Raw genomic sequence first — 72089 nt, forward strand, 5'->3', positions numbered from 1 at the left:
ATCACAATGGTCTGCAAAGCATTGTGATGTAATTTCATTGCAGCGATATCTACAGTGTAGATATCGCTTGATCTCATCCAAGCAATATCTCCTGTGGGAGCCAGTTTTGGATGATAAATGGTATTTATCAGACAAAACTGGCTCTCACAGGAGATATCACTGTAGATATCGCTGCAATGAAATAGCATCACAATGCTTTGCAGACCATTGTGACGTCATTGGTTACCTTGACGTCACAATCAAATGACATCACTAATGGCTCTGCTACTGAAGCTGTTAGCAGTACTTTTTTGCACTTAGACACTGCTTATTACGGTCAACAAAGTGAAAAAGTTGGAAGAATGATGTTGGATGATAAATAAAATCTCACCCTCGTGTCTTTTGCTATCAAATATATCAACACTCGTTGATATATTTGATATCAAAAGACACATGGGTGAGATTCTCTATGTATCATGTATTGATTTAATTCTAACATGTATGTGAAACTTTCATGGAGAGAGACTTTGTGAGATTCAGCAAACCGTGGTAAGATAAATATATTATTTTCAGACCACGACATAAACACTTATGAAATTGTATTTCTTTTCCAACATATCCCACGTGCCGGAAAAAGATAGCAAAATACAATAGCGGCCATCCTTAAGACATCAGGACTGAGAGTTAGCGGCCATCCTTAAGACATCAGGACTGAGAGTTATGCCCCTTTGATTGTGTATTTCTATTGAAAACTTTATTGTTTTGATTGTTGCAAATGGCACAATCAGGTTGTAAATATGCCATCCAGCATCACCAAGTTCAAGGATGTTGAAAGTATCATTAACGGGAGCAAGGTTCGTAAATTTAGATGCCTTAGAATTGTTATAGCATTTCGCTTGACGTCAAGGGCCCCAGTTTTCGCTCATTTCCAAGCCTATTAAGGTTTTTAACATGCATTCTCCCAATCAACAAATCGTCCAATTATATTGGTTAATGAACATGAATGCTTAACATGACTGGTGTTTATTCTACGAGAAAGTTAATTTTCCTTTGAAGTTCGCCCATATCCAAATTTCGTGAGTATCCTTGTATTCAGTCGTAGTTTTTCCCGATAGGATCAAATTGTCTAAAAGCACCTTTTTATGTGGACACCTTACTTGTTAACTGCGCCCTCTACCATGTCACTTTGGTCGTTACATGGGTATTATGTGCACCCCTCTTTTTAGAGGGCCGAGATGGAGCAATAGGGCCATGTCTTGACTTTAGGACCCCATCGCGGCTCTCGGCTCCAGGCGCACATTTTCGCATTGCCGTCAGTGGCGTAGACTTACCCTTAGATAGTATATGGGAAGGACATAAGATTATGATTGTGAATAGTCTTGGAAACATAACCAATCCTAAGACAATGTAATATTGCCCAAGGGCTGAGATAGTAGGGCTGGGACGGTTAACTCGGGTACTCGGGTCGGGTGGGTACTGAGTAGGACACATGCAGGTACTCATAGGACTACCCGGACTCGTGGTTAGTCACATGATATATTGTTTAATAACAAAAATTATCTGAAACTCTATGGTTACACTATATGTGACTTATGTTCCCATTTCTTTCTGACAATGCACCCATTCTTTCTGACTTTTATATGCTTGAGGGTAAGGGGGTGTAGGATCGGGTAATGGGGTGGTGGGTACCTGGGCAGGATCGGGTAATGGGGTGGTGGGTACCTGGGTAGGGTCGGGTAATAGGGTGGTGGGTACCCGGGTAGGGTCGGGTAATAGGGTGGTGGGTACCATGGTAGGGTCGGGTAATAGGGTGGTGGGTACCCGGGTAGGATCGGGTAATAGGGTGGTGGGTACCCGGGTAGGGTCGGGTAATAGGGTGGTGGGTACCATGGTAGGGTCGGGTAATAGAGTGGTGGGTACCCGGGTAGGGTCGGGTAATAGGGTGGTGGGTACCCGGGTAGGGTCGGGTAATAGGGTGGTGGGTACCTGGGTAGGGTCGGGTAATAGAGTGGTGGGTACCCGGGTAGGGTCGGGTAATAGGGTGGTGGGTACCCGGGCAGTAAAACTGGACTCATCCCAGCCCTATAAGGTAATTATGCCAAACTGGCAAATAACAGAGAAACATGTATCAGTTGCAAGATGGCTGCTGCAGTAATTAAACATTACTCTTGCTATAACTAACTTTAAATACACAATGCCTTTTTTAAGAATGTGGTCAAATGTAACGAATGTTATATTTGGGATAACACTTTCTTAGTAAATACAATTTCGAGTACTTTTGAGTTCAGTCCCAGCCCATTATGACTGACTTGTGTGTTCAAAGATAGTCATGTCATACTAAAGACTGGAAGACCTAAATGAAGACACTAACGTGTGTGATGATAAGGTCTTAGTTGCTGCCCAGAATTTTTATTTATTATTTATTTTTAATTTTTTATTAAATTTTATATGAAACTGTCTGGTATTGAAGTAAAGAAATTACAAATCATACCATCAAGTCAGTTGTAAAATCTCTCTTCACGGATTGTGAAAACAGACCACAAGTTGGTTTCAGAGTATGTTACACATAATAAAAGCAGCCAGATGGCGCATTGCACTTAATGGCTTTACACTGTTCTTCTGCAAGTGGTAAAGTGATATGGCATCTAAATTGCATTGTGTATTCATGGTAAAGTTATCTTTATGAATACTAAGATGTAATTGCGAATAATCTTTTCACAATTGGGTGAAATATTATAATAATAGTTTCATTTTCATTTATGCTGCAATTATATATCAATTTCAAGATAAATGGATCACATGTTGGGGAAGGGAATAACTCTGCTAATAATAGCGTTTGTGTTCGTGTCTTAATGGAGGTTTTAGCTCGAAGTTGCAACCAGGTGTGATTGTACTTTGCAGATGAATCTGTTGGATTTGCCAGAATCTGTAATCAGTATGTCAAAAGTAACATCACCCAACAAGATTGTGTTTTCTTTAAGTTTTGAAAGATTTACCGGTACCGTATATCGCTGTGTATAAGGCGAGTTTTTCGTACCTAAAATGAGGGGGCTAAGAAGGGGGGTCGTCTTATACACGGAGTCGAAGATCTCACATTTTTTTCCACTGGCGATGTCAACCGGCGTCCGATAGCCAGCAAAAGCATTTGACAATAAAACTTCGCATTTCGTCCTAAATAACTGTTTCAAAAACTATTTCCATACATAAAGTATGTAGTATGTATGGCTTAAGAAACTTTGTTTGGATGATGTCATTGTACGACACACTCTGTTTTATTCAAAACTTACAAGTTATGTCTGGATTTTAACTGACATTGTGTTCCTCACCAGGGAATACAGGTTATTTAGTTTATGTTATCTTGTTTCAAGTCATCATGTTGTCTTGTTGTGAACAAAACAAAACATCCAACTTTGTCTTCCTTTCTTGTCGTGGAGGAAAATGGGTCACATTCAAATAAATTATCTTAAATAATTGTTTGCATTTAAATTGAAATACATTTTGTCATTGTAAAACTTGAGTTTATTAAAAATGTAAGTAAATTTTGGGAGCCATGCATTATCAAACGCTAAAACTGAGTTAGCGCTATATTGAAGTGTGCAACAGCGAGGGAACACTGTAGATGAACATTACCTTGAGTTTTCATCAGTATGTGTAAAAAAGCCAAAGATCATAGAGGGCTGGTCGAAAAGTTCTAAGCCTGATGAACTTTCAATTATGGGCTATAACAAAGTGAACTAGTCAATGTAGTACATTGTTTGTGTAGGTCAGTGCAAGTGTATTTGTTGTGTTGCGGCTGTTTGTGTACATAGTAACAGCCAAATAAACACAAGAACGAGTATCGAGCAGCATCAAGTTTTTTACTTTTACTCTCCAAGAACATGAAGAAATTCATGACCGCATGTCACAAGTGTATGGGGAAAACAGCCCTAGCTATTACTGTTAAATGTTGGCAGCTATGTTTAAGGATGGGAGAACAAACCTTGATGATGACCCTAGGTCTGGACATACCTCAACTTCCATCAATGAAGATTCAATCAAGGAGATAGAAAAACTTCTACTGTCAGTTAGACGTATTACCATTGCTGAACTTGAGGAAGACACATGTCTAAGCCTTGGATCCATTGAAACTATTATTCAGGAACATTTACAGATTTACAAGATATCTGATTGTTTAGCCCAAAGTCTCTAAATTTTTATCTTAAGGAAAAAAGAACCGACATTGCCACAGAAAATTTAGAGCAAATTGAGGAGGCTTTTGTCAATTCAAGTTCAAAAAGAGATTAGTAACGGGTAAACATGGGTCTACCACTATGATCCCAAGTCAAAATGTCAATCCACTTCTCCAGCACTAAAGAAATTCAAGTCTTCAAGATCAGTGAAGAAAGTTATGGCCACTGTATTCTGGGATGCAAAGGGTGTGATCCTTATTGATTACTTAGAAAGTCAAAAGATGATTACCGATGGCTGCTTCATCGCCTAAGCATGCTAAGTTATCCTATCAAAGAAAAGCGTCGAGGAATGCTGACTACTGGAGTTCTACTACTTTATGACAATGCCTCTTCTCACACCTCTCGATTTGCAAAGGCTGCTGTGCGACAGTGTGGGTTCAAAGAGCTTCCTCACCCTCCATACTCTCCTCCATACCTGGCACCAAGTGATTTCCACCTGTTTTCTAAACTGAAAGAACATCTTCGTGGAAGTGCTATGACGACAACAATGAGCTCAGAGCTGTCGTGAATGGGTCTTTGAGGGTGGTGTCAGAAAACTCCTTCCTGACTGGAATTGAAAAGCTTCACAATCGATATGAGAAGTGTATTGAAAATCCCACAAGTCTACACTAGGCGACACCATTTTGTTTGAAACAAATGCAAGTGACATGAGAGATGGAATCTGATTGGTCAGTAAGAGGACATGAAAGGGACATAACTTGTAAAAGCCACTGGTGGCGCTACGTTTGAGTCCAGAAATTCCTTGTCAAAGTCCTAGTTCGGCGAGGGTGGAAGCATTACTTTTACAGTCAGTTAACTCCCTTGCCTCGGGAAGATGGTACATTTATGACTTCTTCAAATACTTCAATTAACCTACCACCAGTGTTGTGTTAACCTCACCCCCCAATAATAGGGACGAATTAGTCATCAACACTTATGGGGATTTATTAAAAAAACACTTCTAATATTGAAACCTGAGATACTGATGTGACATTGTCGGATATCTGTTTAAAACATCCATCACTTTGACAAAAGGTTTAAAGTTGTCGCACAAAATGGTGGATTCTGTATCACTTCGGAGCTTCTGATTGGTCAGTCATGTTGCTTGATTGAGAAAGCGAGGGCTTAATGCATTAATATTCTCAGTTTTGTATGAAAGTGCCCCATTGATTACTACTGGTGTAACAACATGTTATACAATTCCAGTATTACCATGTTATGAAACAATATTAGTATATTGTTATTATTACATATTTTCTTCGTCAGATGGATTGCACACAATAAGTTGATCCAGCACGTTCAAGTCACAGTGCGGCATCTCAATGTGCAGGAGACAGCTGCTGCTCTTCGTCCATTCTACTTTGTGGTGCATCCAGATCTGTTTGGAAAATATCCAAGAGAGCGGGTACGTATGACAAAATGGTGCTACAATGTTCCACAGAAGACAGATGACAGATGAAAGTACTTGATATACCAAATACCGTATTCGACGTAATAAGCGCCCAGGGCGCTCTCAAAATTAGAAATAGGGGGCTCTTATTAGAATATTATTTTTGTGAAAAAAAACAGAGTTAAAAGATAAATTTCATGGTTTATGCTGACAGCCTGATATGTTTATATACGACAGATATATTTTTCCAGAATGTATTTGCCCATAATTAAGGGTGCATATAACACATGAGTGCGTATTATACGCGAATAAATAAGTCTTGTGTACATTGATCAATCGGAAGGGGTGCTAATTGGGTTTGTTCACTAGCCAATATATTAGCAAATATCGCCGTGGGCGCTTATTAAAGCGGGGTGCTTATTACGTCGAATACGGTATAGAAATTTAAACATCTTGTTGGTCTGACTAATGGAAAGCATAAATATCTCCTTGTTATATTTACAGGTAATATAGAATTTGATATTATTAAAATCAGATATTTTACTGTGATATGAAACGTCTCTGCTTCCTTATCTGAGGACACATCCATAAAAGATTGTGTCAGATGAACCATGATCGATGTTTAACTGACAATCTAAATGCAGAAGCCATGGGTTCTTGAGTCACTCAGTAGACAGCTTTATAGAATGATTTCGCTTCAACTTTTACCACCTCAATTCGGATATTTTGATCTTAGGATAAGAAACCTGCCACAGAACAAAAATATACCATTGATTGTAAACTCCTGGTGCTCAGAAACTACAGGATTTATAAAATATCAACAAAAATGTAATAGCACAGTTTTTTTGGTTTGCATTCGGAACTCGCCATTTATGTTCATTTATATACAGACATTAGATATGCTTTGCTCACTTGTACCGATAATTTACAAGACTTGAAACTGATTGGCTGATGTTGCTGCTGATTGGCTGATTAGATAGCTGCTGCTGATTGGCTGATAAGATAGTTCACCGGTTGCGACCCCTATGGAGTCCTCAGATCTTCACACTGGGAGGTATGGTATCAGAATAAAATATCTGATTTTAACAAGAATGTATCAAACTTTATCTTTGTTGTTTACAGTCTGTGAATGAGGAGTCCCTGAAACGATTACATGAATATATCACCTGTCTGCAGAGGTCAGGGTCAGCTCATCCAACTGTGCTTCAGTTCTTCTTTCGCCCGCAGCAACTTCCAACAGAGAAACGTAAGTAGCAGTTGAAAAAGCAGCTTTCAACAAAGAATCAAAAGTAGCTGTCGGGTTAAGAAACACCTCTCACAATAGAGAAGCGCTAGGGACTGTCAGGGTTTTACACGATGTGCAAATGTTGAGATTGGACGCAGAAAAAGAATATAAGGGGAACGCACAACACTATCCATTGTACCTACAGGATCTAAAGTAATTATGTAAACATACAGTACGTTACACCATTTCTATACTTTACAGAACCCTCATATTGCCTGTAAGAACCCTTAGAATTAATTATTGGGGGTCCTCTGACGTATTATAGGTGTATGTGTGTGAGAAAGAGAGAGGGAGAGAGAGAGAGAGAGTGTGTGTGTGTGTGTGTGTGTGTGTGTGCGTGTCTGGTGTGCGTGCGTGTGAGTGTGAGTGTTTGTTTGTGTGTGTGTGGTGTGCGTACATGTGAGTGTGTGTGTGTGTGTGTGTGTGTGTGTGTGTGTGTGTGTGTGTGTGTGTGTGTGTGTGTGTGTGTGTGTGTGTGTGTGTGTGTGTGTGTGTGTGTGTGTGTGTGTGTGTGTGTGTGTGTGTTTGTGTGTGACGAGTGCATCCATGCATCAAAGAGCAGCAACTCTGCATGCTGAATATGGCATTACTCAGAGAACAACACTTGCAAGTAGTTTTAAAGTGGCAAGCTATATTTTATGGCTTCTGCACAGAAAAGTATCCTGTTATTATGACTCACCAGTGCCCTCATGACATGGAGAAAATATCCCAACTTCATGCAGGATAATCTAGAAACAGCCAAGATTCCTAGCAGTATGTTCAACTTGAGTATCGAGGCATGGCTGGCCCAGTCGTCATTTTCCTGTGCAGAGTTGTGTCCCTTGGGCTGCAAGAAACCTTTAAATCCTGGTATATTATATCCACGCCCTTTTAGGTCATTATCTATAGTTATACCAAGGAATTCTGTCCGTCTGTATGTCCAATCTGAGGAAATTTTTGTGTGTGAACATATAACTTGAAAACTTATACATGTACTTAGATTCTTTTCAAACTTTGTGAACACTTTCTATACCAATATAATAATAGGACCAAAGACGTATATATATCTATATACGTCTTTCATAGGACAGATGCAGTGTGAAGGTTGATTTCAATATATGGATTATTTTATTTTTTTTACCTAAATGTTTGTGCGACCAATAACTTAAAAACTACTGCATGGATTCTTTTCAAATTTTAAGAACAGTTTCCATACTTATAGAAGAAGCGCATTGCAAAGTTTGATTGTGATATGTGGATTTTCTGTGAAAGTGTGAATTTTTAACACGTTTAAAAAACAGTGAAGACACACTACTGACTTCAACTAAATCATCATTTGGATGCCATCCTGCTATGTTTCAGCTGCTCTACAAAGTGTGAACATTTCGTTGGCATCCCGTGATGTACGAGACACGGTTAAGACAGTTCTCAGCTCTTTCCATCTCCCCCTTGACTATCTCAGCTCCGTGCCGCATAAACCCTCCCCAGCCAGTGGTCAGCCTGACCGACCAATCGACTGGCATCCGTCCTACTATGCAGCCACAGGGAAACAAGATCCGAGGGCAAGGCCTTCAAGTACTGTCGACATCTCTCTCAGGTTATATCATTGTTTTGTTTTATTCACTTGAATACAAACTAAGATTTTAGCACTGTAATAATTACAATTTTCTGTCATCAGTTGTATTTTTAAATGATATACATCATCAAGGACAATCTTTTCGACGGTTCTTTAAACAGTAAAAAATTACATATATACTACTCAAAAGAAGTTAAGGTACACCTGATTCTTTCACTTCTTTTGAGTAGTATGCATCCGTACACTTAACCATGTATTCCATCACTGCAAATATACATTCATTCACTGTATCTCAAGTGCTCACAATCTAGTAGACCTACACTAACCCCAGGATAAATATCGCGTGGTTTGCACAAATTCAAATTACCTACCCTTGATTTCCATTAGGGCTTTTCTATCTAACGGACCAATCAGAATGCATGTTACAAATCAGCGTTATTGTTAGGTCGGACCATGTCAAGAACATGCCAGACATTCCGACTGATAGAGTTTGAGACAACGTCAACAGACCGATATGCAAATGAAAGCCCTTAAAAATGTCTTCATGTCTATTAAAACTGGTGGTGGAAAGTCCTCCCTTACCTTCTTCCTTTTTCTTACTCTCTACGTTTGATTGGTCGGTCAAATGTAAATGAAAATTAATTTTCGGGTAATTTGAAATCGCGAGAACCACGGGAATGGATCCTGGGGTTAGTATAGGTTTACCGAAATGCCAGCCCATTCAATGAACAATTTGAATTTAAATGCCCCAATCAGCAGTGACTTCTTCCACCATGTGTGCAGTGTCACATGCTGCCCTACTATCTTATTGGACCCGTGAAGGTCCGGGGCAGAACAGGTTTTCCGGAACCCAAGCTTGCCGTAAAAGGCGACCTGGCTTGTCGTAAGAGGCGACTTACAGGATCGGGATCGCTGATTTGGTTGATCATTGTATCCCAATTGTGTAGATCGATGTTCATGATGTCAATTACTGGATTGTCTTGTCCAGACTCGATTATTTACAGACCGCCGTCATATAGCTGGAATATGGCTGACTGTGGTATTAAACAACAACCAACCAACCAACCAACCATCAAACTTACCAAACAACCAACCAAACAACCAACCAAACAACGCTATTCCTGACTGAATCTTTTTATAGCTGATACTTGTGTTGGTAATGGCCTTTAACACGTGGCATCTTTAGTCAACTGAAGTGTATCTGGTTATATGGTGGAATTATTTTTTCCTATACCAGTTAAAAAGCACAAAAAAGCATTGAAACTTTACCACATATTGCTAACATATATTAATCAAGTCAAAATGAAATATCGTGAATAAGAAAAGTCTTGGAGATTCTGAATCCTCGATATTTCAGATCATGGCTGTTGAAAAATATAGAGAAGTCGCACAGTTTCCTGGAGTCTGTTCAGTCGACAAAGGAGGACATTGACAGACTCTGCAGTGCTCTACAGGTCTCCATCGGGCTGTCCGACATTCGCTGGGAGAGTGTGTGGGGCTTTAGCCATTTCAGGGGATGCGTCAAAAGTTTCTACAGACTTTATACCGAACACCCAGAAAGAGTTGGGGGTATTCTCAAAGGTGAGTATATTTTAGAGATACTGGGTATACAAATCAATGTGTAATAAAGCGACAAAACCCTTTCCATATCCAATTAGAAATCTCTACACAAAGCAGTCGACTATATCATGAGCATGTGTTAATGAGTCACTATCAAATAGTGATGATACCAGGCTTTCGCAAAAAGGTGAGCGTATCCTGCCCCACTGGTGGAATCCATCACAAACACATGTAAAGGCAGGTCAATTGTTCACCTGAAAAGAAATTAATTAATTGCTTTTCTGATCTTTAAAAAGGTATCTGAATGTAGTGCCATGTGTGGTATGTTTGTCAAAATGGTCTCAGTTTTGTAGCTGACTGGTATATCTTGTATTTTTTGTGCACACAGAAGTAAGTATTTTTTCTCGTCACTGATTTTTTTCTCTCATATTTTATAGTATGTAAATGTTGTGTTCTACAGGGCGTTCTCTGGTGTTCAGTAACAGTACGGGTGTATCTGTCCACGGAGACATTGTTCTCAGCAGTGAAGACGTTCCTACCTACTGGATGACGGTTAGACTTGGTCAGAATGTCCCATAATGAATAAATGAAATCTTAAAAGTGCCCTTAGACCCAATCTCATTAAAACCAGATCTTAGTTCTCACTACCGCTAAACAAAGTTCTGAGGACATCCCATTACGGGTCAGGTCAGACTGACATTGCGCGAACTTTGACCGACCAATGGAATGACTAATCAGAAGGCGGCTTTCTCATGCTTTACGGCACAAATTTCAAATTGGTGACTACGCTTCGAAACATATTTTGACAAATTCTCGACTACAAATTTAAAACCTGAACCAAAAACATTCTGGAATGGCTAATAGATGGTCTAGATTGTAAGGATTCAGTCGTTAAACCCGTACCAGGGTAACTATCATTCGGAATTCCCCATGTTAAAGTTTTCGAGATTGCATGATTAAGAAATCACATTCCAACTGTCACTTTCATAATCTGGTAAGCGATGCATTGATTGGTCGGATGAAAGGTCATTCTGACATGACCCCTAATGGGATGTCTTCAGATCTTTGTTGAGCGATAGCGAGAACTAAGATCTGATTTTAATGAGATTGCCTTAGACCCTATGTCTTCAGAAAACTGTAAAGCAATCATTTGGCTATGTTTAACTCAATAGCATCACTATAGTCAAATATTGTACTTATACATTCATGTTATTATCAGTTCTAGCAAAAAGAAAATGACATCTTATTAATACGATATTGTAAAACAAACTCGTCTGAGACACAGTCTTTGTCACCTTGTTGTATATCTAACTACAGTAGGTAGCTCTACTGCTATATATAAGCATTGTCAGGATAGGGACCACAAGAGTTGTGTCCCTTAGACTTTGTACCCATCATGCCATGCATCAATGAACATCGTCTTGAACCCGCCATCGATGGCGAGTACCAGATTACCGTATTCGATGTAATAAGCGCCCAGGGCACTCTCAAAATTAGAAATAGGGGGCTCTTATTAGAATATTATTTTGAGTTGAAAGATTGTAAATTTCATTGTTTATGCTGACAGCCTGAAATGTTTATATACGACAGATATATTTTTCCAAGATTTAATTGCCCATAATTAAGGGTGCATATAACATACGAGTGTGTATTAAACACAAATGAATAAGTCTTGTTTACATTAATCAATTGGAAGAGGTGCTAATTGAGATTGTTCACTAGTCAATATATTAGCAAATATCGCTGTGGGCGCTTATTAGAGCAGGGCGCTTATTACGTCGAATACGGTAATTTCTTTTACCTTTTCGAATTATTAACTCATCATCTTTGAAATCCTGTCATCTAAAGAGTCATTGAAAAGACCCTCTTGTGTTCGCCTAGCTGTTGATGTCGGTGAGGTCGTACGAGGCAGTGTTGGAGAGGTTGCCGCTGATGGAGGAGAAGCTGTCACAGCTCCTCAATAACATCCAGATCGTGCGCCGGAAACGGAAGCATCACCTCGTAATGGCAGAAGAATATGAGTTGTTGCTGAACAAGCTCCTCAACTCCCTCCGGCGATGTCAGGATGCTGCAAAGACGAAGCTGTTCAATAATGACCTCTCACATCTGCAGCTGGTGGTGGAGGGGTAGGTGGCAGAATCTTGGCTGAAATAAATATCTGTAGTATTTCGGAATGGTTGTACAAAAGGCTGAAATTGTCTTACAGACTGTTCAGGGATTAATATAATATTATGAACAATAATAAATTATCTGTTTTGATCCTTCTTTTTAAGTTTTGAGCCTAGGTGAGGGACTGTAAACATTAATTCGCGAGGGACGATATATTTTATATATTATAAATAGTCTTTTTGTGTAAATGTAGAAAAATGTGTTTTTTGGCAAATCACATTGAGAGATATAGGGCAACCCATTGGTATGACAACATTTCACAAGTTGTCTGTATAAGATGCCTTCATTACATAGGGGCACCATTAACCCATTGATCATCTTCTTGAGGCAAGGGAGTTAACTGTAATAGTCCAATTTCCACCCTTGCCATTGTCCCTTCTATGTCCCTCCTATTGACCAGTCAGATTCCACCTCTGATATCACTTGCATTTGCTTCAAACAAAATGGCAGCACCCAATAAAGACGATCTGATTGATATACAAGATCTGTATTGTAATATAACATGTCTTACTTCGTGAAGTGCATCAAATCACGTAAGCACCTTGATTAAAAACAAGGAAAGATTTGGAAAATATCTGTGGACGTTAAATTGACAGTACACATGCTTTGCAAATCCTGCAAATCAACCAAAATCTGCCATTAGTCTGTTGTAGAGAGTCTGGTCCCTTGGCTCTGTGCCCCACTGGTCAGTTCCTGGTTGAAATGAAATATATTGACAGACCATGTCATATCTGTTGTAGAGAGTCAGTTCCTGGTCCCGGTCCTGGTCCTGGTCAGTTCCTGGTCCTGGTCCTGGTTGATATGAAAAATATTGACTGACCACACAGCCATGTGTACTCTACTGTAGGCCATTAGTCTGTTGTAGAGAGTCTGGTCCCTTGGCTCTGTGCCCCACTGGTCAGTTTCTGGTCCCAGTCCTGGTCCTGGTCCTGGTTGATATGAAAAATATTGACTGACCACACAGCCATGTGTACTCTACTGCAGGCCATTAGTCTGTTGTAGAGAGTCTGGTCCCTTGGCTCTGTGCCCCACTGGTCAGTTCCTGGTCCTGGTCCTGGTTGATATGAAAAATATTGACTGACCACACAGCTATGTGTACTCTACTGTAGGCCATAAGTCTGTTGTAGAGAGTCTGGTCCCTTGGCTCTGTGCCCCACTGGTCAGTTCCTGGTCCTTGTCCTGGTTGATATGAAAAATATTGACTGACCACACAGCCATGTGTACTCTACTGTAGGCCATTAGTCTGTTGTAGAGAGTCTGGTCCCTTGGCTCTGTGCCCCACTGGTCAGTTCCTGGTCCTTGTCCTGGTTGATATGAAAAATATTGACTGACCACACAGCTATGTGTACTCTACTGTAGGCCATTGGTCTGTTGTAGAGAGTCTGGTCCCCTGCTCTGTGCCCCACTGGTCAGTTCCTGGTCCTTGTCCTGGTTGATATGAAAAATATTGACTGACCACACAGCCATGTGTACTCTACTGTAGGCCATTAGTCTGTTGTAGAGAGTCTGGTCCCTTGGCTCTGTGCCCCACTGGTCAGTTCCTGGTCCTGGTCCTGGTTGATATGAAAAATATTGACTGACCACACAGCCATGTGTACTCTACTGTAGGCCATTAGTCTGTTGTAGAGAGTTTGGTCCCTTGGCTCTGTGCCCCACTGGTCAGTTCCTGGTTGATATGAAATGTATTGACTGTCCATGTCATATCTGTTGTAGAGAGTCTGGTCCCCTGCTCTGTGCCCCACTGGTCAGTTCCTGGTTGATATGAAATATATTGACTGTCCATGTCATATCTGTTGTAGAGAGTCTGGACCCCTGGCTCTGTGCCCCACTGGTCAGTTCCTGGTTGATAGGAAATATATTGACTGACCATGTCATATCTGTTGTAGAGAGTCTGGTCCCTTGGCTCTGTGCCCTACTGGTCAGTTCCTGGTTGATAGGAAATATATTGACTGACCATGTCATATCTGTTGTAGAGAGTCTGGTCCCTTGGCTCTGTGCCCTACTGGTCAGTTCCTGGTTGATAGGAAATATATTGACTGACCATATCATATCTGTTGTAGAGAGTCTGGTCCCCTGCTCTGTGCCCCACTGGTCAGTTCCTGGTTGATAGGAAATATATTGACTGACCGTGTCATATCTGTTGTAGAGAGTCTGGTCCCCTGGCTCTGTGCCCTACTGGTCAGTTCCTGGTCCCAGCATCCATCCCTGGCTCCATCCTGATTGACTACATCGCCAAACACAAGCAAGAGGCAGACAAGATCATCAGAGACATGGAAAGGTAAGATTTGACTGGGCTTTTGAACACCCAGACAGGAGCTGGCCGATTTAGCATAGGCTGTAATTGGGAGAAAGTTTGATTGTGAGCTTAAAATTGTTCTTGCCAAAATTGACATTAGAGATGCTTGTGATTATATTTTCACCCAAAACAATTGTTTACGTTTGTAGACATCCATAAAACCTACGCATGTGCATCTCTAACTGGATATTAAACAAAAGCGCTAAACCAAAACCTGTTTAAGTTTTGTCACTCATGAGAAGAGAACTTGTATGGTTATAATCTCAAAATACACCCATCCCGTTTCCGGTGTGTATTGGCTTGTTATATTATTTTGGCGCTGGATAATGGTAATTCATGTCTTTATATTATGTCGGCGCTGGATAATGGTAATTCATGTCAAGTTATATTATTTTGGTTCTTGATAATGGTAATTCATGTCATGTTATATTATGTTGGCACTGGATAATGGTAATTCATGTCAAGTTATATTATATTGGTACTGGATATTATTAATTCATGTCAAGTTATATTATGTTGGTGCTGGATAATGGTATTTCATGTCATGTTATATTATATTGGTACTGGATATTATTAATTCATGTCATGTTATATTATGTTGGCTCTGGATAATGGTAATTCATGTCATGTTATATTATTTTGGCACTGGATAATGGTAATTCATGTCATGTTATATTATTTTGGCACTGGATAATGGTAATTCATGTCATGTTATATTATTTTGGCACTGGATAATGGTAATTCATGTCATGTTATATTATTTTGGCACTGGGAATGGTAATTCATTGTCATGGAACGCTTCTTGCTGTCTAACCAAGGTAAAGCTGTTCTACTTTCTACTCACACAAGGTGCAAACTTGTCTTGAATGCATAAATATGAGTTGTATTAATATCAGTTGTGTTGAAAACTGTTGACAAAAGAAGCTTAATACTTATACACATTTGTTATTTTGCCCATCCACATTCTCTGTGACATGGGTGTCATAGATTTATCAACTATTTGTAAATACAAACGTTAATGTTTGCTTGTTATTATTTTAAAGTTTGAATTTATTATATTAGATTTTAGTTTATGGTCATACAGGATATTATATTTCTCCTTTTCTACATTTTAAACTGCTAAAGTAAATGTAATATCATAACAAGGTGAACTACAGCGCTGTAGCACATTTTCTTTATTTTCCAGTTGTCTTCGACAGGAACAGGAAGTTGTAACATTCTGCCAGGCTGAACTAGAGTTATCTGCCCTTTCCAAGGATGAGTCTGTGACTCCCCAGCAGATGGTTGACTGTTGTCAGAAGCTGGTTGACGAGGCGTGGCTGCTGGGCGTGTCACTGAAGGGGCTGTGTCTGCGTGTGTCACACTTCTACTCCGTTATGCAAGATGGGGAAATCTGTATTCCTTGGGACTGGAAGAGCAGCTCACTTGATTGATAATGACAGAGACCATACAGGGATTTTCTTCAACCTACAAAACTGGGGGTCCAAGGGACCCCTGATAATAACTCCAAGGTCCTTACAGGAAATATTAGGTGGTCGGATAGCCTATTGGTTAAAGCGTTCGCTCGTCAGACCTGGGTTCGATTCCTGACAGTACAATGTGTGAAGCCCATTTCTGGTGTCCCCCACCGTGATATTGCTGGAATATTGCTAAAAGCAGGGTAAAACCATACTTACTCACTTACAGGAAATATGAAGATCCTGTAAAGTAATCAAATGGTGTAGTGTTTTGTAGATTTTGATTAGTTCTTTAATAACAGGAACTTTATATTTCTTGTCAAGAATTTGTTACGATGAATATTATTTTGTGTCCCTTGGGACGCAACATATTCTTCTTTCTGCGTGGATTCTATACAGTTGTTTGTACTGGGGTGAACATTTCTACATTGTGTAAAACCTTGGACCATATACAAATTTCGAAAACAACATCTGCGCATATGTAATGCAACAGGACATCCTGGTGTATCAGTTCTGCTCATTAGCACAGCGGTGATCATTAATGATAAGCTACTACTGAGGCCTTTGCCACATGGTCTTAGAGCTGAAGAAACAGCTGAGACCTCCATATGCTTGTATTGCTCCAGAGCAAAATCACAGTCACTCGCACTTGTTAAATCACTTAGGCTTAAAAAAAATAATAGTCTTGGTTTACAGGTACTGCCCTAATCATCTTAAAGTCTGCTAGATTATTATCAATCTGATGTGGTCGTAGCTAATACATTTTGTTAAATGAGTGGTATGGATACAGATCAAAGCATATCAGGAATTATATCATTGACTCATGATGTCAATCACTGGCTTGTCTGGTCACCATAAATGCCAAATGCAGTAAAGAATATGTAAGAAAACTGTTTTAGGAAACGTGACTGGATTAGCATTGGTCTTCAGCAACCCGTCCTTGTCTAGTCTGTCTCAGTTATTTACAGACCACTGTCGTATACCGTATTTCTACATTCTACATTTTGACTTGTCGTAAGAGGCGACTAACAGGATCGAGTGGTCAGGCTCGCTGACTTGGTTGGTGCATGTCATCGATCCCAAATGCCTAGATCGATGCTCATGATATCAATCACTGGATTGTCTGGTCCAGACTTGATTATTTACAGACCGCCACCATATAGCTGGAATATTGCTGAGTGTGGCGTTGAACAACAAGTAAACAAACAAACATTGAGTTTAATTGATGAATATTTCAGATGAGGATTGGTGCAGTGTGTGATTGTAAACTGACTGCCTAACCAGCATTGATGCATGTCCTCGTATCCCAATCACGTAGATCGATACTCACGATCTCAATCAGGATTGTCTGTTCAAGACTGGATTATTTACAGCGATTATACAGCTTGAATATTGCGTGTGGTGTCAAACAACAAATATTAACGACCAGATGTAGAGAGGGCCAAGTCAAATTCAATGTCAAACTAGAACCAAGAATTTAAAAGCAAAGGGTCCAACCTAATATTTTTCAATGTATATTGTATGTTTGTTGGGCTGCTAATAACAGGTTCACAAATGTTTAAAATGGGGGCGCTCCCATTGACTGTTAATATTGCTGTCACATTTTTCAAGAAAAGATTATGCTGTAATCCAAAGAAATTACAATTTTAGAAATATAATCTACCCAAGTATGTTTAATTGGAAACATTCGAAGTACCGTATTCGACATAATAAGCGCCAGAGCCGCTCTCAAAATAAGAATTAGGAAGGGGTGCTAATTGGGATTGTTCACTAACCAATATATTAGCAAATATCGCCGTGGGTGCTGATTAGATAGAGCCGGGCGCTTATTACGTCGAATACGGTATATATATATATCCCCTGTACATGTATATTGAACAGCTGAGGTTGCTACACCAATGATGTTTACACACTATAAATGCAAAATGCAGTACAGAATATGTATGATAGGGCTGGGACGAGTCCAAGTTTACTGCTCTGGTACCTGACCCCCTATTACCCGACCCTACCTGGGTACCCACTGAAGATGTTTGATTAGGAATTGTTTTACCGCAGCCCTGGCAAAAACTATTTAAAAACATGTATCAATCGATTAGATCATGCATACACTGATGTTGACTAAAGCTTTATCTTTACTCAAAGAAATACAAGTTATAAGGAATGTGTGCATCGTCAGGAAGAAATGCGAACATTAGCGACTTGTAGTGTAACCATTGAGCTATGGTGAGTTTTTGTCATTAAACAATATATCACGTGACTCACCGCGAGTCCAGGTAGTCCTGTGGGGACCCGGGTCCTACTGAGGACCCACCTGACCCGAGTACCCGAGTTACCCGTCCCAGCCCTAATGTATGGAAATTGTTTTAGAAAACAGGACTGGTTTAGTATTGGTCTTCAGCAAGCCATTCTTTTCTAGTCAGTCTCAGTTATTTACAGACCTCCGTCATATAGCTGGAATATTGCTGAGTGCAGCATTATCAACAAAGAAAGAAAGAAATGAACGAAAGAGTGAGTCTGATGTGATAATTGGACTACACACACTGAACTCAATCTGCCGTCACCAAATAAGCTATATTACATGACTTCTGGACCTGTGAAGATCCATGGTAGAATAGGTCTTCAGCAACCAATGCTTGCCGTAAAAGGCGACTGTGTTTGTAGTAAGAAGTGACTAACGGGGTCAGTTGGTCAGGCTCGCTGACTTGGTTGATGCATGTCATCGTATCCCAGTTGCGTGGATCGATGCTCATGATGTCAATCACTGGATTTTTTGGTCCAGACTCAATTTTTTGCAGACCGCCGTCATATAACTGGAATATTGCTGAGTGCAGCGTTAAACAACAAACAAACAAAAAAAAACATAAATTCTGGTTGTGATAGTGGTGTGCATTTATACAAGAATAGTATTGTTAGAAACTGGTCCAATGTGAATGTATGTAGATATGATTAGTTAGTACACATCTTAAAAGAGATGAAAGAAAATATGGTATGTAGAAATGAGACCAAACATAACTGTAGGACCAAATAAGTGCCAAAACGAAGAAATTTCTTTTGGCATATTTTTAACATTTAGTGCAAGTTATTTCATAAAACAAGATAAATCTGGTGTGGCCAAAGTCTGAAAGTAAATTGTATTATAAGTCAATGATTGCATGTGATCTGATTTTCATCTTCCTTTATATATTACCGTATTCGACGTTATAAGCGCCCAGGTCGCTCGCAAAATTAGAAATAGGGGGTCTTATTAGAATGGTATTTTGGTGAAAAAGTTGAAAGATAGATGTCGTGGTTTATGCTGACAGCCTGAAATGTTTATATACGACAGATATATTTTTCCAGAATTTAACTGCCCATAATTAAGGTTGCATATAACACACGAGTGCGTATTATGCACGAATGAATAAGCCTTGTGTACATTGATCAAACGGAAGGGGTGCTAATTGGGTTTGTTCACTAGCCAATATATTAACAAATATCGCCGTGGGCGCTTATTAGAGCGGGGGCTTATTACGTCGAATACCGAAAGTGTTGTATATCTGGATTCTTTAATCAATACGATGGACACATTCACTGTGATAGCCTCCCTTTGAGTATGATTCGTCTGTTAAACATTTGATGTCTCTTTAGGCAAATGACTTTGTTTGATATGTGGCTCGGTTCACCAAGCAGTGAATGGGTACCCAACAGAGAATGAATTCGTAATGTGCTGTTGGCCATATGGCGCCTCATAGGCAGCTTGGGTTGTATGCTCCCCAGGGAGCTGAGAAAGAAAATTGAGTTCACACTGATCCATTGACCAGGGTAATAATGTAGCGCTTTGCGCACACTTTACGGCGTGGATTTGGCGCATTATATGCACATCAATTATACCCCGCCACCAAGTGAGGAAGGGGATATAGGAACGGAGTTTGTCCGTCCAATTCTCACTGTTGACAAATTTTCAAAAAACTATTTTAAAATTTTACACACTGATGTTACTGGTCACGATCTCATTCATTATACAGAGTTATGGCCCTTGCTCCATCACCTTTCAACTTAGTGCATACTGTGTGGACCCGTGAAGATTCCGGGGTAGAATAGGTCTTCAGCAACCCATGCTTTCCGTAAAAGGCGACTATGCTTGTCGTAAGAGGCGACTAACGGGATCGGGTGGTCAGACTCGCTGACTTGGTTGATACATGTCATCGATCCCAATTGCGTGGATCGATGCTCATGATATTAATCACTGGATTGTCTGGTCCAGACTCGATTATTTTACAGACCGCCGTCATGTAGCTGGAATATTGCTGAGTGCGGCGTTAAACAACAAACCAACAAACAAAGCATTCTGTGTGAATTTTTTTTTCTCAGAGACTACTGAAATTACTTGAATGAAGGTTTGCATGCTTATATAAGAGTTACTTGTTATTATTAAGAATAGCCATCCAGTCAGTTGCACTTATAGGCAAGAGAGATGCTGTACGAGGCTACTGATGGTGATGCTTGGGTCCAGGGTATCGATCATAGTGGGCCAGACAATGGATGATGGGGTAATCTGTTATATCAGGAAGATTCAGGATTAAAACACTTCTGTGATGTCATTCTATTGTTTGAGCGCTCCAATATTTTTAGGGAATGGAGAGTTGATTGTGTTCTCTGCCGCTGGTGCACGTGCTCCGTCGCGAGCTGATCTTTACACTGCATGTTTTATGGCTTTTTAGAATGTTTTGTCAAAGTGTAAGAGCAGAGATGTGTTTTAAGTAGGGGATTATCCTCGTAGCTCTCCATTCCTTACAAATAGTGGGCCCCTGGAAGATACAGGATTATATTCTGCTGCTGTGGCAGTGCATCTTCTACTTATTGTTACCATATTCAACGTAATAAGCGCCCAGGGCGCTCTCAAAATTAGAAATAGGTGGCTCTTATTAGAATATTATTTTGGAGTTGAAAGATAAATTTCGTGGTTTTTGCTGACAGCCTGAAATGTTTATGTACGACGGATATCTTTTCCCAGAATTTAATTTCCAATAATAAAGGGTGCATATAACACACGAGTGCGTATTATACGCGAATAGGGGAAGGAAGCTGTGCGTATTATATGCGAATAGGGTTCGGAAGGGGTGCTAATTGGGATTGTTCACTAGCCAATATATCAGCAAATCTCGCTGTGGGCGCTTATTACAGTGGGGCGCTTATTACGTCGAATACGGTATTTCTTTATTGAACAGGACTTTGGAATGTCAGCATTTTTAGGGCAGTTACTTTGTATCAGGGAGATGACTAGTGTTTTCAACTATGCGCCCATGGCATGCAGTTTGGCAATAAAACATTCACCTGGTAATTGGGGGTTGAAAAGTCCTTATTTCCTTAATTTAGAGGTACCATATATGACGTAATAAGCCCCCAAAGCGCTCTCAAAATTAGAAATAGGGGGCTCTTATTAGAATATTATTTTGGTGGAAAAAAAACAGAGTTGAAAGATAAATTTCGCGGTTTATGCTGACAGCCTCAAATGTTTATATATACAGATATATTTTTCCAGAATTTAAGGGTGCATATATCACACAAGTGCGTAGTATACACGAATAAATAAGTCTTGTGTACATTGATCAATCGGAAGGGGTGCTAATTGGGATTGTGCACTAGCCAATATATTAGCAAATATCGCCATGGGCACTTAAAGAGCGGGGCACTTATTATGTCAAATACGGTATATATGCTTCAATCCATTAATGTAAACTAAGTATTAAAATCTTTGAAGCTGATCACTAATCTTGAAGTAGGACATTTTTATTCTTACTGGGAATTTTTACTAATATTTGCACCACATAAGGTTTCTGGGTAAGAATTGGTCCCAGGGGGCACGGGTGGCCCAGTCGTCTAAGGCACCGCAATTCGCTGTGCAGAGTTACGTCCCTTGGGCACGCCAGAAACCTATGATTGTGGGTTCGAATCACGGTTCACCCCGATTATGTTTCTAGATTTGTCAGCACCATACCCATGCTCGTGGGTATGGTGCTGACAAATCTAGCAGCGTTAAACCCAACTCACTCACTCACTAGAATTGGTCTCCAGTAACCTGTGCTTGTCATAGGCGGCGACTTAAGGATTGAGTAGCCGGACTCGGTGACTAGGTTGATTGCATGTCAGCGTATCTCGACGGGTGGATCATCGCTCAATATTACCCAGTGCATGTCTGGTCATGACTTATATATTACATGTTCCCGTAATCATAGAGTTGGAATAACATTTAGAATAATTAACAAGTTGTTGTCCATAAATTGTGTCTACTTTGCCAAACAATGATGATGTGAAAAAATATGAATTGTTTGATAGGCATTACTTAGAAGTTGACTGATGACAAGGTAGACACAATTTATGGAAAGCAACTTCTTTAATACTGTAAAGGCGACGTTCATGAGGTATAAGGATCTATACAGAAACGTCGCCTTGACAGTATTAAAGAAGTTGTTATCCATAAATTGTGTCTACTTTACGAAAAAATGATGATGTGAATATATATGAATTGTTTGATAGGCATTACTTAGAAGTTGACGGATGACAAAGTAGACACAATTTATTTATTAATAAAAAAGTTGTCATCCATAAATTGTATCTACTTTGTGAAAAAAATATGTTACTGTGGTTCAAATGATTTAGAATGTGACATGATGTTGCAGACATGAAACACAAATCGTGTGAGCTACTGACCTTTGGAACGCCTTTGTTTTATTGAAATATAAGTTACATTTCAGTTACAGCAGTTTAGGGCATTACGGAGACAACCTGAGAACTTAATATGTGCTGTTGGTTGACAAAATGTAGACAGCATAAAAACATCCACACTGACATTCTCACAGAAGCATAATTGGCAATGTTGTTGATTGTTATGAAATTGGGCATGATTTGGTATCAATTTACAGGAAACATGTCTGTGATCTGTGATTTACTTTGATTTACTTGCAGAATGTTGGTTAATCAGTCATGGTTACATTTGAAGATGATCTCACAGGATATGACATCAGACTGAGTGTGTGAGTGAGGTGGGTTTAACGCCGCTTTTAACAGTATTCCAGTTATATCACGGCGTGTCAGCTTAATGTGGGAGGAAAGCCCGAAGTGAACCACTTTGGTGAAACCCTCAAGCACGGGTATGGTGCTGACAAACCTAGAAACATAATCGGGGCGAACCGGGATTCGAATCCACAATCATAGGTTTTTGGCGTGCCCAAGGGATGCAACTCTGCACAGCAAATCACGGTGCCTGAGACGACTGTGCCACCCATGCCCCTGACATCAGACTGAAACTGATGGAGGAACATAGGTTATGGTTCATGTCATGTCTCCATACCAACCTCACTTCATTGTAAATTACTATAGCAATCTCATTAAAATATGATCTTAGTTTTCGCTATGGCTAAACAAAGATCTGAGGGCATCCCATTAAGGGTCACATCAGAACGACCTTTCATCTAACCAATCAGAGCGTCGCTTACCAGATCATGAAAGTGACAGTTGGAATGTGTTTTTTAATCATGCAACCACAAAATATTTAGTTACATGTTTTATGATTATATCCATACAATCTAGGTCAACTGTAAGCCATTCCAGAATATGTTTCAAAGCGTAGTCGCCAGTTTAAAACTAGTGTTGTAAAGCTCGAGGAAGCTGCCTTCTGATTGGCTAATGTCGATTTCTTGTCAGTCATTTCATTGGTCTGTCAACATTCGCGAAAGGTCGTTCTGACGTGACCCGTAATGGGATGTCCTCAGATCTTTGTTAAGCGGTAGCGAAAACTAAGATTTGATTTTAATGAGATTGATTACTATAGCAGCCATTTACCGCCCTGTTACATGTAAGATTGTTTGTCATGCCAAGACTTGATCAATTTAAAAAAAATTAAATTTGAGAAAGTTCCCTTTTTTAATTTGGATAAAATTTTAATAAATGTCATGGCCTGGGTTCCCTCCTGAGTTCAATAAATTACAAAATGTTGGCTATCTGAACCCTGTTCCACAAAGCTATCTCAGCACTAGAACAAGTGTAACATCCATATTTCTTTGAATGTGTTTATTGTACCTAGTGTTGTAGTGTAATACAGTATTCACTCGACATATTTTGGATTGCATGGAATGACATAATACACTCTTTAAAATTTAAGGGTTTTGAAACAAACTGTCATATTTCAAACTTAAAAAGGTTGCAACAGACAAGGGAATCAAATATAGCATACATCAGCAAAGAGCTAAGAATATAGAATATAAGTGAACAACTTTTATTAAACTTGTTCTCGTCATCCTTTTTCATAGCAATAATTTCTCAACTTAATTTGTGTTTTAAGTAATTTAAAAGTAAGAAGTCTTTTCCCCCAAGTAAATGATTGATCAAAGTTTTAAAGTACATGTTGTAAGAACCAAACCAAGTCAGATATTTTGTCAATTTAATTTTTTGTGAAACCAGTTATTAACCCAAAGTTAGAGATCATTCCAAAATTATTAAGTTGAAACTCCCATACATTAATACAGATTTAACACAATCGTAGCTAAGATTGCTATATAGAATAGGGTACAGACCTGTGAAAACATTTCATCTGTTTGGAAGCATCCTGAAACCCAACTAAAACACAATTTGTTGTTGTTAGTACATGATGATTTTGTTCTGGCTTTCATGGGCCATCAGAGGGGGCACGGGTGGCCCAGTCGTCTAAGGCACCGTGATTCGCTGTGCAGAGTTGCCATCAGAGGGGGCACGGGTGGCCCAGTCGTCCAAGGCACCGTGATTCGCTGTGCAGAGTTGCCATCAGAGGGGGCACGGGTGGCCCAGTCGTCCAAGGCACCGTGATTCGCTGTGCAGAGTTGCCATCAGAGGGGGCACGGGTGGCCCAGTCGTCCAAGGCACCGTGATTCGCTGTGCAGAGTTGCGCTCCTTGGGCACGCCAGAAACCTATGATTGTGGGTTCGAATCCCAGTTCGTCCCCGATTTTGTTTCTAGGTTTGTCAGCACCATACCCGTGCTCGTGAGTTTGGTAAATAGAGAATCTCACCCAAGTGTCTTCTGATATCAAATATATCAACAGCAGGTGATAAAAGTGGAAAAATTCCGAGGCTTGCCGAGGATTTTTGCCACTTTTTTCGAGTGTTGATATATTTGATATCAAAAGACACGAGGGTGAGATTTTATTTATCATCCAACATCATTCTTTCAACTTTTTCAATTTGTAGACAGTAATTAGCAGTGTCTTCAGTGTAAAAAGTACTGCAAACAGCTTCAGTAGCAGAACCATTAGTGATGTCATTTGATTGTGACGTCATGGTAACCAGTGATGGTCTGCAAAGGATTGTGATGTAATTTCATTGCAGCGATATCTACAGTGTAGATATCGCTTGATCTCATCCAAGCGATATCTCCTGTGGGAGCCAGTTTTGGATGATAAACGTCTGATACCTGCATCACTTCAGGCTTTCCTCCCACATTAAGCGGACACGCCGTGATATAACTGAAATATTATTAAAAGTGGGGTTAAACCCAACTCACTCACGGGCCATCAGCAGGATGTTATACTACTCCAAAGAAGAAACGTCCATGTGTCATTTGACTGTCCTTAATCTGTGATACCAAATATTGGTGTTCTTTAACTTCTTTGAGTAGTATATGTATGTCGAAGACAGGTGTTTCTTGTTGTTGAGTGTGTTGCTGGTGCTGAATGATGGAATAAATACTGTTTAATGTTGTGTGTGTGTCTTGTCAATCACGTCTCAGGCAACCTACAGGCGTTCTGAGATTAACAGGACTCAGGTCTCTGAAATCTTACATTACACAATATTCTTCTTGACTCTAAAAATAAAAAAAAATTCCCTATGCTGCTTTCAGACCGGCCCTCACCCCAAAATGACATGACTGTGGAACAGAGCTAGCTTGACTTGCTTTTGTATGCATTTCTAGATTTTATTTTTTTTCATAAAATAAATACATTCCACGGTCATGGTGCAGGACTAACTCCAGTCATATCAAGGCTTATCTGTGTGGGAGATAATGTGCACCACTTGCTGAACCCACAGTTACTGATAGGGTGCATCTTTCCGAGGCAAGACAGTTAACCGACTCTAAAAGTCCCAGGTACCATCCTTGCTGAACTAGGCTGGAATTTCCAGGCTCGGTCGTAGCGCCACCAGTCTGCCTGCTGCTTACTCTGCTTATGTTTCGTGTGCAAGATCCACTCCCACCATGGATACGTTACTTTGAAATGTCTGGTGAGCTACAGTGCCTTGCTGCCAATATCTGCAATAAAGCCCTCCCAGCTTCCAGAGGCAAGGGAGTTAATAGACTGTAAAAGTCCAGTTTCCACACTTGCCGAACTAGGCTGGAATTCCTGGGTTCAATTGTAGCACCACCAGTGGCTATTATGAGTTATGTCTGTTCTATGCCCCTCCTATTGACCAATCAGATTCCACCTCACATCACTTGCAATAACTTCAAACAAAATGGCGGCACCCAGTCAAGACCATCTGATCGATGATCAGGATATGTATATATATATATATATTGTAATGAAACAGGTCTTATCTCGCGAAGTGCATCAAATCATGAGAGTACCTTGATTAAAAACATGAAAAGATTTGGAAAATATGTTGTCGACTGAAATCTGCACGTTTACGAACCGGATTTTGATTGGACTATGCATAGACTCGTTAGTCCAGCCAAAATATAATTCCATAATTGCAGCCTAGTTCGGCAAGGGAGGAAACGGGACTTTCAATACTGGATTTCCTGCTACATTACATGATCATGTGACAAAGGACAAGCTTCAGGACAAAATGACCACTGTCAAACTCATAGTCAAGTGGTCTTGACATATAATTAAACCAATAATTAAACTATCATGGTGACCTCTTCCCAATTACCAGCTGATTAGCGACAGTCAATATTGTGCACAAGGTGTGATGTTTCTTGTCTGGTAACATGTCCTGCTTCACTTGACTGACAACAATGAGAATTGCAGATCTCATGGACGGCAATATGGCCTGATGGAGAATCTGGGATATCAAGCCTCCATCAGAGGATGCTGGAAGACATGGTTCTGCAACTGAGCCTGGATGCACCTTCCCTCCATTATCACAAGATATACATAATCAACAAGGTGACTCGGACACAGTTCCAGGTAAACTGTGTATGCCTTAAATTATACAAAACAGATCACCGTTACCCTGAAATAGTGAAAGTGTTATTTGTTCCACATTAAAGCTGAATAAATATATCCAGTAAATAATTTAAATATGTGATTTCTGGTAAATACCTCAATTTTTTTTATTTCTGGGATGATTTTATGATTAAAAGTGCATAATAAAACTCTCCTGTAAATTCCTCCAAATGTCTGTTTTTTTGGTCTCTTCCACTTTAATACAAGGTAAACAGGCAACTATTGCTTGACTAACCATCCTTGACTAATCCTGGTATAGACTGTCCGACAATTGGGAGGTTACCCCAGCAGGCATACCGTGCTCCAAAACCCACAAACTTCTAAACAACCATATCATGTGTTGTATGAATTTATTCCATATCCACGATATCATGATACATGTTAACATTAAATAACTAAAATTGCACATGGTGTATAGTAGGTGTATGCATGTTTAAGCAGCACTATCAAAAGTATGTAATGTTATGAGAATATTCTTGCCCTCTTGCTAAACACTGTTTAGCGCATCATTACAATACATTCTGCTCAAGCATGACCTTGGAAAAACTAATATTTGGCAAGACAGAAGAATATTCTATTTATAATATCACACACTCAAATTAAATGACATTTAACAGATAACGTAATGATTTATAACAGTGTATGTCCAAGGACAGGATAACATACTACAGCTAGTTTGAAGTTTTCAATGTTTCTCTTAATCTGAAATAAAACACTACAGAACTGTACAAATTCTGGTCCATGTCTTATGAAACCTCACCTAACCTTTGACCTACAGCCCAGCTGATTCTAAGGTTATAATTGTCACTTGTTTCTAACAGTGTCCAACAAAAAACACTCTTGTTTTAATATCACCATCATACAGAAATATGTAAATACACTTGAATACACATATCTTGATTGACGTCACATAGTTTGATGTTCTTTGCTATATCACAAATACTGATCATCGACTGACACAGACAGGAGAGCAGGACTGTAACCATTCACAGAGCATCAATTTTTTTTGTTTCCACAAAAAATAAATAAAAATAAAATCATTATATTCGAAGAACATACTCTTGCATGGCATGGTATGAAAATGAAACTTGTTTCACAACGGTATGTACAAGAGTCTGAAGGCATTGGTACTTCTATTGACTAGTTTCTAAAAAGTTTGGGTTGAGGCTCCATTTATTCTTCTAATGCTAAACAAAAATAATAGTCATGGTTCTCAGGCACTGCCCGCATCATCATAAAGTTCACAGCACGTTTAGTTTTTCTTTCCATTATGAAATCACACACACAAAAAATCCTTATATATTCTCCATCTTCAAAGGTAGTCAAATACTGTATTTCAGTATTTTACTCATCAAGGAATACTTTTATGTAGGGAGGCCCCTTCACAGGTTGATTTTACAATACTGTTTATGTGGTTACACAACTGTTATTTAGTTACATACTAGTTTGAACCACCCAAGAAAGAAAAAAGGCAACCGCCCAAATTCACTATATGTTCAAAAGCCATTGCCGGAGAACCAATTCTTTTAAGCCTAAGGTGTCAAGATTTTGTGTACTGTACAATGACCCACTAAAGAGATGTGTATTGAATTGCAGCAAGTGTATCGTTACAGCCCTAGACAGTAGTGGAAAGACGAAGATGCCCGAGAGGCGTGAATGAGTAGAGAGACTAGACAGAGAGAAGTAAATCTAAGACAGATAGAATACAGGGTGTACTATATAGATTATTTGTATTTCAATACATAAATACATGATAATAATTACAGTATATATAGTTACGCTTACAACGTTTACCTTTTTCATTGTACTCAAATTATGCAAATGAAAATATTGAGGTAATAATAGTATTATGTCTTAGAATTTATTTTAAATCAATATTCCATTGACAAGAATGACTACAATGTTTTGTCAGTTAAGAATGTTTTGTTCTGTAGTGATCTTATTATTTGGCACAAGCATTTACATTACAACCAATCCTATGTTAGTTAAGTATGTATTTGTGTTCAGAGCTACATTATTTAATCCACTAGTTAATATCCAGCATTTCATCAATGTTACGTTCACAGTTGCAGGACAAGCCAGCATGCCGCATCTTGGTTCATCCCTAACCACACAATCACAATACACAGCTGTCTCTGTAGGGATCAGTCTGACTCTCACAATGTCCACGCTGACCGACATTTCCACAGATCAATTGTCTCTTCCTGATGTCCTCAAGGGAGATAACTGTCTCTCACTCTCACACACCGACACATCCTGGCAAGTTGAATGTCTGCTATCACAGTTAGGAGTTTTTGTTCGGGATTTTTACTGGGGGAAGGGCATCCGAGTGCCACGTGCGGATATTGGCAAGAGCTCGGTTGACTTTGTTGCACCAGACGATTCTCTCTTCCTTCGTGTCTGCCGACATCATGTGTCTGTGAGAAGGAAACAAGTTAGTATTTCATGAATGAAAATGTTGTCAACTGTTAAGCAGAAACATTGCTATGAAGCAGATTCCAGATAGTGAGCAAATGTTGTTTAACGCCACAGTAATATTACTGTTTGTAAATCGAGATGGATCATGCAATGTTTGTTTACTGTTTTACTACGCACTCAGCAATATTCTAGTGCCTGTAAATTATCTAGTCTGGACCAGATGATCCAGTGATAAATATTGTGAGTGAGTTTACACTGCTATATCATGGCTGGGGACACTAAAAATGGGCTTCACACATAGTACCAATGTCGGGATTCGAACCCGTGTCTTCGGGTTGACGAACGAATGCTTTAACCACTGGGCTACCCGACTGCTCTGTGACCAATAGCTACTGGGGTGCAATGACACCAGTAACCCAGTCGCCGAGACCGACCTAAAGTCCAATTGGTCACCTCTTACAACCAGCAACGGGGTGGAACAGGCAATGACAGAAATGGGACAGGTATAGGGTTACAGCCAGAGAGGTGCACCAGGGTTACAGGACAGACTGATGTCTGAGAGACATAGGACACATGAGTGAGTGCATGTCGTATAAGGCTGCATTCATCAATATTCAAGCTGTATCATGTAAACCTGAAATAATCAACATGACCAGACAAACCAGTGACTGAAAGCATGAGCAATGATGTCCTTGGAGCACTATGACCTGCATTCAGCCACGAACCTGCTCAGCTGATACCCATGTCAGCATGAGGCCCTGGCGTCCATACTGACCCAGCATCCCATGTGTACAAGGACTTGTCAACCCCCATGGTTAATTTCAACATCTATGTCCTTAGAACCACAGAACAACACTACTTGTTAATTACATCATCAATGGCCCATCAGAATGTCAGAACAGTCCACACTCCAACAACTCTGAAAGTGTCATCCAATCTTAACACAGAGGCATTGAATCAGAGTAAAAGATTGGATCCTAATGAGATTGTCTCAAAAAGACATTACATTTGGTACTGAAACTAATCCAAACCAGGTTTATAAAGTACACAAACACATACTATAGGGCACTATTATTATAGTACGAAGCTAGTTTGTATGAGGATCACTGTAGACTCCTTGTCTAATATAAGGTCTACTGTAAGGCATACAGTGTATCACAACTTACTTGATGGTCGTCATGGTGTTGTACGTCCGACTGACAAGGGTATCTCTCTCTCCATGCCGCGGCTGGCGAACTGTCATCAATTCAAACGTGTTGGGTCGGGCGCAGATATCCCTTGGAATCAGGCCAACTTTTTCTGTGATGCATCGCTTCAAGTCAATCATGCCCATTGGGTCCTATAACAAAACGTTTACTGTATTTATACAACTGTTATTATCCAAGTGTTGGCTGAAAAATTCTTGACCCAACGCCTTCACAAATCCAATAAAAGGTGAGGTGAAATTGGGTTTAGCATCTCGTTCAAGATAATTTCACTTTAAAGCAACAAGCAAGCAGACGTGCGTGTGGTAACTTATAATAGTCTGGTCAAAAGCTGGTTTGATTGTGCCACTGAGATACCATGCAGCAGTTTAACATGGATAATACCCCACTCAGACACAGTATCCTGCCTCACAGGCAACCAGTCCTTGTTTTATCTCCTTACTGCCATGCGTCAGGGAGGGCAACAACAGGAACCATCCTCTGGTGTACACATGACAGAAACATTTATAACCAGAGACACAGAACTGCTTGACCACACTCACCTTGCGGTTCTCATCATCAGGGTACTTCCAGTAGCACAGTTTGTTACGAGCAAGAGCCACCCACCGCCGATGCCACGCTCCAAGGCCGCTCACGTCTTCAAACATGGTCTTTAAAAAATAATCAACAAGGTATGAAAAAAAATACAGGTAAATAAAACCATTTCTTACTCCCGTGAATCAGGAGCTTAGAGGTAGGTAGATAATACTGACATTAAAAATAACTCTCACTGGCCTGCTCCACTTTATCAAAACACACAGCCAGAGTGAGTTTGTGTGTGAGTGAGCGAATGAGAAGGTTAAATGCTGCTTTGAACAGTATTCCACCTATATCACGGTGTGTCAGCTTGATGGCGGAGGAAAGCCCGAAGTGATGCAGGTCTCAGATGTTTACCACTGTGGTTGTACATTATGATGCCATCATAACCCAGTATAAATAAACACATGCACTCAGCAATATTCCAGCTACATGACAGTCTGTCAGTAATCAAATCAGGATCAGACCATCCAATGACTGACATCATGAGCACCTATTGACACAATTGGGATACGATGACATGCAACGAATAGTCACCTCTTACAACAAGCGTGGTTGGCTGGGGACCTGTATAATTCCCAGGAATCCCTATGTCACATGTAATCATGACCCACATGCCTGACTTCCTGTCAGCCATAAGCCTCAAGGGCGGATCAAGCATTTTGGAAGGAAGGGACCCAAAATATCAAAATCCTCTCTCAGTAGGGTGTGGGGAAAGAATTTCCTACAACATGCTGACTTACCAGGAAGCCTCTCTCTTCCACATTAGCCTCCATGAGACACTTGAGTCGGAGGTAGATGCTGCCGTGCAGGGGGGACAGGTAGGGGAGCTGGAACACACATAGCAACATCAGTACCGGTCCAGCAAATAGAATCTGGCATTCAGCCTACAGCAGACATCTTAGTGAATGCTTCACAATCATATACAGTGTTTGTTTGTTGTTTAACGCCACAATCAGCAATATTCCAGCTATATGACAGCAGTCTGTAAATAATTGAGTCTGGACCAGACAATCCAGTGATTAATAGCACGAGCATCGATCCACGCATTTGGGTTCGATGACATGCATCAATAAAGTCAGTGAGACTGACCACCAAATACCGTTAGTCACATCTTGCGACAAGCATAGTCTCCATCGCGCAATGCATGGCTTGCTGAAGACATATTCTACCCCGGATCTTCACAGGTCTCATATACAGTGAACCTGGGTGATTTTTGTTTGTTTGTTGTTATAATTCCACATTCAAAATTCCAGCCTGAAAATAATCTAGTCTCGACCAGACAGTCCAGTGATCGATAATGTGAGCAACGATCCATGCCTCAGGGCATCATGACACCACATCAACCAAGTCACCAAGCCATGTCCATTTAGTTGTCTACCTGTGAAGATCCGTGTTAGGACAGGTTTTCAGCAACCCATGCTTGCCTTTAAAGGCGACTAACGGGATCGGGTGGTCAGGCTCACTGACTTGGTTGATTCATGTCATCATATCCCATCATATCCCAAATGCATAGATTGAAGTCTGGTCCAGACTCAATTTTTTTACAGACCGCCAACATATATAGCTGGAATATTGATAAGTGTGGCGTTAGACAACAAACCAAACCATTTGTCGCCTCTTATGACCAGCATAGGTTGCTGGGGACCACTTTTAACTTGTAATCCCCACGGGGCCCCGATTGTTTAATTGATATGTATCACATCAGTACTATGGTCTAATACCGCAACTCCGAGCAACAAAGGTGTCCAAGTGAGTGAGTGAGTTGAGTTGGGTTTAACGCCGCTTTTAACAGTATTCCAATTATATCACGGCGTGTCAGCTTCATGTGGGAGGAAAGCCTAAAGTGATGCAGGTCTCAGAGCTGCAGATAAGCTGCGTATCTGCGTGAAATACGCATCAGAAATGCAGAAATACGCAGTAAAATATAATTCCAGCGTATCAAATACGCAACGAACATTACAGATACGCTACAAAAATAAAATTTGTGCGCATCATCAAAATATTGTGAAGTAACCCTGCGTATTCGATTAGCAAATCAGCAACTTATTTTGAAATTATAAACGGGCATTCCATCAACCTTGCCAAACTCCACGATGACAGTCACATCATGAACATTTGCCATCACACTTTCGTGTGGAAGTATCGTGGTATTTTTCAGTCCTATAAAGCTCTCGAACCCACATGACACCAGTTTGCAGGGACTGGATGAATAGTGTTTTTAAATATTTAACTTAAATACCCATTTGTGTAAAAACTAGTGGGTAACAGAAATTTGAATACGCAGATAGAATTACTGATACCCAATGATTTTAAAATGCATGGGTAAAAAACCCACAACACCAAAAGCTTATCTAGAGCTCTGAGGTCTCATCATAGGTTTTTGGCTTGCCCAAGGGACGCAACTCTGCACAGCGAATCACGGCGCCGTAGACGACCGAGCCACCCGTGCCGCGAGGTGTCCAAGTGTGTGATGCATCTGATGAATTGTATCAGGTCTTAACATAATTGTTTGCAACAATGTGTAATGACAATACATTTTGCATCACTGAAAACAATTGATAAGAAGTAGCTGAAGAACATGAAAGTTAAAAGTATAATTGCGCCAGTATCCTTGCCCCTATGTGTAACACAATCTTATTATCCATGTTGATGGTGTACCCACCCTCTCCAGGTTGAAGCAGGTCTTGTCCAGCGACTTCATGGTGATGGGCACGGTTGTGATATGGCTGAAGCTGGTGGTTCTCACGGCTGTCGGGCCACCGGGGCTTTGTACTGTAAACACAAACAGTCCATATAAGGGGCCATTGACTCTTATCAGAAAGGAAAAGTTCGGATCATGAGGGGGCTCAGTGGTTGAGGGTGTGAGCAACAATTCATGGCATATGGTGCCACTCTATCAGTAGGTGTTTCACTCGGGCAGTGTGGGTTCGAATTAGATAGTGAGTGAGAGAGTTTGGTTTTACGCCGCTTTTAGCAATATTCCACCAATATCACAACAGGGGACACCAGAAATGGGCTTCACACATTGTACACATGTTGGGAATCGAACCTGGGTCTTTGGTGTGACAACTGAACGCTTTAACCACTAGGCTACCCAACCGCCCCCCAATTTTAGATAACTTCAGCAAGGTCCAAAGGCAGGAGTTTGGTGCCAACCCACACCAAGGGTTTTAACTATTAAATAACAGATATTTCCTGATAAACACTCCCAAGTCACCCGCTGCATCAGATTGTTACATCTTTACTCTATCACCAGAAAAAATGAAAAACCACTCCCGGGGGATTAGATATATTTGTTGTTCACTTACTCATCGGTATACAATAAGTATCTGTAGAGAACAAGCAGTGTCTTTGATAGAGAGAAACTTGCTCAGTTAGATCTATAACCAATGTGTCGCTGAAACACCTTGGAGTAATACCACACTTACATGTTATTCCATGTTTTGACTTCTTGGGTGTTTTCTGCTTCTTCTTATCTTTGGTAAGTGTTTCCTTGGAAACAGACTGAAATGTGAGAAAAATATTCCTTTATTTTCTTTAATGGAGCTTTGCATCTGTAATGTGAACATTAGAGGAAGTGTACCATGTTGTATCAGTACTTTCACTATAGTCCCTGGCTTCTTTGTTCTGTCTTTAAAAGACATTTACAAGATGGAAGAACGAAAAGACATGAAATGCTTATGGATAATAACTTTTTACATTTTGGTACCAATCTTTCAGGGCTGATTCTTGCCCTTTGATCCAGCCCTGAATTTTGTTACAAATAAAAATGAAGTTCACAAAACAATCATGTGTTTAGGTTACTAGATTCTTATTGAATCTGTCATGATGACCACTGACATCTTACAAGATGATCTAATGTTTGTTAAGTGAGTATCTACCTAATTACTTCAGGAGCTGTCAATTCATCCAGCTCTTGAAGTAGTCAGCCATACTCACCATGCCATAGATCTCCAGGTCGAGCCTGAAGTCACCGGTGATGCCGTTGATCTTGATGAGGTTGGGGAAGTCGAGGCTGCCTCGCATCATGGGCTCGTGAGTCGAGAGCATCTGAGTGCAGATCACTTGTGTGTCCTTGCGGATCAGGATGATGAAGTAGTATGTTGTGTTATCTACACGACACAAGAAGATCACACTGGTTACATCAAGACCATCGCAGAATAATATACAGAATGACTCTAAATATTGCAACCATCATTGAATCTTCAGCAAAGTACCTCAGTACACATAATGGCAAACTAAGACAGTTCAGCACCAAGTAAACAACTAGATAGAAACCATCAAAACTCAACTTTTGATTCGTAACGTTTGACAAGTTAAAGAGAACGAGGTGCTTGTTGTCATGTTCACCGACTTAACGAGGCAATGATGATACTTGTTTATATCAAGTGTATATGTAGCAGTCTGCAATATAACTATCAATTCTCATTGGTATCTCAAGTATTAGACTCTTGACTCTTGTGATTTAATTTTGTATATCCACAAGCAGCCATTTAACAACAGCATGATTCGCTCAAGCATATTTTGAGGTCAATATCAATTCCAATCTCATTAAAATCAGATCTTAGTTCTCGCTACTGGTGAACAAAGCTTTGAACGTCAGCTCGACCTTTTGTGAATTTTGACCGACCAATGGAATAACTAACAAGAAGTCGACATTAGCCAATTAGAAGGCAGCTTTCTCTTGCTCTACGCCACTAGTTTCAAACTGGTGACTATGCTTTGAAAATTATTTTGACAGATTCTTGATTAAAAATTTGAAAACAGAACAAACATTCTGGAATGGCTAATAGATGGCCTAGACTGTGTGGATTCAGTCATAAAGCCTGTAACTGTCGTTCGGAATACCCTGTGTTAAATATTTTGAAGTTGCAGGATCAGAAATAAAATACCGACTGTCACTTTCATGTTCTGGTAAGCGCACTAAGATTGCTCGTATGAAAGGACGTTCTGACTTGACTTGTAATGGGATGTCCTCAATTCCAACGACTAATAAAGACAGAGCACATATCTATCATATACATTAAACAGGCTGAAGTGAATACACAGCCATATCCAGAACTCAACAGAAACAGCATCAACAATTTCACATGTCGACACTGTCAATTATAAATACATTTGTGTGATCAAATCATGAATGTATCTATATCAACCAACTGAGGCCATACCTTGTGATGTTCCTATCTTCGTCACAAACTCTTTCTTGAGAGGAAGGCGGATGTCATTTAGGGTGAGAGAACCCTTAGGGCCTGGGCCAGTTTTGTCAAGGTTGCCTGTGTTCTTCAGTCTCTGAATTTCCAACATGTATGACTGGCGTTTCTGACCTGCAACCAAACATCATTCAGATAAGCAATAGACACTGATCATGTGGATCACAATCACGATAACAGAAAAAGCACCAACCACTGTGGGGTAGTGTAACAGCTTATTTAGGAGTGAGTGAGTGAGTTGGGTTTAACGCCGCTTTTAACAGTATTCCAGTTATATTGCGGCGTGTCAGCTTAATGTGGGAGGAAAGCCCGAAGTGATGCAGGTCTCAGACGTTTACCACTTCGGTAAAACCCACAAGCACGGGTATGGTGCTGACAAACCTAGAACCGGGGCGAACCGGGATTCGAACCCACAATCATAGGTTTCTGGCGTGCCCAAGGGAAGAACTCTGCACAGCGAATCGCGGCGCCTAAGACAACTGGGCCACCCGTGCCCCCAGCTTATTTAGGAACAGGGAATCATCATATTCATTTTCAAATTAGTAATTAAAACAAAACAAAAACAATTTTTTAGAGGAAAATAACGCCTTCAGTTACCACATATTTCGATAATATAAAACAGAACACATTTGTAATTGAAAAAGTTGCTTTGTTAACCATGTCTAGTCATGGATGAGATCGCCATGTTATTTGACAAGATCAGCTGAATACACTCAATTTACGTACAAGCCACAAGCAGTACTCGGTTACACTCCACTTGTTCGGGTGAGCCGGCGAAGTAGGAGTCTTTGCTGCAGCACTGGTTGAGGGCGTTGCTGGTCTGCATGATGACGCTCTGCTCTTGCTGAACCAGCTCTTGCAGCTCCTGAATACAAGGGAGACAACTGCTGGCTCAAACACATTATCCTGACGTGGAAAACTAAGTGAAACAGTCTTGAATGTTGGGTCAGTCTGCCTGTTCTGGGAGTAAGTAAAGCAAATTGTTGTGGACATATTGTTGGATAATGCCAACCAACCTTCACAAACAGGGAATCATGTTGCTAGAAAATACATTCATTGCATACATCTGAGGTTGGTATGATATACGGGACAAGAAACATCATCTACTGAGTTTTACATGACGCACAAATGCAGAGAATTGACGAAGATATAAAATATAATGTGTCCCGAGGGATGAACAATAATGTTCGTTGTACCTACACCTCATCAAGAGAAGTCATGGGTGTCTGTTATTTCATCCATCAATCCTGACCACAGTCCACATGATCATTTATTGATTCTAGGCTCATAAGTATTTACCTAAACGTACAGTACACCCATGGTTAGAAATTGGCACTAGTCCTATAGTCCTTGCCAAACTGCCCAATAGTAAACGCATCCTAAGGACTAGTAGAATTTGGCATTTTTAAAGGTTAGGCTATATGCTATCATTATAAGGACTAGTGAACTGACACTGTTAGTTACTACATTTCATTAATTTACAGGGCCTTCATATTTCCTGCAAGGACCTTAAAATTAATTATCGGGATCCCCTGAACCCCCACTTTTGTAAGTCGAGGTAACACCCTGCACCCACCTGTATCCGCTCCTGCACGGACTTCCTCTGTTCCTGAGGCGGGGGTTGACGAGGCATGGCCACATCCTCCTCGTGCACATCACTGTCCACGTACTTGCTGTGACGAGATATTATCATCTTGGCTGGCGGGGGAGCTTGAAGGTGCCTGGAGATAAACAACAAGTTGCTGGAAACTTTAGGAGGCTCAAGGTGTGGCTAGGGGTATCATGGGTATGGCAGGGCATGCACCAGGGATAGGAATTGTTATTTTCACCATTTCATTGATCACTTTGGTGAAAACCAAGGGCATGGGTATGGTGCTGACGAACCTAGTAACAATCAGGTTAAACTGGGATTCAAACCCACAATCAAAGGTTACTGGCATGACCAAGGGAAGCAACTCTGCAGATCAAATTAAGGTACCTTGACTGGGCCACCTGTGCCCCCAGAAAAGGAAGTGAGCTCACCTGCTGGACCTGTAGGCACTGACACTGTATATAAGACTTCTATCGGTTTCATTCCGGGTCTGGTGGTGATGTCGACGCTGAAACACAATGTTGTGACGTATTCAACAGACCCTTGATGTTATGACACATGGGAAAGGGGAAGGGGAAGGGGGTAAACATTTCAAATATTTTCCAGGGCATAATTGATGTAATGTTTAAAAGTCCACAAGTTAATGAATATCTGACACCATATTCATTAATACTTCCTTTAATGATGGCCTCCCAAATATATCCGGCTTAGACATGTTTGAAAAGGCAAATAAATGAGTTTAATATATGAACCATATCTCTTCTCAGTCATCCCATCTTTGTTTCTTTGTTGTCTAACATGTCTAATGCTGCACAAAGCAATATTCCAGCTATAAGAGGGGTCTTGACCAGACAATCCAGTGATGGACATGATAGACACTGTTCTACGCAATTGGGAAACGACATGCATCAACCAAGTCAGCAAGTCTAAACACCCGATCTTATGCATCCCATCTGCTCTAGTAAGCAAGTAAAAGTAAACCACCATTACCTGAGTCTCAGATGGGTTCCTCTTCTAGGACTGATACTGTGATAGTCATACCAAGACATCCCCCCCAAAAATGTCAATGATATCATTTGATAGAGAAGAATGTTCATTCAAAGTTGAAAAATTCACGAAAATATATGCCACCGTCTTACCGAAAGCTAAATCACAGCCACCTGATTGAGTGCACTTACCGGTGCAGGAACAGGTGCCCCGCTGTCGTCCGAGTCCATTGCCTCGTCCAAGAGATCATCAATGTCATCCCTGTTGCTGTCTACGCTGCTGGCCAGACTGCTTGAGCTGTCCTGGGCCATCTGTTGGTTGGAGGTGCTGCGGTAGGGGTTCCTGGGTGCTGTGTGATGGGGCTGCTCGAAACTGTCCACACTCGTCTCGCTGGTGAAGCTCCGTCTGTGATCCTCCGGCCCAGTCGGCAGGACGCTCTCTCTGCGCACAGAATCGGGAACAAATGCACTGAGACTAACATCATCCTCTTCATACACTGGAGGCCGTGGCCTACTCTGATGAACAGGTTTCCGCCTCATCACAACCTCCTCCATCTCAGACTCCGACACATCTTCTGTCTCCGGTTCCGAGTCGGATTCTGGAGCTGTAATGTCTGTCTGGGATTCAGTGTCGTCATCAAATGAAGTTCTCACAGCCTCGCTCTCGTCTGTGCTGTCAAAGCTGTCATCAAACTGGACCTTACGGCTGTTGATGGAAGCCTGTCTGTGTACGGCATGACTTGCAGCAGGTTGCTGTGATGGCCTTGGAGCGGGAGCATTGCCCTTCTGGGAGATGATTCTGTAGATGCTAGTGCCTTTCCCTTGTTGGCCCGAACTTGGAGGAACTGGGGGTTTTGATGCAGCAGGGCCGTGATTAGATGGTGGCTTGGGTGGGGGTGCTGCCCCTGATGGAGGAGGGGGTGGGGGAGGGGGGATAAACCCAGCAGGGGGCTGTCCGGTTGAAGACTGCTTCTCTTCGGCAACATGCTGGTTGTAAGATTGTTGATTATTGCCTTCCTTGAAGTTGAAGGAAGCCATGTTTTGGCCTTCATCTGAAAGGTCAAATCCCATGGCAGCTAGCTTGTTGTCAAACTCTGTGCAGTTGAGAGAAAAGCGATGTTAGAAAGCTGGCAGTGCAAGAACTACACGAAAGTGATAACATGACACTTTGTATAGTTATGGATCTGTTGACCTTAGCAGTTATATTTAACTCATACAATAAAATAATTAGCATATCAAATAAAAAATAAATTCACTGTTTGCTACCCTTTTTCATGAATTGAACACAAAGTGTTTTCTAAAAGATGTAAATACTTCTTAATGTGTAGATCTATACCAATCCCTTGTTGCACAATACTTAGTTTTTAAATCACCCAGTCAATAAGCTGGAAATAAGGGGGGTCCCGGGCTTTGAACTCATAGTACTTGAATCTAAGGCCCCCCAGAAATTTAACCTCTTAAGACCAGTGCTATGACAAGGAACCCAGAGCTCCAGATAAGCTTTTGGTGTTGTGGGTATTTTACCCATGCATTTTAAAATCATTGGGTATCAGTAATTCTATCTGCGTATTCAAATTTCTGTTACCCACTAGTTTTTACACATGTGGGTATTTAAGTTAAATATTTAAAAACACTATTCATCTAGTCCCTGCAAACTGGTGTCATGTGGGTTCGAGAGCTTTATAGGACTAAAAAATACCACGATACTTCCACAAGAAAGTGTGATGGCAAATGATCATGATGTAACTGTCATCGTGGAGTTTGGCAAGGTTGACGGAATGCCTGTTTATAATTTCAAAATAAGTTGCTGATTTGCTAATCGAATACAGAGGCTACTTCACAATATTTTGATGACACGCACAAGTTTTATTTTTGTAGCGTATCTGTAATGTTCGTTGGATTATATTTTACTGCGTATTTCTGCATTTCTGATGCATATTTCACGCAGATACGCAGCTTATCTGGAGCTCTGGGAACCCTTGACTTTCCCGTTTAATTTCCTGATAAATAGTCCTGATAAATATTATTTCACCCAGACACCACGCTAATGTTATAAGCAAACCTTATGAAAAGGAAATCTGGTCTACAAACATCAATAGTCAGTCAAAACATGAAGTCCATTGAGTGTACGGCTAACTCACATGATCATAGGTGCACAGGTGAGGAAAGCAAAGCTTAAAAGTCAGATGTACCATGTGTTAGAATTAAGATTATCTGCAAGCACACAGCGCCATATTTAAGTATATATCAAACTAAATTAAGTGGCCATCTTTAAGTAAGAAGAGCAGATTCCTGCATTTTGCTTATGGACAAATTACAAGTGGACAGTGGTTTTTTCGTTTAATTTTCAACCTATCACATCATTTGGAAGGGGTTTCTTTTCAAATTGAGCCAAGAACAAAACTATTAGCCATGTTAGCAATTGTCATACCATGTCGATATTAAATGTTGTGGACTAAGAAGAACCCTTCTGTACCCGGTATTAGAAGATGTGCTTCTAATTTCAGCCAACTTAAAACAAAGGAAGGTATGTAGGTGTGCTCCTCATTATGTAGACAATGGTAATGCAGGTAAGTGCCAGTAAACCCACACCCATTGTCACTGGTCAGCACCTCACAATACAGTCGGTGGGAAATCAAACATCACTTCTTAAGGCTGCATCCCTATGAATTTTAATGTGTGCCTATGGCTAATATCTAAAAACAATACCCGGGACCACTTGCACAAAAAGCAATCTTAGCACTAAGATGATTGTAACTCCCACATTGTAAAATAGGCTGACGATAGTCTTAGCGCTAAGATCGATTTGTGCAAGTGTGTGCCCTGAATGGGATGTTGCTTAAAGCCAATTCAACAATATGTTGCAAACATTCCTCAGCCAAGTAAAGTGTAGCAGCTCAAGTGTGAAGACTCACCAGCCCTGGCTTTGGCCCGGATAGCTTCTTTCTTTTCTTGTTTTGTCACCGTGGGAGTGGTGCCATTATCACAGGCCTGGGAAGCCTATGGATTTGAATATGATTTACACATTAAGTGCATAAATACATTGAAACATGGGGCCATAAATGGCTCTTCTGTAACAACTGTTATCAATATATTTTCCCCTCTCTGGGTTATAAATATGGATATCCACAAAAATTAACTGAATGTTGGTTAAAGAGATCAATATCACTTAAACACAAATTACCGTATTCGATGTTATAAGCGCCTAGGGCTCTCTCAAAATTAGAAATAGGGGGCTGTTAATAGAATATTATTTTGGTGAAAAAAAAAACAGAGTTAAAAGATAAATTTCGTGGTTTATGATGACAGCCTGAAATGTTTATATACGACAGACATATTTTTCCAGAATTTATTTGCCCATAAATAAGGGTGCATATAACACACAACTGTGTATCATACGCGAATAAATAAGCCTTGTGTACATTGATCAATCGGAAGGGGTGCTAATTGGGTTAGTTCACTAGCCAATATACATGTACTAGCAAATATCGCCGTGGGCACTTATTAGAGCGGGGCGTTTATTACGTCGAATACGGTATGTTTAGACATGCTGGACCTAAACAGCTGTCTTGAGAATTGATGGTATATGCATAAAGAGAAAAATAAGACTTAGGAACTGCTACATTTACTGCTACTCCGACAGAAATTGGCACTGGTCCTATAGTCCTTGCCAAATTGGCAATAGTTTTGGTATCATAAGGACCAGTAGATACTTGCCATTCTTAGGGTTTTGCTATATGTTATCATCATAAGGATGAGTGAAGTAAAAATGTTAGTTTCTATCGCTGCTACTCACTGGCTGATCGGATGAGTTGTCCTCCTTCAGGATGCCATTCTTCCACCTATTCTGTATCGTCTGCAGCTCCGCCATCCGCTCCCCCCTCAGCTTCTCCATGATGTCCTGGCTCTTGCTGCTGTTGTGGGTCTGTTCCATGAGGCGCTGGTGCACGCTCTTCATGGTCCCGCTAGCGCTGTTTGGCGACAAGGGACAAGATTTCAATGTCTTAGCAGGGGACGTGGCCATTATTTGCTGGGCACGCTCGGTGATGGCATCCATGACAACCTTGCTGGGCGTCACGCCTTTCTTGGTTGCCGACCCTGGGGGAGGAGGTCTGGCTGGGGACTTCTGAGGAGATACTGGCTGCTCACCTGGGTTCACTTTCTTTATGTAGCTCACCTGGTTCGACGATGACATGTGCTCCCATGCCGACATACGAGCATTGACGGAATAAGCTGTTGGCTCCTCCTCAACTGGTGGAGGTTTGGTCTGTTCCTGCCATTTCGCCATCCTCTCTGATACAGATCGGGTGGTCGGATCATCAGACCCTGCAGATACCATGCTTACGGGTCTCTCCGTCCTCGGTGTCGGTTGGGAGCTCTTCACAGCTGCCATAGATGGAGTACTGATAGGTCGAGCTGGTGCATTCTGGGACTTAGCAGGGGTGCACATCTGCCGAGGGGTATGCAGGACCTTGCTGACTGTGGCATCTGGTGCATTTAGGTGTTTAGCTGGGGTACACATTTGTCTAGGTGTGTGTAAGACTTTGGTGACCGTGGGCGTGGCAGCTGGGGTCTCATTTACTTTCTTCTCCCAATTTGCCATCCTGGCCGAGACAGGTGTCTGTGTTGGGTCTACCGACTTGCTGGCTTTTGGTGTTTCACAAGTGGTTTTCTTGGCCCACGAGTTGAATCGCTCAGAAACAGGCTTGCTAGTTGGTTCGTCGTCAGTCTTTTCGCCATCAGATTCATTCAGTCCCCGGACATTCACCGGGATCTGCGCAGTGAGGCGTCTGTCGTCGGGTTTTGGCGGGACTCGCACTTGTGGGGTGAGGGGAGAGGACATCTTCTGTTCAACTCTTCTTGACGGGGACTGCGTGGATATGTTACTGTTAGACAGGTTACCAAAGGTCAGCTTGGACTTCACTGGGGAGGGAGCAGCACGGTGCGGTTGTTTCACGGGGGATACCTTGGCCATCTGGGGCTGAACAGATGTGGGGGGCTGGGGTGCACGGTACTTCTTGGGTGAGTTCTGTAACCCGGTGGGGGGACATGGTGGGGCATTGGACTTGCTTCTATCTTCTGACGGAGCTCTTGGGGGCTGCCATCTTGGTTTCGGCTCTTCTTCTTTCCTGCAAATGAACAGGACATCTCTACATCAGTGAATAGGTAAAAGCTATTTTAAACAAGAGAGAAACATAACAGAATCCGGATATTTGAAACACCTTGCACAAACAGGCGAACAATGCTTCACACCCAAGTGAAGAGCCCACATACACATATATGTTTCCCCCTCCTTTTATGTGTCCTTGGAGTCACAGCTTAAGAATTCTTCATATTTTATCCAACTGGCAAACTTGACAAAGAACGTGCATCAATAACTTAATTTCAACAGCATCATTCACCTAATGAAGCAGCCGGAGTAACCCTGACAAGTTCTTAGAAATAATAAACATGACAAGGAGTTTGTTTGTTGTATAACGCCATACTCGGCAATATTCCAGCTATATGATGGTGGTCTGTAAATAATTGAATCTGGACCAAACAATCCAGTGATTGATATCATGAGCATCGATCCACGCAATTGGGATATGATGACATGCATCATCAACCAAGTCAGCGAGTCTGACCACCAGATCTCGATAGTCGCCTCTTATGACAAGCATAGTCGCCTTTTACAGCAAGCATGGGTTGCTGAAGACCTATTCCACCCCGGATCTTCACAGGTCTGATAAAGCAGCTGTTATGCATAAAAAATTATGTCTTCATGTTCCTAAGTTAATCCCAATCAAACACTAATTTGGACATTTGCAAAATTATCAGGAGATTGTTTTTGTACGTACTGTATCTTGGGTTGACTCAGATCCTCCTCCCAGCTGTTGATGTTCTGAGCGAGTGCAGCCAGTCGGCCGCGACGAGACGGCGGCACTTGCTGGCTGGGGGTGTTCTCATCATCCAGGCAGTTGCTTAAGCTTTTCCTCGGAACAGGTACTGGACTGGCTGTACAATTAAATAGTATCAGGGGTGAGAATTGTTTATGAAGGAAGTCTTTCTTGCAACAGCAGTGAAATAAACAAAACAAAATTAATACAAAACTTGATAGATATATATCACATTGTATTTGATAACATGTTATGCAATAGTTAACAGGCCTCTTATTACCAGTTGGAACTAATGCTATGATACACGAACCAGCAAGTACATCAACAATTTATTTGCAGAAATCTTTTGGGATGAAGACCCCCTCCATTAGATAGGTGTGAGTGTGACGTACCAGCATCAGGGTTGTCGGACCAATCCTCTCTCTGCTGAGATAGTTGCTGCAGTCGTGAACGTACGCCAGTGATAGCTGGGGTGTCCTCCTTCACTTCTCTCTCCGTCTCACGTACACACTGACGCTTTGGGGATTCTGACAAAAACACAAAGACAATTTATGTTTCAGAATAATGTATTCAAGGGTTAGAGGTTTCTTTCCCACAACATTCAGCTTAGGCACTGTCCAAAATTAAACATGAAACTCCATGTCATAACCATCATGTAACAAACTAAAGATTCAGCTTGTCGCTAAATTCAAATATAGAAGACCTCAATGACATCCCCCTTAATTTTGAACATGTTGAATACTGTAAGTGTAATAGTATCAACTGACTCACAGTATCTAACTAACAGATGAACCACAGCTATTTCTGCATGGGGTAGCAATGCCTTTGTTTTCATGGTCGCAACCTTCAAAATTCATGCTCACCTGAGATCAGAAAAAGTGGGGAAAAGTACAAATCCATTGATCTGTTGATGGTAGTCCTCATTGACTAGTAGCATTTGTTTGTAGTTTAATGTCACACTTAGGAATATTCCAGCTATATGATGGCAGTCTGTAAATAATAGGGTCTGGACCAGACAATCCTGTGATTGATATCATGATCATTGATTGACGCAATTGGGATCGATGACATGCATCAACCAAGTCAGCGAGTCTGACCACCCTCATGACAAGCACAGTCGGCTTTTACTGCATGCATGGATTGGTGAAGACCTATTCTACCTTGGATCTTCACAGGTTCGTAGCTTTTGAGGGCTTAAGTCTGAACCAGTTCTCAATGCTTCAATTTTGCTACAAACTGGAACTGAATGAAGCTGACAGAAAATGTAAACATAGTAAACATTTTGTCTTTTTCAAGAAGGACTACGACAAACACTGGGGACCTTAAAACAAATGAAAAGAAATCGAAGGCTGTGGTCGCCTACCATCATTCTGCTGTGGATCTTCTATGATGTTGTCTGTGGTGTCTTCTCCGAGAGGTGTACGACGCTTCCTGGGGGTGGGATCAGGAGTCTTGCCTAGCTTCTGGTTCAGCATTTCTCGCCGTTGCCGGGTCCTCTCAATCAGTTTCTGTCAAAAATAAGATTAACTTATGACTTCTAACTGATAATTGAGTGTTCAATGTTGACTATTTCAAAAGCCTGTAACCATGGCGAAAGTGATTTCTAAATGAAGAAACTGCAAGGTCCCATCTCCTATATAATGTACTAGGGCTACAACGAATACACTATGAGACGAATATAGGGTAGCGAATACGAATATTAATTCATGAAGTCAGCAGCTGAAGCATTATTTGTTATATTCAGTCAAACATTAACAACATTAATAATTTGACATTGTTTGTTAATTATTAATATATCATATATACATTTATATACTGCACTTATCCAGGTACTGGTATCTGATCAAATGCGACAATGACAAGTGACTACAATACTGTCAAATTAAATATTATAAGAGTGTTGTCTTTGAAGAAATCTATGCATATAATATGTTCCTATGGATATTTTTAGGTACAGGGTAAGTAGATGTACATGATTGCATATTCATAAGCATGATAAGTATTTGATTGTAGAGGCCACGAATAACAAATTCAATTCATGAATGGATACGGTTGGATTCACTGAATATGTGAGTGTATCGTAACAGCCCTATCATGTACATTTGTCATTGCAGTTATTTTTGCCACGACAGAAGACTACTTGTGACATGAAATTGGTGTGATAAGGTCCAAAAGTCTTTATCAACCATGTCAAGTCTATAATTTACAGGTTAACTTTGAAATTTTATGATCAACATGACAAAGGTGTTGATGTATCTCAACAGCATGAACTAACTGGACACTGATTTTGTATTAACATGATTATGCCAATCAGAAATTCTGACCAAGAAAAACAACTAGATCATCACTGTTACAGGCCATGTCTAGCACTCAGCGTTATACTGTGACAGTCCGAGATGATTTCTGTGATTACGGAAAGATTTGCCGAAAATGTAACCTACCACAGAATTGCAGAAAAATTACGGAATTTTCCTGTTTTGTTTATCAATCAATACACCAATTTTATTATTTACAAGCTTTTCTATAAAATGCTGCACTTGATTGAGGATGCCCAGACATTTAACGCATGATTAGAACCTATAACTTACAAAATATGAACTCCACAATAAAACAAAAATTTGAATAAATAATTCTGACTTTTAAATGTTCTTGAAGTATTATGACTACATGAACATGATGGACTATGTTTACATCTGACCATACATAAATATCACTGACATAATGCATATGAGTTGGTATTAATTTTTTTAGAGGGAAATGATTGTTTATACTGCTGAATATTGATAATTTTCCTGCAGAATTCGTCTAGGAGTGCAGTGACCATCTTCCCGAGGCAAATGAGTTAACTGACTATAAAAGTGCAGTTTCCACCCTTGCCGAAGTAGGCTGGTATTATGGAGTTACATTTTGGCTGGACTAACGAGTTTATGCATAGCCCAATCAAAATCGTGCACCGAAATCGAAATTCGGTTCGTAAAGTGTCATGCAGATTTCGGTCGACTGCGGGATTTGCAAAACATGTGCACCGCTAACTCATTGTCAACAGATATTTTCTATATCTTTTCATGTTTTTAATCAAGGTGCTCACGTGATTTGATGCACCTCGCGATGTAAGACTCGTTTTATCACAATATAGATCTTGATTATCGATCAGATCGTCTTGACTGGGCGCCACCGTTTTGTTCGAAGCAAATGCATGAGATACGAGAGGTTGAATCTGATTGGTCAATAGGAGAGGCATAGAAAGGACATGACTCGTAATAGCCACTGGTGGCGCTACGATCGAGCCCAGGAATTCCAGCCTAGTTCGGCAAGGGTGGAAACTGGACTTTTAGAGTCAGTTAACTCTCTTGCCTCGGGAAGATGGCAGTGACAGGCCTCTGTCCATCATGGACCATGCTAATGTATCCAGTGTTTCATATCTCACATTTTATTATGCTTCATACCCCAGATAATCAAGGATCATGTATTACTTCTATTAAGTAAAATATAAAACATGTTTAATCTAAAGGTTTCTCAATTAACAATTAAATGACAATTATCAACTTGATAAACATGAAAAATGTCAATGTTTTGTTAATAATACAACTGAAATATATAATAGTGAGACTGCACAGTTTGGATCATGATTATTATCTTAACTTGATGACCTTGTGATAATCTGTCTTTGAAGGTATGCAACATACCTTGTTTACTTGTGTCATTTTGGGCATGTTAGTATATACATGATGTATATATGCTAAACTTGAGTTATATCATAGATAAACTTAGTAACTGCCTTACTGGAAAGTTGAGTTACAACAGTGTATGTGATCTGATCGCTGCTTAATGCTGTGGTGTTTGAGTTATCCTTTTTAAGGCTGCAACACTGCAAGTGCAGAACTGACTGAGTTTGTCAATATATGTATTGAGGTTTGGTGGAATGATTACAGTTCACTCCTGCACCTATTTCCTTATAAGGTAATACTTAACAGGGGCACTTCCCTGTATATTTTTGGAAGGGGGAAACAAATGTTAGTGAGGTAAATATTTGAATTTTGACAAAAGCATGCATAGAAACCTCATGGACTGACTTCAGCATGTATCTCCGTTCAAAAGGTTATAAATGTATGCATTGCTGCTCAATCCTTTTAATAATATATACTTTTGAGGGGGGATACGGGCGGAAGTCTTACCAACCTTTTAAAATTTACACAGTCAGCAATTTACTCACTGGTCAACACATGTTCATGTGTACTGGAATAAAACCTTTTCCATGTTTATTTGATTTGTTTAAAACATACATAATGATCAATTCTGAGGCCATAATTTACTAATACCAGATAGCAGTGAATACCGATTCTTTCCAGGGTATTGTTACACAGACACCTGTCTGTTAGTCCAAGACCAGTGAAAAAATTAGGGACTAGAGGGTCTAGTTATCACATCAAATGTAGTCACATTACAGCAATAATTTAGTTTGTTTGTTGCTTACGCCGCACTCAGGAATATTCCAGCTATATGACGGTGGTCTGTAAACAATCGAGTCTGGATCAGACAATCCAATGATTGACATTATGAGCATCAATCAAGCCTGACCACCCGATCCCGTTAGTCGCCTCTTACAACAAGCATGGTTTGCTGAAGACCTATTCTTCCCCAAATCTTCGTGGGTCCATAAATAATTTAGGCTACTGGTCCTAAAACATGCTAAATGACCCGCAGTCTAGTTAGATAAGACCAGCTGTGTCTAACCCTGTACCACAACATCCAACATGTTCAAATTAAAACGACATTTTCAAACCTGCATATATTAGTATTCGACTGGTATGCCCTCTACAACAAACACTTCCCATTTACCACCACAGTATTTACAAAACACGATTAACTAGCATTCGAGTCTGCCATAGTGTCAGTTTTAACCAAACATGTCAAACCTTGAATTTCATGAATTAACGAAAGGAACACACATGAAGACAATTTATGAATATTATCTACAACAAATGTTGTTAACAAATGCATGGACTGGCACAATACAAAGATTAGTGATTGTGATAGAAATCTTACATGGACGGACTATTGTGTATGTGTTATTGTATCTCCTGATACCTGATACTTACCATCAGGTCCCCATCCCTCCTGTCATCTCCATCAATCACTGTTACTTTGATGTCTATTTCAACATCAGTATCAAAACTGGTTTGACAATCCATTTCCTCCATGATTCATTGATATTTTAATCAATGCTATGCAAACAAGTTCAGCCTTTTTCAACAGGTTGTCTACATTCAAATAAATCTACATGCCTCGGGGCTTATCTCTTCTGATTGCTTGACAGGTGTGTAAGAGATTTTCCAGCCTTGAGATTCAAACAATCAGCAAAAACGAAAAATCACAGTGTTCCAAACAGAGGTTTATGAGCGTTTTCAATTTTCCCGATCGTCGCGAATCAAATCTAAAGTTCTTAGTTTTCAAACTGAATCTTTCAAGGACAACGGTAAAATATGTCAAGGAATACTCAGACCCCAATAATGATAAGACCACAGTCTACAAATATGCCCAGCAACACAAAGAGCCGACCAGGCTGCAAGCAAGTAAAAATTCTCAAAAGGTGGCCATGGTATTTCGTCGTATGCCCCAGTCGCAAAAATGATCGTCACCACTTGAAGTTGAAAGGCTCATTTTGTCTGGAGCTTACATGTGTGTGCGTAATTGCACGAGCTTAGAAGTCATATACATGCACGTGAAAAACTTACCTCGGTGTAAGGATCCATTGTCTTTTGTTTGTAAACATCGGCGTCCCGAGCAGTTTCGAACAAGAAGCTCGGACTTTCAGCTTCCCAGCTTGATTTTGAAATTGGCGGTTAAAGTCACGTTCTATCTCGTGCAGTCTCGCGATGAGTCAAACCGGAACCGTATACAATCCGGAACAAGTTGCGAAAGTTTCAAATCTCATTGGTCATGCCAAGTCATCCTAACCAAGGATTAACCAATCAAAACCGAGAAAACTTTAAAAGTTCATAATAACACATATAATAACAAATCCACGTGACTTAAAATAGTATCACTTCCGTAGCCCCAGGCTTTTAATAGATACTGAGGTATTTGACAAACTAGGGAAGTACATGTACATAGAAGTAAATTTAATAACCGATTTAAACGCACGGCTATCAGTTGCAGCTAAGGAATCGTGTAAATTAGGAGAATTTTATATTGTCTTTCGTTCAAAAATCAAAGTAACCTGACACCACGAAGAATAAAACGTGATATGAAAAAAGGATAAGAAACCAAAATGACACATACATTTAGAATATCTATTACGCAGTCGCACGAGTTTGCGACATACGGTACAGTAAGCATGTAAATAGTCAGTAAATTAGGAAATTATACATTGAAACATTAAAATTGGGGTTGGGATGCGAAAGACAATATGACGCATCAGTGGGAAAGCTAATTTTACTAACACTAAAAAATCTATTTAAAGTCCATTTTGTTCCTATATCCGCCTTTGTGACAAAACGACATTGGCCTCGGACAAACTCTTCCGAAGCAGCGACTGCGTGATTGTGAATGTTGTCAAGTGTGACGTCATGGAAATTGACACCATAGTTCGATTGATACGTGAAACATTAATGTTGTCGTACACTCGGTAAAATTGTAAAGAATGTTTTTAAAGTATTTCTATCCTTTGGAGGTTGAGATTATTTAAATTATCCCTGTCATAAATAACATTCCTTTAAATAATAACAGGCTGTTGAAAATTTTGGCGAATGAAATAAAAGAAACATTGACATCTGCTTGCGCTGTTAAGAGCTCGCATACATATGCCTCCGATCATGTATGTACAAAACACCCTGTTTATTACTTTTCTAATTGAATCGCCTGTATACAAACTCATTTCATTTTCCAATATTAGAAAAGAAGTCAAGTATGTTTTCTATTATATATACGAGTATTGTATGACAATGAACACATGTGCCCGGAAGCACACCGGTGCTCTAATTATACTACTTCAGGGCACAGGTGTTGATTATTATTAAAGTTACCCTCAGGGCCATGGATATCGGGATAATTATATTCGGGGAGTCTCACACTCCGGCGCAGAAGGACTTAGCATGACGCCACTGTCGTGTAAACAAGTTTAATTGCACATCACGTGACAGGACTTGATTTGTAAACAAAGTAAGAGAAGTTCATGCTATGGATGCTTTACAGACTGTTTCATAATACTATAAATATATCCTACTAAACTGTCGGATTGGATTTGACCCAAAATTACAAATGTTATCAAAACGTCACTGGATGAAAACAGTCGCCGGAACTCAGCAAACCTACCGCCGCAGTAGTAACCTACCTGGTAGAAGAAAGTATACGCCCATTTGATGGTGGCTAAAAATGAAACAAAGAAGAAGGTTTTTTTCGATGGGGATGTATTTGACACAGGTATCATAGTTGTGCTTTGGACCTTGAGTTTGCAGTGTTTCGACGACTATTTTCAGCCTAGTAACTAGAACTTCAATTTCAAGTGTATACTTTCTTTTGTCCGGCAGTTTATATCTCACACGGAGAAGATTCAATGGAGTTCGAGCCATGGTAAAAAGAATGATTCGGTTGGATTCCAAGACTTTACTCATCAAGGCAGTCGTAATGTCAGACTCCACAACATCCTACAACACGAAACATTTTTTCACAGTCATATATTTATGACACTCTTTGATATTACATAATACATTGGGAAGTAGAACAATTAGAGAATAACCGATAACGAATCTATGATATTGATCAGTTGCCATGCATCCTGTAATCGAAACGTACATACTTGCACGACCGGTGAAGATCCGGGGTAGAATACGTCTTCAGCAACCCATGCTTGACGTAAAAGGCGACTATATGCTTGTTTTAAGAGGCGACTAACGGGATCGGGTGGTCAGGCTCGCTGACTTTGTTGATGCATGTTATCGTGTCCCAGTTGCGTGATGTCAATAACTGGATTGTCTGGTCCAGACTTGAATATTTACAGACAGCCGTCATAGAGCTTGAATATTGCTGAGTGCGGCATTAAACAAACAAACAAACAAACAAACAAACATAATACATTGAGAATTAGAACAATTAGGGAATAACAGACTGGCTACGGGGAATCACGGGTTATCTGTCCAGATTTAACGAATCGGCTTTCTATGATATTGATCAGTTGCTATGCATCCTGTAATTGAAACGAAAAACCAACGCGAGCCTGTTTCTCTAAAATATTACACATAAAGCGCCAAAGATATGTTTTGTGTAGGTATAGGTTTACCTCTTCAGGTTCAGTACATACTTACACGACCCGTGAAGATCCAGGGTAGAATCAATCGCATTAAAATCAGATGATCTTAGTTCTCGCTATCGCTTTGTTTAGCGGCAGCGAGAACTTAGATCTGATTTTAATGAGACTGGGGTAGAACACGCCTTCAGTAACTAATGCATGTCGTAAAAGGCGACTATGCTTGTTTTAAGAGGCGACTAACGGGATCGGGTGGTCAGACTCGCTGACTTGTTTGATGCATGCCATCGTTTACCAATTGCGTGATGTCAATCACTGGATTGTCTGGTCCAGACTTGAACATTTACAGACCGCCGTCATATAGCTTGAATACTGCTGTAAATAATCGAGTCTGGACCAGACAATGCAGTTATTAATAGCACAAGCATCGATCAACGCAATTGGGTTCGATGACATGCACCAACCAAGTCAGCGAGCCTGACCACCCGATCCCGTTAGTCGCCTCTTACGACAAGCATAGTCGCCTGGTACAGCAAGCATGGGTTGCTGAAGACCAATTCTACCCCGGATGTTCAAGGGTCTCGTTCGTTTACCAGTTATTAGTTCTTATGTGATCATCATAATTATGGTTTTATCACCGAAACATGACTCAGCGTCAATTATCCCTAGATGGGTTCTTATTACTACAGATAGCGTCAGATAATATTAATCAAAGCAGAAAATGGCGCCACACAAGTTTTCTCACAGAAGGGTACACAGAAGGGTATCTATCTATCTATCTATCTATCTATATCTATATAGCTATATAGATATATATATATATATATGGCATGGCTGCGATGTGACACTGTCATAACGTTCTTGCTATGACGTAGGTTCAACAAAACAGTTGTAATCGTGCGATTGCGCATTCTAGTACCGGTGCCAGTTGACCCCGTTACCCACATACCGTGTCCACAATGTGTCAGTGTACAGGGTATGCAGTGACGCGCCACACTGCTTCCGTCTATAACCTGAATTCTTCCTTGTTCGTATACTTTGCCATTGAACACTGCTATGCAGGAACGCACACGTCACTACAAGGGGTAAACCCTACATTCACACAAATATGATTCAATAGGACTTTCATTTTTCAAAATCATTATTACAGACAGGTCCAGCTGACTCAAGTCACGCGTTATCATATGACCACGCGCTGTACTGGACCCTCTATCAGTATCCATGGTAGTTACATCGGACAGAACATCGCCAAGATGGGCCGAGAGCTGACGGTGTGTGTTGTCGTCCTGGGGGTACTCTGCTGCCTGTCTGGGGTTGCGGCATCGGGGGCTCGGGGGCCGGGATATCGGTCCATCAACGGAGGGTCTAACTGTGCAGGTAATATAGACTACTCCATCACATTCCTCCCAGTTAACTTTTATTTATTTTGAGGAAATACATGCAGTGAAACCTATATATTCCGGACGGTAGAGATCCCGGTAGAGAACCGCCCAGTTTAGAAAGTGTCTGGATTAACGAATCACGAGCAATGTCATTTCGATGAATGAAGACGTTTCTAACAGTAACTGCCCGGATAGATGGGTTTGCGAATTAACGGGGTCCGGCCTAACGATGTTTTACTGCGGTAATAGTTTAACATCTTCCCGAGGCATGGGGGTTAACCGACCTTAAAATATTTATAATCAGTTGACTCCCTTTCTTCGGGAAGATGTAGTTTTCTTAAGAGATATTATTAGCAGATTACTCTTTGTTTGCTTTGTAAGATGTACATGTACTGACACTAATTCCTGTACCTTTAAGTGTGAGCGAGTGAGTATGGTTTTCGCTGCTTTCAGCAATGTTACAGCAATATCATAGTGGGGGACACCAGAAATGAGGTTCACACATTGTACCCATGTCGGCGTGACGTGCGAACGCTTTAACCACAAGACTACCCCACCGCCCCAGTACCTTAAGTGGCGTTTAGGATGTTGTTCTATTTATTATTCTGAAAACGAAAGTGCCATTTAGACTGAAAGGAAGTTCTGTCAAAAAGTGTATATTCAGAAAAAAGGGTTTTTCCATAACTAAATGAACCTTGAAGATCCGGGATAGAAATGATCTTCAGCAACCCATGCTTGCCGTAAAAGGCGACTAACAGGATCGGGTGGTCAGGGTCGCTGACTTGGATGATGTATGTCATCGTATCGCAGTTGCGTGAAGCGATGCTTATGATGTCAATCACTGGATTGTCTGCTCCAGACTCGATTATTTACAGACCGCCGTCATACAGCTGGAATATTGCTGAGTGCGGCGTTAAACAACAAACAAACAAAACAATCAAATCCATAACTAAATACATAACAATAATAACTATATTTTGCTCATCACAAGAATAAAACACGTGCATATACAGATACAACAAGTGTCATGTATTTTCCATCTTACTGATTAGGATGAACAAGCAGGGCAGAGTACATACAAAATACAGGATCCGAGATACACAATTATCACAAATCTTGGCTTGTCTTGGTTTCATGACAACAGATAAACAGTGATAACTTATTTGAGCACGTGTGATAGTTGATAACCCAATAACCCAATAACCTTTGTGAGAAAATGGACACATTACGCCCATCCATGTTAATGTGGACCATGTATTGCTCAAAATTGATGGGGTGATTATGATGCCTTGGTTGTATCTCACAACAGGAACATATGTAAACTCACACTCTGAAGACAAGTGGTATACCTCCGAACAATAACCAAGTTCGCCCCGAGTATGTTTCTGGATTTGTCAGCACCATGCCCGTGCTCGTTGGCTTCACCGAAGTGGTAAACGTCTGAGACCTGTATCACTTCGGGCTTTTCTCTCACATGACACATCGTGATATAACTTGAATACTGTTAAAAGCGGCGTTAAACCCAACTCACTCACTCACCAAGTAAGGAATAAAATATACCCATAAACGTTCGCTCAGGTATTCTGCAAGTCATCCAGTATAGATTAATCAATAATAATGAATGAATTTGTGGTTTGATGAATGGATCGGGGTTGGTATGAAGTCTGATTTATTGATTCAAGACAAAGACCGACACTCTAAACCTATGTGTTTCACAAAAGTGGTAGATGTCTGAGACCTGCATCACTTGGGGCTTATCTCCCGAAGTAAGCTGAAACACCGTGCACCGGCAATGTTAGCATCATCCTATTGTTTTTATTATCACAACTGGGGCAAGGGTGACCCAGTCAGCTAAGGCGCCGCAATTCGCTGTGCAGAGTTGCGTCCCTTGGGGACGAGAGAAACCAATGATCGTGGACTCGAATTCGAGTCTCTTTTATTTTTAGGTATGTCAGCCCCATACCCGTTCTCGCGGTTTTTCCACAGTGATGAACGTCTGAAACCTGCATCACTTCGGGCTTTCTTGCCACATTAAGCTGACACATCGTGACATAACTGGAATAGTGTTCAAAGCGGCGTTAAACCCAACTCACTCACCCTGAACACTAGATTGAACACATGAATGTCACTGAAGATATAACACTTTTAGAACACTTTAAGAACACGTTTAAAGTGTTCCAGGGTGCCGTTGTACAAACCAACATTAGCGCTACGAGAGTCGTAAGTCTATTTTAAAGTATGGCTGTTACGATCACCTTAACGTTAGCTTTGTACAACGGTACCCAGGACAATATGCAGAACACTACCGTCTCGGAAAACTGCTTCGAATAAATATTGGAAACGCTGCAATTTGCCCCCCCCCCCCCCCCCCTCCCTCTTCATGGGGTAAGAATTGAAACCGCATGCTTACCCTTTGGTATAATAAAATCACAAAATCACACAGACGGAATTCTCAACTGTAAACATGAATTATTTTTTTCCTATATGATAGGTTCGTGCATGTGTGGAATATCTTGTTGATACAACAAAAGATATAACATGTATTCTTTTGACAAATGCATATATCAATGACATTTTTCTGACTTAAATCGAATATGGGGCTCAACAATATCCTGATCTTTTTATCATGAAATGACAAACGCTTCAATATGATAATGATGCACAGTAAATAACCTCTGTTTCCTCTTTTATCACTGAACATGTCTCTTGAAGTTAATGGAACTGTAACATAAGAACATCTTTGTAAATGCATGAAAACAATATCTGTGATATTTACAGTTTGTAAAAGTTGTATCATATTGTTGTTCATACATGGTATCCTTGTGTATTTTAAAGCATATTTACAAAATGTTACATAAACATTATGATTTTCCTGACAATCTGTTATCCCTAACATAACATTTCATTCTAAATGTGATAATCTCTAGCATAACATTTCAATCTAAATGTGACAATTACATTCAAAATATATTGAAGCATATTCTTTTGGGGTTATTCTTTAACGAATGAACTAACATGTAAATAATTAAGCAAACATAGCAGGATACCATGTTTGTGTGTTATTATCTGCCTTCCTGGGGCAGTTGAGCTATATCTCATTGACGAGAGTGCCTATCTCTCTAATCGGCCAGTTTGAGACATCACATTTGCCATTCTCAAAGCGAGGCCATGAAAACGCGGGAAAATGAAGGAAAATAGAAACAAATATTGCAATGAAAAATGGTAGAATTAAATAATTTAACAGATAATGGAAAGAATTATCAGCCTTCTTATTATAATATATCAGTTAATCCAGTTAAGAATAAAAAAAGTGAGAGGTCTGTACTCCGCGGGTGTTTCATCTGGTTAAATGTCCCCAAGAAGGATGGTTTTATAGCACCGCCATGACCATAGCATATGCTTAAAAAAACCTCCATGACACACAAATATGTAATAAATGGTTGTTGTTGTTTGTTGTTTAACGCCGCACTCAGCAATATTCCAGCTATATGACGGCGGTCTGTAAAATAATCGAGTCTGGACCAGACAATCCAGTGACTGACATCACAAGCATCGATCCATGCAACTGGGATTGATGACATGCATCCACCAAGTCAGCGAGTCTGACCACCCGATCCCATTTGTCGCCTCTTACGACAAGCATAGTCGCCTTTTACGGCAAGCATGGGTTGCTGAAGACCTATTCTACCCCGGATCTTCACGGGTCTAATAAACTGTATCTCTCACCAAGAAGATTCCATGTAGTTTGACTCCATCAAAACACGCTCGTGTTCTACACCAGATCACAGGCCTTCAGCCATAGAACACGTGCTATCCTTAATAGAACAGTCGTTTTCGCGTATGGACGCGTCCAGTTTTCAATATGAGAGCACACAAGTGTAGAGTGCAGGTCTTTTTCTTGAGTCAATAAATCAGACTATACATACCAGCCCAGATTCATTCATTCGTCTACCCATTCATTCATCCGAATCGATCATTTATTCACCCACCTAAACGTTCATTAAATTAAAAAGACCCGTGAAGATCCGGGGTAAAATAGGTCTTCAGCAACCCATGCTTGCCGTAAAAGGCGACTATGCTTGTCGTTAAAGGCGACTAACGGGATCGGGTGGTCAGGATCGCTGACTTGGTTGATGCATGTTCCGCGGGGAATCCTCGATAAAATGATAAAATATCAGGTTCCTGTGGAATTGCAGTATCCAATCATTGCCTTTCAAGCGCGGATACAGAATTTTGGAAAAGGTGGTGTTAGTGCACTTAAAGAACAAACATGCTTGTAAGCCAAACAAGGGTGTGGGATGCTAATTGTCTCATGCTCCCTACCATTACCAGATGTTCTAGGTGAGGTGAAGTGAGTTGAAAGATTATTCTATTCTAAGATTATTGTGTGTGTGTGTATGTGTGTGTGTGTGTGTGTGTGTGCGCGCGCGCGCGCGTGTGTGTAGTGATGCCGATTTATATTTATAGCGCGAGCAAACTAAGATACCATGCCGCAGTTTAACATGAATACCCCATTTAGACACAGTATACTGTCTCCGAGCCGACCAGTCCTTGTTTTAGCCCGTGGGTCATTCGAACATTAGAGTGAGTGAGTGAGTGAGTGAGTGAGTGTGTGTGTGAGAGAGAGAGAGAGAGAGAGAGAGAGAGAGAGAGAGAGAGAGAGAGAGAGAGAGAGAGAGAGAGAGTGTATTACTTCGATTGTACTTGTCCAGACTAAGGTCAGATTTATAGTGCCAACACAGTTTAACCTACTCAGACACAGCTATACGGAACCCGAGCTTTGTTTAATCACCTTAATGCTGAGAGCCAGGCAGGGTAACAAAAAGTACTAACTCTTAACGTATTTTGGTATGACGCGTCCGGGGATAGAACCACCGACCTTCCGCTCTCCGAACAGACGCTAAATCACATTCACGGCTGATGTAAAACCGAATTGTCTTCACACATTGTTGGGATTCGAACTCGAATCTTGACATGACGAGCCCACGCTTTACATACTAGGCTACCCAACAATACCCTTATACCATGAGTATCAGTGATCATATCCTGATTGTGTAAGATTGAAATAGCTAATGAAATAAGGCTATGCAAAGGAAAAAAACCCCTTAGAATCAGAGTTAATTTCGGCAAATGTTATGTACTAACGTATCGAAGACACGAGCCCCTATAAATCTCGAGTTGTTTCCCCCTACAGCATGCACGGTCGTGATTTCCTTGGTGGAGCAGCTCTCGGAGATCTACAACGAGACGACAGTGCAGGCTCTGGACCGACTCTGCTCCTTCCTACCGACCAAGTTCCAGAATGCTTGCAAAGCCTTCGCCAATTTTGTTGGACCTGTTCTTCCTGAATTGTACGTAACCTGAGCTCTGCGCATGTGCGGTGGAGTATAGACATGCGCAGACCCTCGATACGAATTGAGTGAGTGAGTGAGTTGGGTTTAACGCCGCTTTTAACAGTATTCCAGTTATATCGCGTCGTGTCAGCTTAATGTGGGAGGAAAGCCCGCGATACGAATTGAAATTTTCTGCCCCAGAATCTCTTACATGTGTATATATATATTATAGTATTGGTCTTGTATACCACATGTTCAACTGTATATAAAATACTGCCCTTGGGTAATGCATGTACATCTCTACAATCCTCAAGGCTGGAAGATGTTGATCAGGTTGGTCACACTTGGATGATTGCACCGATGACGTTATCGTTTTTATCGCTTGTAGTCACTGGTGGGCATGGACCAACTCGATCATACAATCACCATAAGTAAAAGATGACGCTTGAAAAACACAATTTTAGAACTTTAGACTCCTCTGAGCCATTAAGAATATGTAAAAAGTGACTTTCCGTTTTTTCACTGTGACTTTGGATGTAAAGATACATTGTTTGTATGTATTAGCCACGGCGTGGTAAACAGGCTGTTGTCTATTGCAGCATCTCTAAGGAGGAGAACCCTGACACCATCTGCCACGCCCTCCCCTTCTGCCACACGGACCCCGGCCATCAACGCTGCCAGGCCTACCCCTCACCATCGGTAACAACACTAGGGTTCAGTATTTACAAGAGCCTTTTGTTTCTTTGCAAATGAAAAAACCCCGCCACTTCCAGTGTTAAATAGAATTCCACAACTGGAAAACCCCGCTAATCTGGACTTTATGGTTCATCATCATCATCATCATCATCATCATCATCAATGCTACAAGTGCGATACGATGAAGCGTCGTAAGTCAGAACCCTGTTAGTCCGGAACCCTAGCTTTACGTACGGTTACTGTTAGGGAATGAGTGACTGATTATTGCTCAATTCTGCAGCTATTCGCGGTGAGTTACTATTAGGAACATATATATATATATACACTGCAAGTGTTTCCGTGGCATTTGATAGGCTAACCTAGCAATTTTCTTTTGCGTTTATGTTTCCATAACCGAAAACATGGGCCATGCCCACTAACGGACTGTTGTTCTATTGGCTGAAAATAGAATGGGAGGAGCTTGTGTAGCATTATTGATCATTATTTATATAATCCATCCAAACTGCTGCTGTTTCACATTAAATGGTATTTACCTATATTTTTCAGACAGGATTTGAGTTCGGTGTGCGCAAGCGCCGAGAAGTCATGAAACAGCATGGAGTAAGTTACCCTAAAAACAATTTCAGTGCCTTCAATTTTTTTATCATAAAAAAATAATATTTTGTGATAATGGATTCATTGTGAGGCCTTCTATATGCGGCGAGGTCCGGTCTATGGGGGTTTCAATGGGTAGTAATGTATTATCTGAACCCTCAAACAGATTACCGAAACTCAAATAATACTTTTGCAGCTCTCCGTTGAAAAAGCCGACATCTGCAACCTCCCAGGAATCAAGGAAATCTGCGACTACATCGATAAGTATGAATGTATATTTCCTCTTATAATCACAGGGGCGGTGGGGTAGCTTATTGGTTAAAGCGTTCGCTCGTCACGCCGGAGACCCGGGTTCGATTCCCCTTTGGTACAATGATTGAAGCCCATTTTCCGGTGTTCCCCGCCGTGACATTGCTGGAATATTGCTTAAAGCGGCGTAAAACCATATTCACTCATTCAGTCTTATAATCACATGGGTGATATAGCCATACATTCTTCTGCGGTTGCGTATTTTAGAAGCCGGAACAAAAATGTTTTTAATAATTTTTTAAAATAATTTTATGCATATAATGTATCGTCCGTCGATTTGCTCTTCAGGACAAATTTGTCTACAATGAAAGTGTCCGTATTAACGAGTTGATGATGTACAAGAAATGGATCACATGCAATAACGAATATGAATATAATATGTGATTTCCACGGACGCACGCACTGACGCACGAAAACCCATTTTATTTTACATGTTTATTTCACACCGTAAAAAAACATCAATGAATATTTTGCAGCATCTTCGACAAACACGATCCAGGTGTTGATGTCGATACTGATGGCTTCAGTACAGTAGAGGTGGGTTTTCACATTGTATCTATAAGAATTTCGTACAAATAAGAAACAAACTGATATTCGTTGGTGATGTATTGGGTAGTGGTATCATACTTGTGTTTTGGAGTAAGTTTGCAGTAGGCGGCTGTTTTTTCAGCTTTGTAACGCTGTATTTTTTAGTCAAATCCTGTTTTGAAGTGTTTCCTTTCTTTTGCCCGACAGTTACCGTATTCCCTCTATTAGACGCTATTCATTACGGACAAGCCTTTGACCCGGCGTCTCTTGGAGGCCCGGCTTCTATTAATAACCCCCATTTCACTATGACCACGAATTTAGGTCCCAAAAAGGGATAATTAATTGTATCAATTGATCGACCCGGCGTCTATTAGAGGCCCGGCTTCTATTTTTTGCACCGAACAATTGACCCGGCTTCTATTAGAGGCCGGCGTCTATTAGACCCCGGCGTCTATTAGATCCCGGCCTCTATTAGACTCCGGCGTCTAATAGAGGAAATACGGTAAGTGTGGTGGCCGATTAGGGCCATCGCCATACCGCACTGAGATATCCACGCGATATCGCAACCAAGCGACGGTACGATACGATATTGCGAAATCGCGACATGATATTGCGATACAGCCCAAAACGAAATAGCGATAACACGCAATGCCAGAGCGGTAGAGCGACACGACATGGCGATAACACGGCACGACAGCCGCCATAGTTTAGTAAAATGTATATTCAGTTTTCAAACTAAATGTCCATACGGTTGGTTGCAGACGCTGCGAGGCACGTCGTGGAGAGGACGTGATTGTGACGACAGTAACGGCGACAGACACCCAGGCGCCAGGTAAGTCTCCGATAGACAAGAACAGAACACAACTTTATTTATGTACACAACGGCATATGGATATAAAATTACTTTTTCAATCAGGCGACAGGGCAAATAAATACTACATACATGACATAAATGTGTAACTAATAAATGGTCATACGTTAGATACAGGACTTATGGGAAGAAGTGATGCAGGCCCCAGACATTTACCACTTTGGTAAAACGTACGAGTACGGGTATGGTACTGACAAACCTGGAAATGTAATCGAACAGGGATTCGAACCCACGATCATAGGTTTCTGGCATGCCTAAGGGACGCAACTCTCTACAGCAACACACACATGATCTCTCAAGATACTTCTACTGCCGGGGGACCCGTGAAGATCCGGGGTAGAATAGGTCTTCAGCAACCCATTCTTGCCGTAAAAGGCGACTATGCTTGTCGTAAGAGGCGACTAACGGGATCGGGTGGTCAGGCTCCCTGACTTGGTTGAAGTTTGTCATCGATCCCAGCTGGTGGATCGATGCTCATGATATCAATCACTGGATAGTCTGGTCCACACTCGATTATTTACAGACCGCCGTCATATAGCTGGAATATTGCTGAGTGGGGCGTTAAACAACATACAAACAACAACTGCATAGGGCGATGCTCATGCTTTCAGTCACTGGTTTGTCTGACCCAGAGTTAATTTTTTAAAGATCGCCATGATACACCCGGACTATTGGTGACTGACAAACAAACTCACTAACAAGCAAACAATTATAGACTACATTTTTATTCTACAGACCAGTCATGAACGACGTCGCCTTTGATTCTAACTGCAACGGAATTTACGTAAGTACAATATATAATCCATGTGTATATGATCCCTAAGCTATGATATTAGATGCATATCTTTTACTTTGACAATTCTGGATGGACACCTATTACCTATTGATTACCCTATTTTTGAATATTCATGCTAGTATAACTGACTGTGGTAATAAGCCGATTTATCATATAATGGGTAGGTTTCTCGGCAGGATAAAGCCAACGGATAAAAAACGATATCCGTTGGGGTCATATGCAGATAGAGATGCAAATATCAAAGGTCAAGTTTGGACTACTTTCACTGTTTATAAACAAACATGGCGTCGCCCTCGTCATTCGGCGATCGAGTCAGATTTAACCATCGGGAATCTGGATAAACTACAGGGACAATAGTTATTGTAGGGTTATCTATATTATATATGACTATGGTTAGGTGCTCTACCGCCTAAACATTACTAGCCCTGTTATGCATGACTAAAGAGAGGTGAGAGTGAGCTCCCCTTAGATCATTGACCATGTGGAGGCTGTATACTCAACACTCAGCACAATAAACCTACTATCTTCAAACTATATATACTGTGGTATATTGAGAAGACATAACATGGTGTCAGAAGTCGGATAAGGATATCATTAACCAGGTTAGCAACTACAATAGTCAAAAAGAAGATTTTACTTGATGAACTTGTTAGTGAGCGAAAACTGAAGGTCTAATTGAAGTCCATGTGCTTTTTGTGAAGTGTTGGAAATTTTCATCTGGTGTGATAAAATGGCAAATAACGAAGAGCAACCACAGTTACCTCAGTTATTACCACAGTCAGCATACAGGGTGAACCCACCTGAACAGTTTGACTTCACAAAACCAGAATCTTGGCCAAAATGGTCACGTCGTTTTGAACGATTCAGACAATCATCTCTTTTGACTAAAGAAGCAGATGAAGTTCAAATCAATTCACTCATTTACTATATGGGAGATGAAGCAGAGGATATCCTGTCATCTCTGAATTTGACAGATGAAGAAATGAAGTCATATCAAACAGTGATTGATAAGTTTCAGAGACACTTTGTAATTTCTCATAATGTGATATATGAGAGAGCTGTATTTAACAGACGTGTACAAGAAGATGGTGAGACTGTGGACTCGTTCATCAATGCATTGTACGTTTTAGCTCGTCATTGTGACTACGGTACACTACACGATGAACTAATAAGGGACAAAATTGTCGTAGGAATTAGAGACAGTGCATTAAGTGCTAAAATGCAAGCAGATAATGAACTGACACTAGTCAAAGCTGTACAGATGGCAAGACAACGAGAAATGATTAAGAATCAACAATCTCAACTTCGTAAGACTGACACAAGTGCGGCAGCAATGGATGCAGTCAAGTCTAGAAGACCGACAAAACCACACAGACAATCATCAAAGAATAATTCTTCAAAAGCCAGTCATGCTTCCAAGAATGGAAAACACAGTTCAGCAAAGTCAAGAAGACCATATTGTCAACGATGCGGAGCGAAACCTGCACACAAATGGCAAGATTGTCCTGCACGCGAGTCTATTTGTCACAAATGTAACAAAAAGGGACATTATAGTTCTGTTTGTCTTAGTGGCAGAAAAGTAGATGAATGTGTGCTAGACTTTGACTCTGATGAAGACGAATTTTTCATTGGACAGCTGAGTGATACATCAAGAAATATTGACGAAGGCCCATGGGTGACAAACATTCAAGTGAATGACACCTTGATGGAGTTCAAGATCGATTGTGGTGCGGATGTCACTGCCATATCCGATACCTGTTTCAAGAAACTTGGCAATGTCAAACTTGAAAAGACCAAGAAGAAATTACTTGGCCCAGCTAAAATAAAACTCGATGTCATAGGGGTGTTTACTCCGAAGCTAACCAAAGGCAGCAAGGTAACATCACAAGACATCTATGTTGTGAGAAACCTTGACAGAAGTCTACTGGGGAGACCAGCCTTAACAGCCCTTGAATTGATCAAGTTTGTTGACTCAATCACAATCGATGATGTGGAGAGAGACTTTCCATCATTGTTCAAGGGTCTGGGTGAAATTCCGGGTGAACATGACATAGAACTAACTGATAATGCTGTTCCCTGTTCTCTAAACACACCAAGACGTGTACCCATACCACTCCTTGAAAAAGTCAAGAAAGAGCTTGAGAAAATGCAGGATCTGCAAGTCATCGAACCAGTTACACATCCAACTGACTGGTGTTCAGGTATTGTTGTTGTTCCGAAGGGGAAGACAGGAGTGAGAATCTGTGTTGATCTGACACAGCTCAACAATAGTGTGAAGAGAGAAATTTACACTATGCCTGCAGTTGATCATATTCTCGGTCAGATTAAAGGTGCTAAGTACTTTACTCGCTTAGATGCTAATTCAGGCTTTTACCAGCTGAAGTTATCAGACAAAGCATCCAAGTTAACAACTTTCATAACTCCATTTGGCCGATATCGGTTCAAAAGGATGCCATTTGGAATCTCGAGTGCACCCGAGATATTTCAACGAACAATGTCTCAAATCCTGAAAGATCTTCCTGGTGTAATCTGCCTGGTGGACGACATACTCATCTATGGCTCGACTCAAGAGGAGCATGATACGCGTCTCATGAGAGTACTCAAACGTCTAGCAGATAATGGTGTCACACTCAACAGGGACAAGTGCGAGTTCAACAAGACTAAACTGAAGTTTGTTGGACATGTCATCAGTGAGAATGGTGTTCAACCTGACCCGGATAAAGTCAAAGCCCTTGTCAACATGAAACCTCCTACAGACAAAACTGAGCTGAGAAGATTTCTCGGTATGGTGAACCAGATGTCAAAGTTCTCTGACAAACTTGCTGAAGGTACCAAACCCCTGAGAGAGTTGCTACATAAAGACAGTACATTCCTATTGAGTGATGTACAACAAGCCTCATTTGATGAAGTCAAACGTCAAATAGGTGACGCACCAACTCTGGCTTTGTATGACTCAGCAAGAGAAACGATTGTATCAGCAAATGCATCATCATATGGTATTGGAGCTGAGCTGAAACAGAAACAATCTGATGGATCATGGAAACCAGTAATCTTGGCATCCAGGTCTCTAAGTGATACAGAGCAAAGATACGCACAGATCGAAAAAGAAGCTCTGGCGATTACCTGGGCAACAGAACGGTTCAACGATTATGTGCATGGAAAACACTTTCAAATAGAGACTGACCATAAACCTCTTGTTTTTTATACTTGGATCCAAATGTCTCAGTGATCTGTCTCCAAGATTGCAACGATTCAGAATGAGGTTAATGCGATATAGTTATTCTGTGTTCCACACACCTGGCAAAAATCTGGCAATTGCAGATACACTGTCAAGATCACCGGTGGATGAAATCCTCCTAGCTGAAGACAAACACTTTGAACAAGAGACTGATCTCTATGTTGATCTAGGAGTGTCACAACTATCAGCTTCTGATGCGAAGTTAACAGAAATAGCCTCAGAACAAGAGAAAGTGTATGGCAGAATATCCACATTCTTACAGAACAAGTGGCCTGCATACCATTCCCTGTCAACAGAGGAAAAGCAGCTATACAAAGTGAGACATGATTTGTCTATGGTGAATGATCTGTTGTTAAAAGGCAATAGACTGGTGATACCTCCTACTCTTCGATCTCAAATGCTCGAGAAGATTCATGCGGGACATCAAGGAATCCGTAAATGTCGAGAGAGGGCAATGACAGCGGTATGGTGGCCAGGACTGAGTGAAGAAATCAGATCTGTTGTTGAACACTGCAAAATCTGTTCAAAGTACAGGAGAAATCCAACTGAACCTCTCCTACCAACACCAATTCCTGATCGACCTTGGCAGAGAGTAGGTACAGACCTGTTTGAACTCAACAAAGCAATGTACATACTGGTCATTGACTACTTCTCAAGGTACATAGAAGTCATCAAGCTGTCTTCTACGACATCAAAGAGTATCATCAACGGTTTGAAATCTGTATTCTCTAGACATGGGATACCAGAGGTAGTTATCTCAGATAATGGACCTCAATATTCTTCACAGGACTTCCGTGAGTTTGCTCAACAGTACAACTTTACTCACATCACATCCAGCCCGTTGTATCCAAGAAGCAATGGAGAGGCTGAGCGAGCTGTTCAGTCATGCAAGAATATGTTGCGTAAAGCTGATGATCCATATCTTGCAATGTTGGAATACAGGTCAACACCTGTATCTGGTGGATTATCTCCAAGTGAGCTTCTAATGGGAAGAAAGCTGAGAACAAGCTTGCCTTGTCATCCTACACAACTACAATCCAAACATGTGAATGTGAAAAGATTCAAGCAAACTGAATCTGTGAAAAAACTAATAATGAAAGATCAGTATGATCATCATCATAATGTGCGACCAATGTCTGAGCTCAAACCTGGTGATTGTGTTTGGGTAAATCAGTCCGAGTCGAAAGTGGTCGGTAAAGCCGACACCCCGCGGTCATATATTGTGTCAACCCCAAAGGGGGAGGTGAGGCGCAATAGATGTGATCTCAAGTTAATTCCTGGAACAGATGATACAAGTGTCAAAGTGATCCAACCAACTGTCAACAGCAGTCCTGGAAGTGCAAGTCTGTGGTCACAAGACAATACTAACTCTAAGTCTCCAGTTAAAGTTAATCCTCTCAGTCCATCATGTGTGCAAACCAAAAGTGGTAGACATTCAAAACCACCAAAAAGACTTGATCTTTGAAATGCATATTTCATTGTATTTGAATAGCATTCAACAGCCATGTTGTATCAGTAATTTTGAAGTTATAGCAATGATCGTTATAATGTTCTATTTTAGAAAACACTTAAAAAGAGTACTGTTTAATTAGAATGATCTAGTAACATTGACTAAGTGTTAAGGCTTTATTTTCAATATAATGTTATGCATAATACATATGCTTGGAAGTGTCAAATGTTAATTTCACTTAAGAAAGTATGATCATTTATTTGCAATCGTTATTGCATATTTGTGTTTGAATGCATTTAAATGTGTTAGGCATATATCTGTCTGTAACTAGAACATGTAGAATGCATTAATGTTTACTTTATTTCAGTTGCTTAAAGTTTTGCAATTATCTTTCCTAGAACGGGGGATGTAGGGTTATCTATATTATATATGACTATGGTTAGGTGCTCTACCGCCTAAACATTACTAGCTCTGTTATGCATGACTAAAGAGAGGTGAGAGTGAGCTCCCCTTAGATCATTGACCATGTGGAGGCTGTATACTCAACACTCAGCACAATAAACCTACTATCTTCAAACTATATATACTGTGGTATATTGAGAAGACATAACAGTTATCATTATCAAAAGAACAGTCTAATATACTGAAAATCAGTGACTTACTGTTACGTAGCTAAGGCATTTTATAAGTTTTGGTAACTTTGGAGATATAAATTTCGACACAATTTTGCGCGGGCACGAGGCTTGGCCAAGCGAGATCAGTAGCCACATCTGTGCTTGTAGACCTCTGCGGCTTGAACCTTTCTCCACAAATTAAAATAAGTTGGATTTGGCCGAAATATGTTTGAATTATTACCCTGTTTCGTTTTGTCGCTGTGTGTACATCTGAATACTCTTCTTAACGTCTTGACAGACCGACTGTCAACAACGTGACGTCTCATAGACTAGGGTTAGAGTAGCTTCCCTTTGACAAAGGGCAGTTACTCTAGCGGACAGACCGATGGATTGACGCGAAAGGCAATTAAAAACAATTGTTGTTTTGCGTATATGTTGCTTCGCCACTGTATAAGAAAGAGATTTCAGTTGGAACTATATTGGCTACTGTCACTGTCCAACTGACACATCACTTACCCTGTGACGTAATAAATATTAATGCGCGCATTCCAGGAAAACTCACAATATTTCGGTAATGTTTGTGAGAGAGGGAAAGCGATTTTGAAGCACAGAATTAAAGAATGACATTATATGATAAAGAGGTTATCACGCTTGTGTGTTTTGGGATGGTAAATATCCTGTATTAGGAATAAACACTATGTATTTAGTGAGCCAAGGCTTGCTAAATACAAAGTTTATTCCTAATGCAGGATATTTACCACCCCCAAACACACTAGTGTGATAACCTCTATTGACATGCATGTCATCGTATCCCAATTGGATCGATGCCTATGATGTCAATCACTCGATAATTTACAGACCGCCGTCATATAGCTGAACTATTCGGCGTTAAACAACAAATAACCAAACAAACAAACAAACAAACATGTGATTGACTCCTATTCCAGGGATCCGACCCCACGAGTGGCAAGACCTACGAAGAGGTGTTGTGTGGGGGGACGGAACAGCGGGGCGTGGCAGTACTGGGGGACTCCATTAGCGCTCACTTTCACCTCCCGGAGGAGTGGATGGACGCACGGAAACTGTCCTTTGTATGTACACGTGATCATCTTCGCGAGTCGGGAATATTGCCGTTATACAACGGCTGCCTGTAAATTATGTAACGGAGAAATGACTCGAATCTGTTAATTCCGAAGTAGCATCAAACGAGGTGCTTACTTCTGATCTGGTTGATTCTACTTCCGGACTGAACAGATTCGAGTGATTTCTCCGACTACACTATGTAATGGTTGATATACGATTTCTGTCTTATTTTGCATAATGACCTATAGCTCCGTCCGTTTTACATGTTAAAAACGATGTTCAGAATGGCCAGTGAATTTCTGGCATCAACTGCATAAGCATTAGCGTGAACACATCATAATGGTTTAATAAGTGAGTGAGTGAGTGAGTGAGTGAGTGAGTGAATAAGACTTTACGACACTTTTGGCAATACTCCCGCAACATCGCCGCGGGGTACTCCACAAATGAGCTTCACACAGTGTAACCATGTGGGGAATCGAACCCGATCCCTGTTACACACACACATTCCTCTAACCCACCCCCCACCCCCATCCCCCACCGTCAAAGTTAGGGGGAGGGCCTGGGATTTTATGGCAACAAATAAATTGTCCGAGAAAATTCTTGAAAAAATAACTATGCATCAGATTGCTGAAATCATTTGTCTGCCCCAAAAAGATGGTTATAGTTGTAATTAAAAAATATGGTGAAGCTGAGCTCCATGACGGCACCAGGTAATACTTGAATCTGGACCACACAAAACTCTGGTTGATATTACAACTAACGTACCCCACTGTGAGTTGACACGAGGACGCAAAGTCAACGAGCTTTACCATAAGATCGAGATTTAGTCGCCGAGTACGACAAGCATGGGCTATTGGGGTCGTATTCTAAACCGTACTCCACACGGGCACTTAATATTGCCATGTAGTATCATCAGTTGTATTGTACTTAAGAACAATAATGTTCGCTGACTATAAACTACGGAAGCCTTTTAGGGCCATTTGTTTTTTATTTTTCTTCTTAAAATGTCATGACACTAAGTTGAAATTTGAAGATACTAAGTTGAAATTTCAAGTTTGAATCTTGAAATTTCAACTTAGTATCTTGAAATTTTAAATTAGTATCTTGAAATTTCAACTTATGTATCCTGAAATTTCAACATAACATTTTGAAATTTCAACATCACATCTTGAAATTTCAAGAAAAAAACAAACCAAACCAAATGTCCCTAAAAGGCTTCCGTAGTAAACAGTGTTATGTTGATGTCCCCAGGATGTGTTCAAGCACTTACCCTTCATCTTGGAGAACGAGATAGACTGGCCCCAGATGTCCTCGGCCACAGGTAAGACATACACTACTGGGCCCCGTTCCACAAAGCCATCGTAGAGTTACCACAGTCGTAAGTCTACGTTAAAGTAAATAAAGAAACAATCTCAATCTCTAATGTCTAATATGGCGTTATTATTGTGTGGGTGAATTAAAATTGAATGTGGCATCGGCATTATTTCAGCCATATAGCAACGAGGACAAGTTGACATATTTGGGCATTACACTATTATCTACAACTGTTTAGACTAAAATCTAGTCTCTGAAATGAACATATCGTACATAAAAAAACAGTTGTTCAGTTATCTTAATAAAAATATAATAAAAAGGAGCCCAGTGACTCTCTTCATCCTGATACTGCAGTGATCTAGACTTGCCAAACATTATAGACTTGCATGGGCTGTATTTGATATATATTTGTATCAGGGTCTGTAAGACAAACAACTGTTTAAAACACGGGCTATAAGCCACCAGCAACCAGAGCTAGGCCACCTCGCTTCCGGCACGATACCCCATCAGGATTTACGTCATCACTTTAGCCACTGGTGTTTGTGCACACTACTAGCCAATATTTAAAAACCTACTCAGAAATGATTTGGGTTTAAAATAATGGTTTATTAGAGTGTATTTCAGTGAAAAATATATATACAGAATATCAAATTTGGGAATGTTAGCATCATCCTATTGTTATTGTCTTAGCTT

The 72089-nt window shown here is 40.6% G+C and overlaps 3 protein-coding genes across 6 annotated transcripts in view; 2 read left to right on the plus strand and 1 right to left on the minus strand.

Moving 5' to 3' along the window:
- The first annotated feature begins 725 nt into the window (after positions 1–725).
- Positions 726–16196, plus strand: LOC139451146 (T-cell activation inhibitor, mitochondrial-like). Its single transcript, XM_071232938.1, has 9 exons — positions 726–833; positions 5454–5592; positions 6700–6823; positions 8204–8438; positions 9775–9998; positions 10438–10529; positions 11859–12103; positions 14293–14424; positions 15629–16196. Exons 1-9 carry the CDS (start codon positions 805–807, stop codon positions 15873–15875), a joined length of 1467 nt encoding a protein of 488 aa, XP_071089039.1. The 5' UTR covers positions 726–804; the 3' UTR covers positions 15876–16196.
- Positions 16197–27436: 11240 nt separating this feature from the next.
- Positions 27437–50772, minus strand: LOC139454416 (anillin-like). 2 transcript variants are annotated; one of them, XM_071236109.1, is made up of 18 exons: positions 50679–50772; positions 46307–46451; positions 45336–45470; positions 44905–45061; positions 42861–44193; positions 41980–42064; positions 39257–40116; positions 38510–38586; positions 38064–38208; positions 37214–37352; positions 36446–36601; positions 35217–35389; positions 34706–34781; positions 33940–34049; positions 32018–32104; positions 31241–31348; positions 30660–30832; positions 27437–29492 (listed from the first exon to the last, which is right to left on the minus strand). In XM_071236109.1, exons 1-18 carry the CDS (start codon positions 50694–50696, stop codon positions 29360–29362), a joined length of 4110 nt encoding a protein of 1369 aa, XP_071092210.1. In that variant the 5' UTR covers positions 50697–50772; the 3' UTR covers positions 27437–29359. The 2 variants fall into 2 exon arrangements, with proteins under 2 accessions (XP_071092210.1, XP_071092209.1); XM_071236108.1 differs by having other exon boundaries at positions 39257–40158.
- A 3530-nt stretch (positions 50773–54302) lies between these two features.
- LOC139451162 (acyloxyacyl hydrolase-like) overlaps positions 54303–72089 on the plus strand; it is a 40052-nt gene continuing 22265 nt past the window's right edge. Inside the window, exons 1-10 of one of the 3 annotated variants that reach the window (XM_071232942.1) lie at positions 54303–54565; positions 59765–59921; positions 60503–60602; positions 61146–61199; positions 61390–61457; positions 61979–62039; positions 62792–62862; positions 63637–63685; positions 69947–70090; positions 71334–71403. In XM_071232942.1, the coding sequence (XP_071089043.1) occupies positions 54373–54565; positions 59765–59921; positions 60503–60602; positions 61146–61199; positions 61390–61457; positions 61979–62039; positions 62792–62862; positions 63637–63685; positions 69947–70090; positions 71334–71403 (967 nt within the window). In that variant the 5' untranslated portion in view covers positions 54303–54372. The remainder of the gene's footprint in view (positions 54566–59764; positions 59922–60502; positions 60603–61145; positions 61200–61389; positions 61458–61978; positions 62040–62791; positions 62863–63636; positions 63686–69946; positions 70091–71333; positions 71404–72089) is intronic. The other 2 variants (XM_071232941.1, XM_071232939.1) reach the window with 2 other exon arrangements.

The sequence above is a fragment of the Haliotis cracherodii genome, unplaced genomic scaffold (genome assembly GCF_022045235.1).
Source record: "Haliotis cracherodii isolate W230 unplaced genomic scaffold, xgHalCrac1.p SCAF_10, whole genome shotgun sequence".
NCBI lineage: Eukaryota > Metazoa > Mollusca > Gastropoda > Lepetellida > Haliotidae > Haliotis > Haliotis cracherodii.

Excerpts from the sequence above, each read along its gene's own strand:
- LOC139451146 (XM_071232938.1), top strand. The coding sequence starts at position 805 with ATGTTGAAAGTATCATTAACGGGAGCAAG. Across the intron at positions 6,824-8,203 it reads GCAACTTCCAACAGAGAAAC|CTGCTCTACAAAGTGTGAAC; the intron begins GTAAGTAGCAGT and ends GCTATGTTTCAG. Across the intron at positions 12,104-14,292 it reads CTGCAGCTGGTGGTGGAGGG|AGAGTCTGGTCCCCTGGCTC; the intron begins GTAGGTGGCAGA and ends TATCTGTTGTAG.
- LOC139454416 (XM_071236108.1), bottom strand. Across the intron at positions 36,602-37,213 it reads CCGAGTACTGCTTGTGGCTT|GTCAGAAACGCCAGTCATAC; the intron begins GTACGTAAATTG and ends GTTTGGTTGCAG. Across the intron at positions 29,493-30,659 it reads AACACCATGACGACCATCAA|ACACATGATGTCGGCAGACA; the intron begins GTAAGTTGTGAT and ends TCCTTCTCACAG.